The sequence below is a fragment of the Ranitomeya imitator genome, chromosome 1 (genome assembly GCF_032444005.1).
Source record: "Ranitomeya imitator isolate aRanImi1 chromosome 1, aRanImi1.pri, whole genome shotgun sequence".
In the NCBI taxonomy this organism is placed as follows: Eukaryota; Metazoa; Chordata; class Amphibia; order Anura; family Dendrobatidae; genus Ranitomeya; species Ranitomeya imitator.
In genome coordinates, this window is record NC_091282.1 from 1,123,264,241 (window position 1) to 1,123,336,329 (window position 72,089).

Here is a 72,089-nt window from a genome sequence, read left to right on the forward strand (position 1 = left end):
GATTTCCAGGACAGACAGACAGACAAACAGACAGACAGACGGAAAAACCCTTAGGCAATTATATATATACTAGATTGTGGCCCGATTCTAACGCATCGGGTATTCTAGAATATACATGTCCCCGTAGTATATGGCCAATGATGATTTGTGCATATTTGTGTATGGTTGTCTGTTGTGCGACCTTTATGACATCATCGTCGCCATTGCAACCATTATGACATCATCGTCGTTGTGCCCGTTGCTGATTGTCTACGTCCTTTATGACATCATCGTCGCTGTGCTCGTCGCTGATTGGTCGAGGCCTGGCGGCCTGGACCAATCAGAGACGCGGGATTTCTACGTCGATGCTGTGCCGCTCTCTGATTGGTCGAGGCCTGGCGGCCTCGACCAATCAGAGAGCCGGGATTTCCAGGACAGACAGACAGACAGACAGACAGACAGACGGAAAAACCCTTAGGCAATTATATATATAGACTAGATTGTGGCCCGATTCTAACGCATCGGGTATTCTAGAATATGCATGTCCCCGTAGTATATGGACAATGATGATTCCAAAATTCGCGGCACACTGTGCCCGTCGCTGATTGGTCGAGGCAACCTTTATGACATCATCGTCGCCATGGCAACCATTATGACATCTACGTCGATACTGTGCCCGTCGCTGAATCAGAAACGTGAGATGTCTACGTCCTTTATGACATCATCGTCGCTGTGCCCGTTGCTGATTGGTCGAGGCCTGGCGGCCTCGACCAATCAGACGCGGGATTTCTACATCCTTTATGACATCATCGTCGCTGTGCTCATTGCTGATTGGTCGAGGCCTTGCGGCCTCGACCAATCAGAGAGCAGGGATTTCCAGGACAGACAGACAGACAGACAGACAGACAGACAGACAGACGGAAAAACCCTTAGGCAATTATATATATAGACTAGATTGTGGCCCGATTCTAACGCATCGGGTATTCTAGAATATGCATGTCCCCGTAGTATATGGACAATGATGATTCCAGAATTCGCGGCACACTGTGCCCGTCGCTGATTGGTCGAGGCAACCTTTATGACATCATCGTCGCCATGGCAACCATTATAACATCTACGTCGACGAGTGGAACAGCAGGAGGCGCTGAATACCCTGAACGAGGAGACTGCTCACCTCCTTATCAGAACATGGTAAGTCTGCTGATTTTTTATAATCTGTAGTCTTTACCTGTGTTCTTCGGGGTATCCTGTGCAGATTGCCTGACCGTGTCCGGTTTTCGCGGTATCTGTAAGACGGCAGAAGGGTCTCTCCGCTGCTGGTCATTTAATTGCAAGAACCATCACATGTTTTAGTTGCCTACAGCCTGTTACATGTTGTGAAGAGGGGAGATGACTGGTAGTTAAGAGAGCAAGTGGATTTTTCAGCGTTTAAAAAAAAAAAAAAACATTATTGTCTGTGGTACAGTACACGGTTGTCGCCTGTGATATGATTTTCAGTTCTGTATAGGAGAAACTGGGACCTGGAGTGAATTGACTCAGCCTACTAGGGGCCCGTTAACTTGGAGTGAATTGACTCAATTTGGCGCCTAATAAATTGTGTAGCGGCCCATTAACTTGGAGTGACATGACTCAGTTCGAGCCTTAGGCTGGGATCACACATACGCGAGAGTGTGCAGCTCCATGTATTGCTGTGCGGCTGCACACTCCGCTCCGGAGTGCTGGCGCCAGAGCTGGGTTTTCACCTGTGAGACCCGGCCGTACCTCGCGTATGTGTGATCCTGGCCTAATAAATTTAGGTTTGCCTTGTGACTTGGAGTGAATTGACTCAGCACGGGGCCTGGTAATTTAGAAGTAATTTGATTAAGTAGGGCATAATTGGTTCGTAAAGTACAGAACACGGAAGTCAGACAGGGACCACGTGACAAGAAGGAATAGGAAGCGTGTGCTGCAGACTCAGTTCTCTTTAAAATCTCAGGTTTGAGTCATCTCCTCCGTCTTATTGTTTGTTTGGTGTTTATTATCTTGATATATCTATATATATAATTGCCTAAGGGTTTTTCCGTCTGTCTGTCTGTCTGTCTGTCTGTCTGTCTGTCCTGGAAATCCCGGCTCTCTGATTGGTCGAGGCCGCCAGGCCTCGACCAATCAGAGAGCGGCACAGCATCGACGTAGAAATCCCGCGTCTCTGATTGGTCGAGGCCGCCAGGCCTCGACCAATCAGCAACGAGCACAGCGACGATGATGTCATAAAGGACGTAGATATCCCGCGTCTGATTGGTCGAGGCCGCCAGGCCTCGACCAATCAGCAACGGGCACAACGACGATGATGTCATAATGGTTGCAATGGTGACGATGATGTCATAAAGGTCACACAACAGACAACCATACACAAATATGCACAAATCATCATTGTCCATATACTACGGGGACATGCATATTCTAGAATACCCGATGCGTTAGAATCGGGCCACAATCTAGTACCTCTATATTGATCAGTCCTCCTGTCTGTCTGTCTGTCCTGGAAATCCCGGCTCTCTGATTGGTCGAGGCCGCCAGTCTGATTGACACTTCTATATTGATCAGTCCTCCTGACACTTCTGTATTGATCAGTCCTCCTGACACTTCAATATTGATCAGTCCTCCTGACACTTTTATATTGATCAGTCCTCCTGACACTTCTATATTGATTAGTCCTCCTGACACTTCAATATTGATCAGTCCTCCTGACACTTCAATATTGATCAGTCCTCCTGACACTTCTATATTGATCAGTCCTCCTGATACCTCTATATTGATCAGTCCTCCTGACACTTCTATATTGATCAGTCCTCCTGATACCTCTATATTGATCAGTCCTCCTGACACTTCTATATTGATCAGTCCTCCTGACACTTCTATATTGATCAGTCCTCCTGACACTTCTATATTGATCAGTCCTCCTGACACTTCAATATTGATCAGTCCTCCTGACACTTCAATATTGATCAGTCCTCCTGACACTTCTATATTGATCAGTCCTCCTGACACTTCTATATTGATCAGTCCTCCTGACACTTCTATATTGATCAGTCCTCCTGACACTTCTATATTGATCAGTCCTCCTGATCTATATATATAATTGTCTAAGGGTTTTTCCGTCTGTCTGTCTGTCTGTCTGTCTGTCTGTCTGTCTGTCCTGGAAATCCCTGCTCTCTGATTGGTCGAGGCCGCAAGGCCTCGACCAATCAGCAATGGGCACAGCGACGATGATGTCATAAAGGACGTAGAAATCCCGCGTCTGATTGGTCGAGGCCGCCAGGCCTCGACCAATCAGCAACGGGCACAGCGACGATGATGTCATAAAGGACGTAGAAATCCCGCGTCTGATTGGTCGAGGCCGCCAGGCCTCGACCAATCAGCAACGGGCACAGCGACGATGATGTCATAAAGGACGTAGACATCTCACGTTTCTGATTCAGCGACGGGCACAGTATCGACGTAGATGTCATAATGGTTGCCATGGCGACGATGATGTCATAAAGGTTGCCTCGACCAATCAGCGACGGGCACAGTGTGCCGCGAATTCTGGAATCATCATTGTCCATATACTACGGGGACATGCATATTCTAGAATACCCGATGCGTTAGAATCGGGCCACAATCTAGTACCTCTATATTGATCAGTTCTCCTGTCTGTCTGTCTGTCCTGGAAATCCCGGCTCTCTGATTGGTCGAGGCCGCCAGTCTGATTGACACTTCTATATTGATCAGTCCTCCGGACACTTCTGTATTGATCAGTCCTCCTGACACTTCAATATTGATCAGTCCTCCTGACACTTCTATATTGATCAGTCCTCCTGACACTTCTATATTGATCAGTCCTCCTGACACTTCTATATTGATCAGTCCTCCTGATACCTCTATATTGATCAGTCCTCCTGATACCTCTATATTGATCAGTCCTCCTGATACCTCTATATTGATCAGTCCTCCTGACACTTCTATATTGATCAGTCCTCCTGACACTTCTATATTGATCAGTCCTCCTGACATTCTATATTGATCAGTCCTCCTGACACTTCTATATTGATCAGTCCTCCTGATACCTCTATATTGATCAGTCCTCCTGATACCTCTATATTGATCAGTCCTCCTGACACTTCTATATTGATCAGTCCTCCTGACACTTCTATATTGATCAGTCCTCCTGACACTTCTATATTGATCAGTCCTCCTGATACCTCTATATTGATCAGTCCTCCTGATACCTCTATATTGATCAGTCCTCCTGACACTTCTATATTGATCAGTCCTCCTGACACTTCTATATTGATCAGTCCTCCTGACATTCTATATTGATCAGTCCTCCTGACACTTCTATATTGATCAGTCCTCCTTATACCTCTATATTGATCAGTCCTCCTGACACTTCTATATTGATCAGTCCTCCTGACACTTCTATATTGATCAGTCCTCCTGACACTTCTATATTGATTAGTCCTCCTGACACTTCAATATTGATCAGTCTTCCTGACACTTCAATATTGATCAGTCCTCCTGACACTTCTATATTGATCAGTCCTCCTGACACTTCTATATTGATCAGTCCTCCTGACACTTCAATATTGATCAGTCCTCCTGACATTTCAATATTGATCAGTCCTCCTGATACCTCTATGGCGGCCTCGACCAATCAGAGACCGGCACAGCATCGACGAAGAAATCCCGCGTCTCTGATTAGTCGAGGCCGCCAGTCTGATTGACACTTCTATATTGATCAGTCCTCCTGACACTTCTATATTGATCAGTCCTCCTGACACTTCTATATTGATCAGTCCTCCTGACACTTCTATATTGATCAGTCCTCCTGACATTCTATATTGATCAGTCCTCCTGACACTTGTATATTGATCAGTCCTCCTGATACCTCTATATTGATCAGTCCTCCTGACACTTCTATATTGATCAGTCCTCCTGACACTTTTATATTGATCAGTCCTCCTGACACTTCTATATTGATCAGTCCTCCTGACACTTCTATATTGATCAGTCCTCCTGATACCTCTATATTGATCAGTCCTCCTGACACTTCTATATTGATCAGTCCTCCTGACACTTCAATATTGATCAGTCCTCCTGACACTTCTATATTGATCAGTCCTCCTGACACTTCAATATTGATCAGTCCTCCTGACACTTCAATATTGATCAGTCCTCCTGACACTTCAATATTGATCAGTCCTCCTGACACTTCTATATTGATCAGTCCTCCTGACACTTCTATATTGATCAGTCCTCCTGACACTTCTATATTGATCAGTCCTCCTGACACTTCTATATTGATCAGTCCTCCTGACACTTCTATATTGATCAGTCCTCCTGACACTTCAATATTGATCAGTCCTCCTGACACTTCAATATTGATCAGTCCTCCTGACACTTCTATATTGATCAGTCCTCCTGACACTTCTATATTGATCAGTCCTCCTGACACTTCAATATTGATCAGTCCTCCTGATACCTCTATATTGATCAGTCCTCCTGACATTCTACATTGATCAGTCCTCCTGACACTTCTATATTGATCAGTCCTCCTGACACCTCTATATTGATCAGTCCTCCTGACACTTCTATATTGATCAGTCCTCCTGACACTTCTATATTGATCAGTCCTCCTGACACTTCTATATTGATCAGTCCTCCTGACACTTCTATATTGATCAGTCCTCCTGACACCTCTATATTGATCAGTCCTCCTGACACTTCTGTATTGATCAGTCCTCCTGACACTTCTATATTGATCAGTCCTCCTGACACTTCTATATTGATCAGTCCTCCTGACACTTCTGTATTGATCAGTCCTCCTGACACTTCTATATTGATCAGTCCTCCTGACACTTCTATATTGATCAGTCCTCCTGACACTTCTGTATTGATCAGTCCTCCTGATACCTCTATATTGATCAGTCCTCCTGACACTTCTATATTGATCAGTCCTCCTGACACTTCAATATTGATCAGTCCTCCTGACACTTCTATATTGATCAGTCCTCCTGACACTTCTATATTGATCAGTCCTCCTGACACTTCTATATTGATCAGTCCTCCTGACACTTCTGTATTGATCAGTCCTCCTGACACTTCTATATTGATCAGTCCTCCTGACACTTCTATATTGATCAGTCCTCCTGACACTTCTGTATTGATCAGTCCTCCTGATACCTCTATATTGATCAGTCCTCCTGACACTTCTATATTGATCAGTCCTCCTGACACTTCAATATTGATCAGTCCTCCTGACACTTCTATATTGATCAGTCCTCCTGACACTTCTATATTGATCAGTCCTCCTGACACTTCTATATTGATCAGTCCTCCTGACACTTCTATATTGATCAGTCCTCCTGACACTTCTGTATTGATAAATCCTCCTGATACCTCTATATTGATCAGTCCTCCTGACACTTCTATATTGATCATTCCTCCTGACACTTCTATATTGATAAATCCTCCTGACACTTCTGTATTGATCAGTCCTCCTGATACCTCTATATTGATAAATCCTCCTGACACTTCTATATTGATCAGTCCTCCTGACACTTCTATATTGATCAGTCCTCCTGACACTTCTATATCGATCAGTCCTCCTGACACTTCTATATTGATCAGTCCTCCTGACACTTCTATATTGATCAGTCCTCCTGACACTTCTATATTGATCAGTCCTCCTGACACTTCTATATTGATCAGTCCTCCTGACACTTCTATATTGATCAGTCCTCCTGACACTTCTATATTGATCAGTCCTCCTGACACTTCTATATTGATCAGTCCTCCTGACATTCTATATTGATCAGTCCTCCTGACACTTCTATATTGATCAGTCCTCCTGACACTTCTATATTGATCAGTCCTCCTGACACTTCTATATTGATCAGTCCTCCTGACATTCTATATTGATCAGTCCTCCTGACACTTCAATATTGATCTGTCCTCCTGACACTTCTATAATGATCAGTCCTCCTGACACTTCTATATTGATCAGTCCTCCTGACACTTCTATATTGATCAGTCCTCCTGACATTCTATATTGATCAGTCCTCCTGACACTTCTATATTGATCAGTCCTCCTGACACTTCTATATTGATCAGTCCTCCTGACACTTCTATATTGATCAGTCCTCCTGACCCTTCTATATTGATCAGTCCTCCTGACACTTCTATATTGATCAGTCCTCCTGACACCTCTATATTGATCAGTCCTCCTGACATTCTATATTGATCAGTCCTCCTGACACTTCTATATTGATCAGTCTTCCTGACATTCTATATTGATCAGTCCTCCTGACATTCTATATTGATCAGTCCTCCTGACACTTCTATATTGATCAGTCCTCCTGACACTTCAATATTGATCAGTCCTCCTGACACTTCTATATTGATCAGTCCTCCTGACACTTCTATATTGATCAGTCCTCCTGACACTTCTATATTGATCAGTCCTCCTGACACTTCTATATTGATCTGTCCTCCTGACACTTCTATATTGATCAGTCCTCCTGACACTTCTATATTGATCAGTCCTCCTGACACTTCTATATTGATCAGTCCTCCTGACACTTCTATATTGATCAGTCCTCCTGACACTTCTATATTGATCAGTCCTCCTGACACTTGACGATGATGTCATAAAGGACGTAGATATCCCGCGTCTCTGATTCAGCGACGGGCACAGTATCGACGTAGATGTCATAATGGTTGCCATGGCGACGATGATGTCATAAAGGTTGCCTCGACCAATCAGCGACGGGCACAGTCTGCCGCGAATTCTGGAATCATCATTGTCCATATACTACGGGGACATGCATATTCTAGAATACCCGATGCGTTAGAATCGGGCCACAATCTAGTATATATATATAGATGGAGAAAGTAATGCAGTTCTGCTATATTGGCACTAAGCCAAATTCAGATGGCAAGTTAGACCCGTGTACATTTGTGGCGACTCGTGAAGGGAAGAGTCGTGTTAAACAATGTAAAAAGCTTATGAAGTTGTGTGGAATGCCAGAAGGGAGGAGGTTACAGCCCCTGGAGTGAAAGATTGTCTTGAAAGAAAGAAAAGGTATCTTAGAAGATAATGTATTGTTGTCTACTGCTAGGGCATGGGAAAGAGTCTCTGAAAGTCTGTGTAGAGAAAATTGGGTAGAAGAGGAAAGGAATAAAAAGGGTAGAGTTTTGAGTTATGTGTATTACAAAAATATATCATGTGAGCGGCCACCACCGTATAATGGTGGCCCAGAGCCATGTGCTAACTCTGGCAGCAGCCATTTTGTGGATGGGCCATGTGCTAATTCTGATGGCAGCCATTTTGTGGATGGCAAAAGTGTTAATTCTAACGGCGGCCATTTTGTGGATGGCAAATGTAATTCTAACGTCAGCCATTTTGTGGATGGGCCATGTGCTAATTCTAATAGCAGCCATTTTGTGGATGGAAAAAGTGTTAATTTTAACAGCGGCCATTTTGTGGATGGCAAATGTAATTCTGGCAGTAGCCATTTTGTGGATGGCAAATGTAATTCATAGCAGCCATTTTGTGGATGGCAAATGTGGTCATTCTAATGATAGCTATTTTGTGGATGGCAAATGTAATTCTTGCAGCAGCCATTTTGTGGATGGGCCATGTGCTTATTCTGATGGCAGCAGCCATTTTGTGGATGTCAAATGTAATTCTGGCAGCAGCCATTTTGTAGATGGGACATCTCCTTATTCTGATGTCAGCAGCCATTTTGTGGATGGCAAATGTGCTAATTCTTGCAGCAGCCATTTAGTGGATGGTAAATATGTTAATTCTGGCAGCAGCCATTTTGTGGATGGCAAATGTGTTAATGCTGGCAGTAGCCATTTTGTGGATGGACCATGTGCTTATTCTGATGGCAGCTATTTTGTGGATGACAAATGTGTTAATGCTGGCAGCAGCCATTTAGTGGATGGTAAATATGTTAATTCTGGCAGCAGCCATTTTGTGGATGGCAAATGTGTTAATGCTGGCAGTAGCCATTTTGTGGATGGCAAATGTAATTCTGGCAGTAGCCATTTTGTGGATGGCAAATGTAATGCTGGCAGCAGCCATTTGGTGGATGGCAAATGTGTTAATGCTGGCGGCAGCCATTTTGTGGATGGAAAATGTCCTAATTCTAATGGTAGCCATTTTGTGGATGGCAAATGTGTTAATCCTGGCAGCAGCCATTTTGTGGATGGCAAATTTGTTAATGCTGGCAGCAGCCATTTAGTGGATGGCAAATGTGTTAATTCTGGCAGCAGCCATTTTGTGGATGGCAAATGTGCTGCTCCTGGTGGTGAACATCTTGGACTAAAGCTACACACCACATCACCAAATCTTTGTTACCCAGTAATGACCACTAATGGCCAATACGATATTCCTTCGGGAAGTGAACAGGCTTTACCCATGTTCCCTGTCTCAGTGGTGTCCAGTGGGGCATCGACCCTTTCCCCTATCACTCCTGTCGTGAATCCAGCAATCCTCCCACCTGGATCATTCACAGCACCGACCCTTTCTACTGTCACTTCCACTGCCAATTTAGCCGCACACCCACAACAGTCTACCTAACCCTACACCCGCTACCTCACAGGCTCTAGCAGCCAAGCGCACACCTGTATGGGACGGTGGCAGCTGTATCAAGGGGGGCTCAATCTGGGAAGGGGATACCAATAGCACAGGAAGCACAAAGGGGTGGGAATGTTGGCAACCTATTTTTGAAAAAGAACTTCCTGAGGGACCCTTGTTAGTGGTGGGAAAGAGTGACATAACAACAATGGAAAAGGACGCTATTGTTAATGCTACCAATTCTCGGTTAGAGCACAATGGAGGTGTAGCTAGAGCTATAGTGGAAGCAGGAGGGGTGACTATTCAAGCTGACAGTCAAATTATTGTTGAGTCATGTGGTAAGATAGCTGTTGGGGACATAGCGGTGACTAAATCTGGCAATCTTCCGCGTAGAATGATCATACACGCTGTGACTTGTTGTGACTTCTGTGGCCAAGCTCCCTCCTGTGGTCGTGAGTGGTACTTCGGCTGGTTCTGTCTATGAGCTTCCTTTGGTAGATGAGAGTGGTACTGCGGCTTCTGAGTTTCCTTCCTCAGGTGATGAGGTTAAGTCGTTAGGTGCTGCTCTATTTAACTCCACCTGGTGCTTTGATCCTGGCCTCCAGTCAATGTTCTAGTATTGGTCTTGCTTCCTCCTGGATCGTTCCTGTGGCCTGTCAATCCTGCATAAGCTAAGTTCTGCTTGTGTTACTTTTGTTTGCTATATTTTCTGTCCAGCTTGCTATTTTGGTTTTTCTTGCTTGCTGGAAGCTCTGAGACGCAGAGGGGAGCACCTCCGTACCGTTAGTCGGTGCGGAGGGTCTTTTTGCCCCTCTGCGTGGTTGTTTGTAGGTTTTTGTGTTGACCGCAAAGCTATCTTTCCTATCCTCGGTCTATTCAGTAAGTCGGGCCTCACTTTGCTAAATCTATTTCATCTCTGTGTTTGTATTTTCATCTTTACTCACAGTCATTATATGTGGGGGGCTGCCTTTTCCTTTGGGGAATTTCTCTGAGGCAAGGTAGGCTTATTTTTCTATCTTCAGGGCTAGTTAGTTTCTCAGGCTGTGCCGAGTTGCATAGGGAGCGTTAGGCGTAATCCACGGCTACCTCTAGTGTGGTGTGATAGGATTAGGGATTGCGGTCAGCAGAGTTCCCACGTCTCAGAGCTCGTTCTATGTTTTTGGTAATTGTCAGGTCACTTTGTGTGCTCTGAACTTCAAGGTCCATTGTGGTTCTGAATTACCTGTTCATAACAGTACTGGAGGCCCAAAGTACTAATGCTTCTCAATAGAGGGAAAAGAGAAGTTCTGAGACCATTTTTTTTTCTTTGCACTGTGTTCTGTCTTTCTTTTCCCCTTTACATCAGGGTGGTTCAGAACACAGGTGTGGACATGGACATTCAGGGTCTGTCCTCTTTGATGGATAATCTCACTGTAGGTGTACAGAACATTCAAGATTTGGTGGTTCAGAATCCTATGTTTGAACCTAAAATACCTATTCCTGAGTTATTTTCTGGAGATAGAGCTAAGTCTTTGAATTTTAAAAATAATTGTAAACTATTGCTGGCTTTGAAACCCCGCTCCTCTGGTGACCCAGTTCAACAAGTTAAGATCATTATTTCTTTACTAGATTGTGGCCCGATTCTAACGCATCGGGTATTCTAGAATATGCATGTCCCCGTAGTATATGGACAATGATGATTCCAGAATTCGCGGCACACTGTGCCCGTCGCTGATTGGTCGAGGCAACCTTTATGACATCATCGTCGCCATGGCAACCATTATGACATCTACGTCGATACTGTGCCCGTCGCTGAATCAGAAACGTGAGATGTCTACGTCCTTTATGACATCATCGTCGCTGTGCCCGTTGCTGATTGGTCGAGGCCTGGCGGCCTCGACCAATCAGACGCGGGATTTCTACGTCCTTTATGACATCATCGTCGCTGTGCCCATTGCTGATTGGTCGAGGCCTTGCGGCCTCGACCAATCAGAGAGCAGGGATTTCCAGGACAGACAGACAGACAGACAGACAGACAGACGGAAAAACCCTTAGACAATTATATATATAGATTACGTGGCGACCCTCAAGACTGGGCATTTTCCCTTGCGCCAGGAGATCCTGCATTATGTAATATTGATGCGTTTTTTCTGGCGCTCGGATTGCTGTACGACGAACCTAATTCAGTGGATCAGGCAGAGAAAAATTTGCTGGCTCTGTGTCAGGGTCAGGATGAGATAGAGATTTATTGTCAGAAGTTTAGAAAGTGGTCCGTGCTCACTCAATGGAATGAATGTGCGCTGGCAGCTATTTTCAGAAAGGGTCTCTCTGAAGCCCTTAAGGATGTCATGGTGGGATTTCCTATGCCTGCTGGTCTGAATGAGTCTATGTCTTTGGCCATTCGGATCGGTCGACGCTTGCGTGAGTGTAAATCTGTGCACCATTTGGCGGTATTATCTGAGCATAAACCTGAGCCTATGCAGTGCGATAGGACTTTGAGCAGAGCTAAAAGGCAAGAGCACAGACGTCAGAATGGGCTGTGTTTCTACTGTGGTGATTCCACTCATGCTATCTCCGATTGTCCTAAGCGCACTAAGCGGTTCGCTAGGTCCGCCACCATTGGTACGGTACAGTCGAAATTTCTTTTGTCCGTTACTTTGATCTGCTCTTTGTCTTCCAATTCTGTCATGGCATTTGTGGATTCAGGCGCTGCCCTGAATTTGATGGACTTGGAGTTTGCTAGGCGCTGTGGGTTTGTCTTGGAGCCCTTGCAGCGTCCTATTCCATTGAGAGGAATTGATGCTACGCCTTTGGCCAAGAATAAGCCTCAGTATTGGACCCAGCTGACCATGTGCATGGCTCCTGCTCACCAGGAGGATATTCGCTTTCTGGTGTTGCATAATCTGCATGATGTGGTCGTGTTGGGGTTGCCATGGCTACAAGTCCATAACCCAGTATTAGATTGGAAATCAATGTCTGTGTCCAGCTGGGGTTGTCAGGGGGTACATGGTGATGTTCCATTTCTGTCTATCTCATCATCCACCCCTTCAGAGGTCCCAGAGTTCTTGTCTGATTACCGGGATGTATTCGATGAGCCCAAGTCCAATGCCCTACCTCCGCATAGGGATTGTGATTGTGCTATCGATTTGATTCCTGGTAGTAAGTTTCCTAAGGGTCGACTGTTTAATTTATCTGTACCTGAGCACGCCGCTATGCGGAGTTACGTGAAGGAGTCTTTGGAGAAGGGTCATATTCGCCCGTCATCGTCGCCATTGGGAGCGGGGTTCTTTTTTGTGGCCAAAAAGGATGGTTCGAGGACCTTGTATTGATTACCGCCTTCTAAATAAAATTACGGTCAAGTTTCTGTACCCCTTGCCGCTGCTGTCTGATTTGTTTGCTCGGATTAAGGGGGCTAGTTGGTTCACCAAGATAGATCTTCGTGGTGCGTATAATCTTGTGCGTATTAAACGGGGCGATGAATGGAAAACAGCATTTAATACGCCCGAAGGCCATTTTGAGTACCTGGTTATGCCATTCGGGCTTTCTAATGCTCCATCAGTGTTTCAGTCCTTTATGCATGACATCTTCCGAGAGTACCTGGATAAATTCCTGATTGTATACTTGGATGATATTTTGGTCTTCTCGGATGATTGGGAGTCTTATGTGAAGCAGGTCAGAATGGTATTCCATGTCCTGCGTGCTAATTCTTTGTTTGTGAAGGGGTCAAAGTGTCTCTTTGGTGTTCAGAAGGTTTCATTTTTGGGGTTCATTTTTTCTCCTTCTACTATTGAGATGGACCCTGTTAAAGTTCAGGCCATTTATGATTGGACTCAGCCAACATCTCTGAAGAGTCTGCAGAAGTTCCTGGGCTTTGCTTGGAACCCAGAATTGCAGAAAAACGGCGAAACCAAAGTAGCCGAGCTGGCCCGATTATTAAGGGCGAACTCAGCCAAAGGCAAAAAGGACACCCAATCATCCTGATCAGCAGAAACAAAACATCTCAGATATGTTTCCAAGGTCTGATTGGTTCGTTCAGTCTGGCCATTTGTCTGAGGATGGAAAGCTGAGGAAAAAGACAAATCAATGCCCATCCTAGCACAAAAGGCTCACCAAAACCTCGAAACAAACTGGGAACCTCTGTCAGAAACGATGTTCTCTGGAATGCCATGTAAACGAACCACATGCTGGAAAAACAATGGCACCAAATCAGAGGAGGAAGGCAATTTAGACAAGGGCACCAAATGGACCATCTTAGAGAAGCGATCACAAACCACCCAAATGACCGACATTCTTTGAGAGACGGGGAGATCCGAAATAAAATCCATAGAGATATGTGTCCAAGGCCTCTTCGGGACCGGCAAGGGCAAAAGCAACCCACTGGCACGAGAACAGCAGGGCTTAGCCCGAGCACAAATCCCACAGGACTGCACAAAAGAACGCACATCCCGCGACAGAGACGGCCACCAAAAGGATCTAGCCACCAAATTTCTGGTACCAAAGATTCCAGGATGACCAGCCAACACCGAACAATGAACCTCAGAGATAACTTTATTCGTCCACCTATCAGGGACAAACAGTTTCTTCGCTGGGCAACGGTCAGGTCTATTAGCCTGAAATTTTTGCAGCACCCGCCGCAAATCAGGGGAGATGGCAGACAAAATTACCCCCTCTTTGAGAATACCCGCCGGCTCAGGCAAACCCGGAGAATCGGGCACAAAACTCCTAGACAGGGCATCCGCCTTCACATTTTTAGAGCCCGGAAGGTACGAAACCACAAAGTCAAAACGGGAGAAAAACAGCGACCAACGAGCCTGTCTAGGATTCAACCCTTTGGCAGACTCGAGATAAGTCAAGTTTTTGTGATCAGTCAAGACCACCACGCGATGCTTAGCTCCTTCAAGCCAATGACGCCACTCCTCGAATGCCCACTTCATGGCTAGCAACTCTCGATTGCCAACATCATAATTTCACTCAGCAGGCGAAAATTTCCTGGAAAAGAAGGCGCATGGTTTCATCACCGAGCAATCAGAACTTCTCTGCGACAAAACAGCCCCTGCTCCAATTTCAGAAGCATCAACCTCGACCTGGAACGGAAGCGAAACATCTGGTTGGCACAACACAGGGGCAGAAGAAAAACGACGCTTCAACTCCTGAAAAGCTTCCACAGCAGCAGAAGACCAATTTACCACATCAGCACCCTTCTTGGTTAAATCAGTCAATGGTTTAGCAATACTAGAAAAGTTATTGATGAAGCGACGATATAAATTAGCAAAGCCCAGGAACTTCTGCAGACTCTTCAGAGATGTTGGCTGAGTCCAATCATAAATGGCCTGAACTTTAACAGGGTCCATCTCAATAGGAGAAGGCTCAACGTTTCGCTAACCGCAGGCGCTGTGTGGGCCCCCGACTTCGTGTTGGGGATTTGGTTTGGTTGTCATCTCGTTATATTCCTATGAAGGTTTCCTCTCCTAAATTTAAGCCTCGTTTCATTGGTCCATATAGGATTTCTGAGGTTCTTAATCCTGTGTCTTTTCGTTTGACTCTTCCAGCTTCTTTTTCCATCCATAACGTGTTCCATAGGTCATTGTTGCGGAGATACATGGCACCTGTGGTTCCATCTATTGATCCTCCTGCTCCGGTTTTGGTTGAAGGGGAATTGGAGTATATAGTGGAGAAGATTTTGGATTCTCGTGTTTCGAGACGGAAACTCCAGTATCTGGTTAAGTGGAAAGGTTATGGTCAGGAAGATAATTCCTGGGTCTTTGCCTCTGATGTCCATGCTGCCGATCTGGTTCGTGCCTTTCATGTGGCTCATCCTGGTCGGCCTGGGGGCTCTGGTGAGGGTTCGGTGACCCCTCCTCAAGGGGGGGTACTGTTGTGAATTCTGTGGCCAAGCTCCCTCCTGTGGTCGTGAGTGGTACTTCGGCTGGTTCTGTCTATGAGCTTCCTTTGGTGGATGAGAGTGGTACTGCGGCTTCTGAGTTTCCTTCCTCAGGTGATGAGGTTAAGTCGTTAGGTGCTGCTCTATTTAACTCCACCTGGTGCTTTGATCCTGGCCTCCAGTCAATGTTCTAGTATTGGTCTTGCTTCCTCCTGGATCGTTCCTGTGGCCTGTCAATCCTGCATAAGCTAAGTTCTGCTTGTGTTACTTTTGTTTGCTATATTTTCTGTCCAGCTTGCTATTTTGGTTTTTCTTGCTTGCTGGAAGCTCTGAGACGCAGAGGGAGCACCTCCGTACCGTTAGTCGGTGCGGAGGGTCTTTTTGCCCCTCTGCGTGGTTGTTTGTAGGTTTTTGTTTTGACCACAAAGCTATCTTTCCTATCCTCGGTCTATTCAGTAAGTCGGGCCTCACTTTGCTAAATCTATTTCATCTCTGTGTTTGTATTTTCATCTTTACTCACAGTCATTATATGTGGGGGGCTGCCTTTTCCTTTGGGGAATTTCTCTGAGGCAAGGTAGGCTTATTTTTCTATCTTCAGGGCTAGTTAGTTTCTCAGGCTGTGCCGAGTTGCATAGGGAGCGTTAGGCGCAATCCACGGCTACCTCTAGTGTGGTGTGATAGGATTAGGGATTGCGGTCAGCAGAGTTCCCACGTCTCAGAGCTCGTTCTATGTTTTTGGTAATTGTCAGGTCACTTTGTGTGCTCTGAACTTCAAGGTCCATTGTGGTTCTGAATTACCTGTTCATAACAGTGACCCCTACTTTTGACCCTATACATCCAGACGTTAGTGCTCAACAACCTCATGCAGCAATAACTAGCATTTTAGAGTATGCAAATATTAATGAGCAGATTGAGACCTTGACAATTCCCGCCATTGGTGTTGGCATTTTTGGTTTCCCTGTTCATGCATGTACAAGAGAAATCGTTAGAATTATAATAAACACGTTTAGCCCCCCAAGCATTTGCTGCCTCTCTGAAATCAGGTTAATTAGTAATGAGGACAGGACTGTTAAAGCTTTTTAGACTACCTGCATCACCTGGACCCCACAACATGATATTGGAGCTGTCCAAATAGAGCCCCTCATTCCAGGACTGTTACCTCCTCCTGCTCCTCTTACACAAGTGATTACATCTGTACTCCCGATGCCATCTCTACTCCCGCCTCAGGTGCCACCAACAGTGCCAATGCTCATGTCTGAAGAGCCCACCCTCTATGTCAAGTTTACACCCCCACAAGCTGCTACTCTGTTGAACCAACTTCCAGATCCAGAAAAACAGCCAATGCCTTTCTACAGAAGCATGCTTCAAAATTCAAAGGAATTACTTAGCCACGAGGCAAGATCTCATTTCCCTGGCAAATCTTAAAGCTGGCGATGCATATTGGCCTGTTATGGAAATCGCATTCAATGATGCCTCACTTGCCAGTGACACCACATGGGACTCTGGTATTTTGTTCTGCCAACGACTTAAGACATGGGCCTCGGATAAGTTGGCTGATCAGTCAACATCTTTCAAGGATGTCACGCAGGAACCAGGGGAATCGGTGGAGAGATATCATGCTCGTCTAGCTCAAATGTTTAATGACCTTGGTTTCAGTAACCAAATAAAAGTTCAACGGACACTGCTCTTCTCCTCTTTTGTTGAAGGCCTTGGGGAAGCCCTGAGAAAGCAATTTCAAGCAATCAGACCTGAATATGCTATATTGGATCCTAAGGATGTTTTAACGATAGCTAAGGGATTAGAAAAAGCACTCTCTTGGAATCCCAAATTCTAAGATCATCTGAGGACATCCAGTTCTCTTAATGGCTCCACACGAAATAATTGCTATTCTTGTAACCTAAACATCTGTTGGTGCAGCGTCATACGAGACTCCAATGTTTGCTCTTGGTTCTGGATAATGTCACTCTTGTCTGCTGCACCATCCGCAACCCGTCCATACTGCTTCCTCTTTCCAGGGGGGATGTGGATGATGATGCTGATGCTCTCAGTGAAGATGCTTCTACACACTCAGAGGAGGATCATGACTGTCTTGAACAAATGCAGGAAGAAGTAGCCACCAAGAAAAACGTGTCTGAAGACCCATTCGCACATGCTGACCTGACGTTCTTCACTGATGGTTCCAGATTTGCAGATGAAGCAGGAAGGTTCCATACGGGATATGACGTGGTTACACATGACCAGGTCATCTCAGCCGGATCCCTACCACCGCACATGTCTGTACAAGAAGCAGAACTTAAGGCTTTGACATTGGCTTGTCAGGAAGGTGGTCAACATCTACACGGATTCAAGATATGCTTTCGGAGTGACTCATGACTTCGGCAGTATCTGGGCAGCCAAAGGATACCTAACGTCCGCTCTAGATCTTCCTTTGGAAGTTGCAGTGATCAAGATCAAAGCTCACGGGAGATTGGATTCTCCAGAAGTAAGGGGGAACTTCTTTGCTGACAAAACAGCAAAAACTTATGCTGCGGATCCATTTGGGAAAGAGAAAGCAGCGATGTACGTGTCACAAAACACTGAAGAAGGGGCTCAAAGATTACTTATGAGGTTTATCGATCTACATCAAGACAAGACACCAGATGATGAAAAGAAGTCATGGCAAGAAAGAGGAGCTAAAAAGGATGAAGATGGAGTCTAGAGTATAAACAAAGAGGTCTGTCTACCCCGTAATCTGTACCCCTCGATGACAGCATGGGCACACGGTATTACCCACAGAGGCAAGAATCAGGTGAATGACCTGATTTGGAAATCTTATATGGCACCTGGGATCTCTACTGTCACCCAAAAATATTGCAATTCCTGCCTTCTGTGCAACATGCAATCCAGCACCGCCTCAGAAAGTTACACAGAAACATTTGGCTAAACCACTCTATCCCTTTCAGAGGATTTAGATTGATCACATTCAAATGCCAAAAGTAGGGAAGTACGAGAATGTACTGGTAGTGACTGACATGTTCTCAGGATGGCCTAAAGCCTATCCAGTAACAAACAGACTGCCAGAGTGCCTGTTAAGAGACTGATGACTGAGGAAGTATGCAGACATGGGGTCCCTGAGGTAATTGAGAGTGACCAAGGACCTGCGTTCATTGCAGGACTGACTAAGGAACTATGGACATTGGTGGGAGCTGATTTTGGTTTACATACTCCATATCACCCTCAGAGCAGTGGAAAAGTAGGAAGACTGAATGGCACCTTGAAAAATAAAATACTGAAAGCCAGTCAGGAGGTCAGACTTGGACAGACATTTTGCCCATTGCCTTATAGTCAGTCACAAACAATCCAAGGGGTCCCACTAAACTCACACCATTTGAGATTCTTTTTGGGAGGCCTCCAAGGTTGGGCCAATATTTTCCACAACAGCTAGCCTTAGGAAGTGATACTCTTGTAAATTATGTAATTGTCCTTACTAAAGAACTGTCAGTAACACATAAACAAGTTTTATCATCCATTCCAGGTCCAGATTCCAGTGAAGGTACCCATGCTTTCCAACCTGATGACTATTTGATTGGTAAAGAAGTTCATCAGAAAGACATCTCTGGAGTCGAGATTTGAGGGTCCCTACCAAGTGCTCCTGCCTACTCCTACTTCGTTCAGGGTTGCTGAACGCTTCCTGGATCCATCTCTCACATTGTAAACTTGTTAGACAGTTTAGGGACAGAGTAGGATCTGACCTGTCTGTCAAAGTCCAGCTACAAAGGGAGGTTTTCCACAAGGGAAAACTTGTCTTAAACTGGTGAAAACTCCAATTCCCCCCTCCCGGGCGAGACGATCAGATCTAGGATGTGATACATCAGGGTTAGTCACATGTGTATTTTATGTAACCATGGTGATGGGAGATTGGAGAGTAATAGATCCAGCAGGTAGGAAAGTCCCGAGGACATGGGTAACACGCTCCGATATACCTCCCGATATGCCCATAATTGGTCACACATTCTCTGGTGTCTATAGCATCCGTATTATCATGAAGCCTCTGATGTCATAGTGACACTTAACACTGGTGGGTTAGGGAGCCACGGTGGGATCAAGATAAAGGAAAAAAAGGGTTAATAAAGTATTTAGGGGGGACTGTTGAGGAGAGCCATAAGATCAAATGCTTAATTAACCTCAAGACATAAGAGATTGAGAGAAGTGACCCATAACGTGTATTGTTTAACCTTACTTAAACTTTCTCAGATCAAAGTGAGACACTAAAGATGGCTGCCATTTCTTGTTTCATCACACCATGTGCTGATATCCAAGATGTGGTACAGTATGCCTTCAATTTTGAATAATTCCCCAACAGTGTCACCAACAAAGCACCATCACACCTCCTCCTCCATGCTTCACGGTGGGAACCAGGCATGTAGAGCCCATCCGTTCACCTTTTCTGCGTCGCACAAAGACACGGTGGTTGGAACCAAAGACCTCAAATTTGGACTCATCAGACCAAAGCACAAATTTCCACTGGTTTAATGTCTATTCCTTGTGTTCTTTAGCCCAAACAAGTCTCTTCTGCTTGTTGCCTGTCCTTAGCAGTGGTTTCCTAGCAGCTATTTTACCATGAAGGCGTGCTGTACAAAGTCTCCTCTTAACAGTTGTTGTAGAGATGTCTCTGCTGCTAGAACTCTGTGTGGCATTGACCTGGTCTCTAATCTGAGCTGCTGTTAACCTGAGATTTCTGAGACTGGTGACTCGGATAAACTTATCCTCAGAAGCAGAGGTGACTCTTGGTCTTCCTTGTTATGACCTGGTGGTCAGGACAATAATGGACCAGATGGTTAAGAGCACACGGAATGACCTGATAGTTACTGATAATAAGGACAAGCTCTGGGACGTGGGAACTCTGCTGACCGCAATCCCTAAACCTATCAAACACACTAGAAATAGCCGTGGATTGCGCCTAACGCTCCCTATGCAACTCGGCACAGCCTAAGAAACTAGCTAGCCCTGAAGATAGAAAAATAAAGCCTACCTTGCCTCAGAGAAATTCCCCAAAGGAAAAGGCAGCCCCCCACATATAATGACTGTGAGTAAAGATGAAAATACAAACACAGAGATGAAGTAGATTTAGCAAAGTGAGGCCCGACTTACTGAACAGACCGAGGATAGGAAAGGTTACTTTGCGGTCAGCACAAAAACCTACAAAAAGACCACGCAGAGGGCGCAAAAAGACCCTTTGCACCGACTCACGGTGCGGAGGCGCTCCCTCTGCGTCCCAGAGCTTCCAGCAAGCAAGACAACAAATTAAATAGCAAGCTGGACAGAAAAATAGCAAACCAAAGAAATACAAGCTGGAACTTAGCTTCTGATGGGAAGACAGGTCACAAGAACGATCCAGGAGTGAACAGACCAATACTGGAACATTGACAGGTGGCATGGAGCAAAGATCTAAGTGGAGTTAAATAGAGCAGCAGCTAACGAATTAACCTCGTCACCTGTGAAACTCAGAAACACCCACCAGAGGAAGTCCATGGACAGAACCAGCCGAAGTACCGTTCATGACCACAGGAGGGAGCCCGACAACAGAATTCACAACTCTTCCTTTCCTGGGGTGATCCTCATGTGAGCCAGTTTCTTTGTAGCGCTTGATGGTTTTTGCAACTGCACTTGGGGACACTTTCAAAGTTTTCCCAATTTTTCGGACTGACTGACCTTCATTTCTTCAAGTAATGATGGATACTCGTTTTTCTTTACTTAGCTGCTTTTTTCTTGCCATAATACAAATTCTAACAGTCTATTCAGAAGGACTATCAGCTGTGTATCCACCTGACTTCTGCTCAACACAATGATGATGGTCCCAAACCCGTTTATAAGGCAAGAAATCCCACTTATTAAACCTGACAGAGCACACCTGTGAAGTGAAAACCATTTCCGGTGACTACCTCTTGAAGCTCATCAAGAGAAAGCCAAGAGTGTGCAAAGCAGTCATGAAAGCAAAAGGTGGCTACTTTGAAGGACCTAGAATATAAGACGTAATTTCAGTTGTTTCACACTTTTTTGTTAAGTATATAATTCCATATGTGTTAATTCATAGTTTTGATGCCTTCAGTGTGAATGTACTATTTTCATAGTTATGAAAATACAGAAAAATCTTTAAATAAGAAGGTGTGTCCAAACTTTTGGTCTGTACTGTATATACCGTATATACTTGAGTATAAGCCGAGATTTTCAGTCCATTTTTTTAGGCTGAAAGTGCCCCTCTCGGCTTATACTCGAGTCATTGCCCCAGGGGGTCGACAAGGGAGGGGAAGAGGGGGAGCAGCAGCTGTCAAATCATACTCACCTGCTCCCGGCGCATCTCTGCATGTCCCTGCTTCTCTGGCACCCACAGCTCTTCCTGTGTTCAGTGGTCACATGGTACCGCTCATTAAAGTAATGAATATGGAAGCGACTCCACTCCCATAGGGGTGGAGCGCATATTCATTACTTTAATGAGCAGTACGATGTGACCGCTGAACATTGGAAGAACCTAGCACCTGGAGACCATCTGTCAGTGAGAAGCTGCCAGGGTCTGCGCCGGGTGCAGGTGAGTATAACGGGGGAGGGTGAGCATTCCGATATTCACCTGTCCCCGTTCCACCGCTGCGCGCCGCTCCAACTTCCGCATCCTCTGCAGTGACTGTTCAGGTCAGAGAGCGCGATGACTTGTTTAGTGTGCACCCTCTGCCTGAACAGTCACTGCAGAGGACACAGAAGACAGAGCGGCGCGCAGAGGTGGAACGGGGACAGGTGAATATCGCAAGTGCCGGGGTCCCCGTCTGCTCAGGACAAGAGGTGAGTATGTCTTTTTTTTATCGAAGCAGCAGCATATGGGGCAAATGTTTCTATGAACCATCTTAAGGGGCCATAATCAACCTTTGTGCAGAATTATATAGGGCAAATGCTTCAATGGAACATCTTATGGGGTCATAATCAACCTTTGTGCAGCATTATATTAATTTGTAAAGCGCTGCGGAATATGTTGGCGCTATATAAATAAAATTATTATTATTATTATTATTATATGGGGCAAATGTTTCAATGGAGCATCTTATGGGGCCATAATCAACCTTTGTGCAGCATTATATGGGGCAAATGTTTCTATGGAGCATCTTATGGGGCCATAATCAACCTTTGTGTAGCATTATATGGGGCAAATGTTTCTATGGGGCATCTTATGGGGCAATAATTAACCTTTGTTCAGCATTATATGGGGCACATGTTTCTATGGAGCATCTTATGGGGCCATAATCAACCTTTATGCAGGATTGTATGGGGCAAATGTTTCTATGGAGCATCTTATGGGGCCATAATCAACCTTTGTGCAGCATTATATAGGGCATATTTTCGTATGAAGCATCTTATGGGGCCCATCATAAACTTTATGGAGCATTATATGGGGCATATTTTATTATGGAGCATCTTATGGGGCCCATCATGAACTTTATGGAGCATTATATGTACCGTATTTTCCGCTTTGTAAGACGCACTTTATTTCCCCCAAATTTGGGGGGGAAATGTGGGTGCGTCTAACAAAGCGGATATACCGCTTACCATTACAGGCTGGGAGGAGGGGGTGTCCGCCGCCGCTACCGCCTGCCGCCGCTGTCGTCCGCCGCCACTGCCGGGGTTGTCCGCTGCTGCCCCGGGTGATGCTGAAGGCTCCGGTGCTGCGGGGGGCTCTGGCGACATATTGTGAAAGACCAGAGCCCCCCGGCAGTTCTTCCATGCGTTCCAGTATGACTAATTCCGGGAAAATGGCCGCCGGAATCTCGGGAGATGAGATTTCAGCGCTGAGATCTCATCTCTCGAGATTCCGGCGGCCATTTTCCCGGAGTTAGTTCCAGTATGACTGACTCCGGGAAAATGGCCGCCGGAATCTCGGGAGATGAGATTTCAGCGCTGAGATCTCATCTCTCGAGATTCCGGCGGCCATTTTCCCGGAATTAGTCATACTGGAACGCATGGAAGAACTGCCGGGGGGCTCTGGTCTTTCACAAAATGTCGCCAGAGCCCCCCGCAGCACCGGAGACAGCCCTACAGCACAGGAGCCCCCTGCAGACCCCTCATCCCAGCCTGCAGCAAAGGAGCCCCCTGCAGACCCCTCATCCCAGCCTGCAGCAAAGGAGCCCCCTGCAGACCCCTCATCCCAGGCTGCAGCACAGGAGCCCCCCTGCAGCACAGGAGCCCCCTGCAGACCCCCTCATCCAGCCTGCAGCAATGCTCCACTCCTGCCTCCGGCAACGAGCCTGGGACCCTGATCCACCACAACCACAACCCCTGGTAAGTAATAAGACGCATGGATTATAAGACGCCCCACCAATTTATTAAAAAATAGTTTTTTCCTATTTTTCTCCTCAAAATTTGGGGTGCGTCTTATAATCCGGAGCGTCTTACAAAGCGAAAAATACGGTATATGTATTTTGTATGGAGCATCTTATGGGGCCCATTATGAACTTTATGGAGCATTACTGTATATGGAGCTCCTGATTCAATATGGATATTCAAAAACACTTATCCTACTGATATCTCAATTAATTTTACTTTTATTGCTATCTATTTTTTAATTTTGAAATGTACCTGTAGCTGCTGCATTTCCCACCCTAGGCTTATATTTGAGTCATTAAGTTTTCCCAGTTTTTGTGGCAAAATTAGGGGTCTCGGCTTATACTCGAGTATATACGGTATATAAAATATTCATTATGTAAACTAGGGGGCAGGTCAGTGAGGGATCAGTGACCTGTCAGCTGTCTGCATTATGAATACCTTATCAGAGCACCACATGAAGACCCCCACAGGCCGCCCCGTGGCACGAGCATGTCATTAACACAAAACTGAAAATAAAGATCAGACAACAACCAGAAGACAGATTTCATCACCAGGTATTATTGTAATCAGTATAACGGCGCCGACCTGACACTGTGTGTAGGTTACTGTGCACAATCCTGCTGACAGGAGCACTTTAATTATGCCGTTTATGTCAAAAGGGATACGCCGGGGCCGACAACTATCCACTACGCTGCTTCCAGCGGGGCCGACCACTATTCACCACGCGGGATACGCCGGGGCCGATGACTATCCGCCATACAGGGTACTCTGGGACTGACATACAGTATATATACACATTACAAATTTGATATTTGAAAGTAAAATTATGGGCTGTCCACACGCCCGTACACATGCACGCTCACACACATGCACGGTCAAAGATAGGAAAAACACACGCACACATACACGCTCACACGCTTGAGAAAACACACAGACACACATCAGAAAACCACACATACACACACCCAGGAAAATACGCACACCCAGGAAAACACACACACAGTGGCATAACTACAAAATTATGGGTCCCGATGCGAACTTTCAAATGGGTCCCCCCCCACCATGCCAAAATATTTTCCACCCAAATTCACATTTTCTGTATTCATTTCGCACACTATAGCTTTATTGCAAAGTTGTATAGTGTGACTTCAGTGGCGTAACTATGCTGTGCCCCATCCTGGTATATATTTGTCCCCTGTACTGCCGTTATGTAATGTATAAAAGGAAATAAACCATTATACTCATCAGGGACTTACATGGAAGTTGTGGGGATCCATATAAGAAGTATACTGCACCCCCATAGTCCTCCTTATAATATAATGCACCCCCATAGTCCTCTATATAATATACTGCACAGTTCATAGTCATCCATATAGTATAATACCCTTCCCTTAGTCCTCCATATAGAATTATACACTCCTCAGTCCTCCATATACAGTAGTTTAATACACTCATCATAGTCCTCCATATATTAAAATGCACTCCTCATATTGCTCCATATAGCATAATACATTCTTCATAGTGCTCCATATAGTATAATACACTCCTCAGTCCTCCATATAGTATAATACACTCCTCATAGTCCTCCATATATTAACATACACTGCTCAGTCCTCCTTATAGTATAATACACTCCTCATAGTCCTCCATATAGTATAATGCACCGCCATAGTCATTCATTTCGTACAATTCACTTCCCATAGTATAATGCACCCCATAGTTCTTCATGTAGTATAATGTATTCCCCATAGTCCTCGATACAGTATAATGCAGCCCACATATAGTATAATGCAGCCACTGTACAGAGTATAATGCAGCCACTCCATAGAGTATAATGCAGCCCCGCCATACAATATAATGAAACCCCCATAGAATATAATGCAGCCCTGCTCATAGTATAATGCAGCCCCTCCATACAGAGGCAGTGAGAAAGACACAGGCAAACAGTGACTAGGGGGCAGAGGAAAAGGACACAAGGGGGCTAGGGGAGACAGGCACAAGGCTGACAGGGGCTAGGGAGCAAGGAAGACCGGCACAAGGGGGCACACGAGGACTAGGAGGCAGGGGAGAAGGGGACTAGTGGGCAAGGGAGATTGACACAAGGGGACACACAGGGACTAGTGGGCAAGGGAGACTGACACAAGGGGACACACAGGGACTAGTGGGCAAGGGAGACTGACACAAGGGGACACACGGGGACAAGGGACACAAGCACAAGGGGACAAGGGAGACAGGCACAAGGGGACACATAGGGACAAGGGACACAAGCACAAGGGGACAATGGCGACAGGTACAAGGGGACTCATGGGGACTAGGAGGAAGGGGAGAAGGGCACAAGGGGACACAAAGGGAGTAGGGAGCAAGGGAGACAGGCACAAGAGGACACAAGTGGACTCCAAGGGCAGAGTAGATAGGGACGCATAGGGAGATTGGGCTGCAAGGGGACAGAGGAAGACAGGGGGAGACTTAGGATCAGGGAAGAAGGGGGAACAGGGATTACGAGGACAGGGTAGATGGGGAACACATGGTGAGAAAGGGGACAGGGGAGACTTGAGAGCAGGGCAGATGGGTCACACTGGGACAAGGGGCAGGGAATGCATGGGGGTGCAGGACTACTCAGGGCATGGAAGATGGGGAGCATTGGGGGACCAGGGGAGAAGGGACAAGGCGCGTACTGGGGCCCAGAGGAGCACAATGACCTGAACCTGGGGACCTACAAGGACATGGGGGGTAGGAGGAGGGAAGAAACGTGGCTGGTGTCACAGGGGGCCTGGGACGCTGGTGGCCGAGGACGGCGACACACGGGCAGCAGACAAACCTCATTACCGCTCCCGTACACCTCCATGTTCATCCCCGGATCCTCCACATGGCTGAGCTGCTGCGACATCCCCCCCTGGGCGGCTCGGTCCATGCGCCCCCCACCAGCCCCGGAGTTTCCTGTTCCCGGTCCCAGCAGCTGCCATAAGCTCTGCCAATATGGCGACAGCCATCACATGTGCAGATGCTGCACTGCCTGGGCCCTACACACAGCGGGTTCGCAATGAAGTGATGTCATCGCGTACCCGCAGTGTCAGAGGGGAATGATGTCAGCGTCAGCTGACACTCCCTCTTCCATCATTGCTTTGAACTGTACCGGCGTCATAGACGCCGGTATAGTTCAATGCGGCGGGGGGAGTTGGGTGCTTCTGATATGCTGGGCCCCTGACCTGCCAGGCCCTGTCTCAGCGGCGACTGCTCCAACCGTGGTAGTTACGCTCCTGCACACACACCCACCCAAGAAAACACACACACACCCAGGAAAACAGAAACAAACACACAGGAATATCACACATAGGAAACCGCACATACCCAGAAAAAAACACATACTCTGACATGCCATATTTAATTTGTCAAATGCCCCCCTCCCCCCTGCTACTTAGCCCAGCAAACCTTGAGATGGGCATCTGGAGAGGTTAGCTGGAATGTGCTGGACAGTGGGCACACAGGGCAGCCTACCTCTCATCTTCTCCTGCCATCCTGTGCTGCTGCTCTGCACCGTCGCTCCTTCCCCTTCAGATCCTGGCTGATCAGACATCGGAAACAGATCTGCACACAGAAGAGGAGGATGCTGTGTGCGATCACTATGTAAGTAATGCAGTCTCCTCTTCTTCTGTGTGCCAGGAGCTGCCCCCTCTCACCACTGTGTGCACATTACTGAAGCCGGCCATGGCTCCAGCCACAAGTGCATGCTGCGTGTCCCACCTCCCTGTTCCTGCTCATCACATACTGCACTGCCGTTCCTCCAGCAGCCCTCAGCAGCTGCTTAGGCACCGGCCTGGGGGGCATATGCATTCCTGCCACCCGGCCCAGCCCGCCCCTGCTATGTGGTGGTACTATGGTGTCTAGTCATGGTGCAGTGGTATTTGTCTCTTCTATGTCATATTATTGGTCATTTTAAAAATTGAAAAATAAATAAAAATATACCTAAATTGTATTGGATATTATAACAAATTATTAATAGGTTAGAGTAGAGCTGGGCCAAAAGAGTCTACCTTGTTGTGGTGGAGGCTTAAAAAATCTATTGGCCAAAAAAAAAATCTGCTGGCTATGTGTGTGATCTGGTGATGAGAACTGTTAGGCTGGAGTCACACTTGCTAACTGAGTGCAAGAAACTTGCATCAAGTCCCGACACTGCCGCCAGCACTCTGAACCGGAGTTTGCGATTGAACTGAGACCCCAGCCTTAATGTGTGATTGGTGAGAAGTGGAGTTTTTCCAAGAGAGAGCGGTAGGACTGTGGACAGTTCGAGGGGTGGAGCCTCCGCAGAGTCTCAAAGGGGCCCTGAAAATTTTGCCAGTATGGGGCCCCAAAATTCTTAGTGGCAGCCCTGGATGTGTATACAGGAGTGTCTCCTATGTGATGTGTACAGCAGTGTCAGTGTGTCCTATGTGATGTATATGCACCAGTCTTGGTGTATCCTATGTCATGTATATACAGCAGTCTCAGTGTATCCTATGCTATGTGTAAACAGTAATCTTGGTGTATCCTATAGGCTTAGTATTTTGTATGTGATTATATACAGCAGTCTCAGCTTATCCTATGTAATGTATATACAGCAGTGTCAGTGTTTCCAATTTGATGTGTATACAGCAGTGTGTCTCCTATATGGTGTATATACAGCAGTGTCTCCTATGTGATGTATATACAGCAGTCTCGGTGTTTCCTATGTCATGTATAGAAGGCAGTCTCAGCGTCTCCTATGTAACGTGTAGACTGCAGTCTCAGTCTCTCCTATGAGATACAATTCACTGAAAAGTCTGTATATATGTGATTCTATCCTCACCTACTTAGATTGTGAGCCTTCGCGGGCAGGGTCCTCACTCCTCCTGTACCAGTTATGACTTGTATTCTTTAAGATTATTGTACTTGTTTTTATTATGTTTACCCCTCCTCACATGTAAAGCGCCATGGAATAAATGGCACCATAACAATAAATAATAATAATAATAGTATACACAGCAGTCTCAGCGTCTCTTATGTGATGTTTATGCAGCAGTCTCAGTGTATCATGTGATGTATATACGTCAGTGTTTCCTATGTGATGTGTATACAGCAGCATCTCCTAGGTGAGGTGTATACAGGAGCGTCTCCTATGTGAGGTGTATACAGCAGCGTCTCCTAGGTGAGGTGTATACAGCAGTGTCTCCTATGTGAGGTGTATACAGCAGCGTCTCCTATGAGGTGTATACAGCAGTGTCTCCTATGTGAGGTGTATACAGCAGCGTCTTCTATGTGAGGTGTATACAGCAGCGTCTCCTATGTGAGGTGTATACAGCAGCATCTCCTAGGTGAGGTGTATACAGCAGCGTCTCCTAGGTGAGGTATATACAGCAGCGTCTCCTAGGTGAGGTGTATACAGCAGTGTCTCCTATGTGAGGTGTATACAGCAGGGTCTTCTATGTGAGGTGTATACAGCAGCGTCTCCTATGTGAGGCGTATATAGCAGCATCTCCTATGAGGTGTATACAGCAGCATCTCCTATGAGGTGTCTACAGCAGTGTCTCCAATGTGAGGTGTCTACAGCAGCGTCTTCTATGTGAGGTGTATACAACAGCGTCTCCTATGTGAGGTGTATGCAGCAGCGTCTCCTATGAGGTGTATACAGCAGCGTCTCCTATGAGGTGTATACAGCAGCGTCTCCTATGAGGTGTATACAGCAGTGTCTCCTATGTGAGGTGTATACAGCAGTGTCTCCTATGTGAGGTGTATACAGCAGTGGTCTCCTATGTGAGGTGTATACAGCAGTGGTCTCCTATGTGAGGTGTATACAGCAGCGTCTCCTATGTGAGGTGTATACAGCAGTGTCTCCTATGTGAGGTGTATACAGCAGTGTCTCCTATGTGAGGTGTATACAGCAGTGGTCTCCTATGTGAGGTGTATACAGCAGCGTCTCCTAGGTGAGGTGTATACAGCAGTGTCTCCTATGTGAGGTGTATACAGCAGGGTCTTCTATGTGAGGTGTATACAGCAGCGTCTCCTATGTGAGGCGTATATAGCAGCATCTCCTATGAGGTGTATACAGCAGCATCTCCTATGAGGTGTATACAGCAGTGTCTCCAATGTGAGGTGTCTACAGCAGCGTCTTCTATGTGAGGTGTATACAACAGCGTCTCCTATGTGAGGTGCATGCAGCAGCGTCTCCTATGAGGTGTATACAGCAGTGTCTCCTATGAGGTGTATACAGCAGCGTCTCCTATGAGGTGTATACAGCAGTGTCTCCTATGTGAGGTGTATACAGCAGTGTTTCCTATGTGAGGTGTATACAGCAGTGTCTCCTATGAGGTGTATACAGCAGCGTCTCCTATGAGGTGTATACAGCAGTGTCTCCTATGTGAGGTGTATACAGCAGTGTTTCCTATGTGAGGTGTATACAGCAGTGTCTCCTATGTGAGGTGTATACAGCAGTGTCCCTATGTGGTGTATAGATGGCAGCTCAGTGTCTCCTATGTGAGGTGTATACAGCAGTGTCTCCTATGTGAGGTGTATACAGCAGTGTCTCCTATGTGAGGTGTATACAGCAGCGTCTTCTATGTGAGGTGTATACAGCAATGTCTCCTATGTGAGGTGTATACAGCAGTCTTCTATGTGAGGTGTATACAGCAATGTCTCCTATGTGAGGTGTATACAGCAATGTCTCCTATGTGAGGTGTATACAGCAGCGTCTTCTATGTGAGGTGTATACAGCAATGTCTCCTATGTGAGGTGTATACAGCAGTCTTCTATGTGAGGTGTATACAGCGATGTCTCCTACTGTATGTGAGGTGTATACAGCAGTGTCTCCTATGTGAGGTGTATACAGCAGCGTCTTCTATGTGAGGTGTATACAGCAGCGTCTCCTAGGTAACATATCCACCAGCCCCCACTGTCCGTGTCGCCTCTGAGACCCCCAGAGCCCGGTCGCCCGTTACATAAACTGCAGTCTCCGTGTTTACACAACACGGAGCCCTCAGCCCTGGTGACTCCCGGCGGGGCGGGGCTATGATTACACAGCGCGGTTACGAGCCGCCCCGGTCTCCCTACGTCTTGTTATGAAACTGGGCAGCGGCCGCGAGGTGTTTTGTAACCTTCTTCCGCGCCCCAGCCAATCACAAGTGTCCCCGGCGGTCAGCTGAGCGGCTGGCCGCGCGGCACGTTATGTAATGCGGGGATGCGCCGAGCAGTGTGTGCGGCTGACAGCGCTCGTCATGTCGTCTCCGGCCGCTCCGCGCTGCGCCCTCATAGACTCTCTCAGCACGTCCCGCCCGGTGCAGCTGGAGCCGCTGCTGGAGTGTCTGCTGCGGCGGTACCGGGGCTCGGTCGCTGTCCGGGAGGAGGCGGCCTTTGTGCTGCGGTGTCCGGGCTGTGGTTGCTTCCTACGGGACCCGGTGACCGTGCAGTGCGGACACACGTACTGCTGGCCCTGTCTGCGGGGAGAGCCCAGGAGGCGCTGCCGGCTGTGCCAGGGGGACACGGGGCATCCTCCCCGCCGGACCGGCGTCCTGCTCAGGCGGCTGGCGGACAAGTGTCTTCCCGGGAGGAGCTGGCAGCACCGGGACATCGCCGAGCTGCTGGAGGCCGGGGAGCACCGGGAGGCCCTGCACCGGATCCGCTCCGTCCTGCAGACAGGTAATGCCCGGGACAGGCAGTGCCCCCCTCCCCCAAATGACGGTCAGTGCGTGCCCCTCCAGATGTGGTCGGTGCCACCCTACAGATGTGGTGTGCCCCCCCCCCCATCCCGATGACTGTCAGAGCACACCCCTACAGATGTGGTGTGTGCCCCCCCCCCGATGATGGGCGGTGTGTGCCCCCCAGATGATGGGCGGTGTGTGCCCCCCCCCCGATGACTGTCAGTGCACACCCCCACAGATGTGGTGTGTGCCCCCCCCCCCCCCCCCGATGATGGGCGGTGTGTGCCCCCCAGATGATGGGCGGTGTGTGCCCCCCCCCCCCCCCGATGACTGTCAGTGCACACCCCTACAGATGTGGTGTGTGCCCCCTTCCCCCCCCCCCCCCCCCCCCGATGATGGGCGGTGTGTGCCCCCCAGATGATGGGCGGTGTGTGCCCCCCCCCCCCCGATGACTGTCAGTGCACACCCCTACAGATGTGGTGTGCCCACCCAGATGGCGAACAGCACACCCCCCTGATGGTGGGCAGTGTGCCCCCCAGATGTGGTCAGTGCCACCCTGAGACAGAGGCTGTGACACACAATGGTCCCATATAGGTGTCAGCACTGTATGTCGGTGGATGAGTGAGCTGTCGGCACTACATGTGCTGGGCTGATCACTGTTACAGTCGTGCTCACGCAGTGTGACCAGGGCCTGTGTCTGGGGTTCTGTCAGACAGTGGCACCCCGACATGGCCGTAGTGTGGTGACCGTCTACTCTGTGTGTTTTTCTTTTTGAAGTGTTGTGTTCTCAGACGGGCACAAGAATGTATCAGCCGACAAAGAGCAATAGTATAAATGTCAGGACCGTGCGCAGAACAACGGAGGAATAAACGTCACATAAATCCTCTTATCGGAGCATTAAATATAGGTAAAATGGACGTAACCGAGTGAGGGGAGCAACGAGAATCCATGCAGGAAAGAAAAATAAAGCACAAGGCCGACTCATATAGGGGCTTACATAACCCAGCCCCCCAGGGTGGAGGGGACCACTGTATACAGTGTACTAGAGGCTGGGAATCCATCCCATAGTCACCAGGTGACCTCAGCCCAAAGTGCCTGGAGGGAGAGGGGTAATACAAGGTCAGTGCAGCAATAGGTGCACGTTAACCCCCTGCCCCCCAGCGCCTGTTTCCTCTTTCCCAGGTACAGTAGAATACATTGGTCTCGTCTGGAAAGGCTCGGAGGATACAAGCGCACACTGCTCGACATGGTGAAGATGTGAGGTGCTGTCCGTGACATTTATGGACCCGTACACTTGTAGGGGGAATTTTGATCTATAATTGAGATAAAAAAAAAAAGAGTTTTTGGGGAAAATAAAAAAATAAATAAATCTTTCTTCCCTGACATGAGGTCCTCTTAAAAACCAATGTGACCAGCCCCATAGATTGTGGTGGGGACTGATGCTCTCTGTGAAAAAACCCAGAACTCTTCTCTGTTAGTGAACATCTGAACGAGGCCTAAGGCGACTTCACGTTTCAGTGCACCGATGCACAAGATGGGAAACTCCGAGAAATCTGTCCATAGACCTTTCTCAGCAGGCGGAGGCAGTGTTCGGGACACGCGGTGATGTCATACATGGTGTGATCAGTGATGTCATACCAATGTTCTGAAGTTGGGTTGAGTTGGTATATGTTCTGGCTCCAGTATTAAATACATTATCCATTACTGATGTTGGGTAACTAAATGTTAGTAATATAAATATTTTTATTAGTTGTAGTGGGGAAAATGTGATCAGGATTGGGGATCCTTTGCTTTCTGACTCCCAAATAATGTGTCGTAAGACAGGAATATGGCACCAAGTGATGTCACAACATATAAATACACAGTGATGTCCTGTTACAGGGAGACGGCGGCCGTGGATGTCTGAGTGCACGGACAAGTAGCCGTCCTCACCTGGCAGTCACAAGATGCATTAAACTCCAGCAGATGCAGGGAGGTATATGGCACATCTTGTGTGAACTTACACATTATGGGCTAAACCTGTGTCTATGAATGAATATATGGATGTATTAATATCTCACTGATCAGTATTTATAAGCCACAGCCAGGAGTGGGGGAGAAATCCAGAAGTGGTGACGTGTTTCCATTCTACTTTTCCTCTGATTCTTCCATTCCTGGTTTTGGCTTACAAGTACTGATATAAAATACTCAACATGGGAATGTGGTCTTCTCCTGTATCCTGTGAATGGAAGCCTTATTTAGACTTTTCTTTTTTTCTTTCTTTTTTTCCCTTCCCCCACTAAAGTACTTGATTAGGGTTTGTGGTCTGTGTCTCTTCCTCATCAGTGTTTCATATATATTTCTTGTATGCAATAAGAATAACTTACTAGAGAAACAGAAAATAGAACACAAAGGGGCAAATTTGTTAAGGCTGGCATATCGTACAACATTCTTTATAGAAGGCACGATGCACCTACTTTATTAAGGTTTCCTAGAAATTTGACACATCTCTTGGTACCCTGCCCTGGGTAGCATTGACTCTTACTGCGACCCTACAGCACTGGTCACTACTGTGCAGCACAGATTCATCTCGGCTAAAAGCCCAGATCCTTAGATCAGGAACAGAACAGACATTTATAGGACATTTCATAACTTTCCCAAATTCTTATGAAAACACTTACAGCACATCCTGCATTGTACTGCTGTACCCAATGTATTCTATATTTTAGGAGTCAGTCCATCTTCTACTGACTCTGACTTCACAGCCCTGCTCGCACTGCAATTTTATTCCAATCTATTCCATAAGTTGTAATACAGTTGTCAGGCTTCTGGAGACCCCAGCTATCATGCACAGCTCCAACCATCTTTTTGTTGTTGTTTGGAGAAGAGAAAAAAACAAGTGTTATAAGTTGCCTTTCCTGTCCTGACAAAAGCACTTGTGTAAACCCCTTCATAATGGGTCTAGGGAGGTTAGGGGCAGCACTGCAGACAATCTGTAGACAAGTTAACGTTTCATCCCGAGTCAGAAGAACCGTTTCTACCACTCGGACAAGGTGTGACTGCTGATCCCAGCGGAGCGGTAGGGCATGCAGCATTGCTAGTCCATCTATGAATCTGTTAATAAGGAATTATCCAGTAGTGTAGAACTCTTTAGAAGTTACGGTATACGGTACTTGTCCTAAAGTACTTTATGAACCTGTATTTTATTATACATTAATTAAAGGGACTCTGTCAGCAGGGATTCGCACCCCAAACTATTTACCGGTATATACACATGGATTTTTTTTTTTTCACAAATAAATCCAGCAATACCTTTACATGACCAATCTGTTTCTCCATTACTGAGAAATCAGCGTTTGATATCTATACAAGCAGGACTGTGGAGTCGGTGTCATGGAAATTGAGGAGTCTGAGTCGGAGGTTTGGATTCCACAGCCCTACATACAAGGCTGAAGAGCTATTTGTAGATCTGAAGCCTCTGTCACTCCAGCTCTGTTCCCTGCCTCCTCCAGTTTGACCGATGGCCTCTATGCTCTGTGACGTCAGGCAAAGGAGTTGTCGGTGAAGCAGGGGGAGATGGCGCTGGGTGGGGATAAGAGATCTTCAGCCTCTTTTTTTTCCATATTAATTCATACACGGATATCTTAGTAATGGAGGCACTGACCGGCCATGTAAAGGTATTGCTGGATTTGTGTGAAAGACGTACATGCACGTATAGTTTGGGGGTGAAATAATACTGACATTCCCTCTAAATGGAAAATCCACAATACTTCAATTTTCTTCAGGTAGTGTATTCACACAAGATGTGATTGTGCTGCATATTTTTGTAGGGCTTTTCTAAAATCATAGCAAATGCTTTATTGGTGTTATTGAAAATCAAAAAGCATCAAGTGAACGTTCTTGCCATATACCGCTCTTGCTGTCTTATTGCGCCCTCCATTCTCAATGCTAAGTGGTCCATATACAAAAGCAAGAAGCTTGTCCGTCACCCTGAAATGTATTAGTGGTTAGTGCTGTTCATAGCATTCCAGAAGAGAAGACTTGTTATGCCTGGTTGGATATGTTGGATTATTAAATGAATTGTGGCACAACCCTGCACCTTGGTAATGGGGTAATTCCTACACCCTGCCATAGCATGAGCACACAGTGTCTGCACCATCTTCAGTGGTTGTTAGCAGTACCATGCTGCTGCAGCCGATGGGATCAGATCCAGCTTTAAACACTTTTATCTATGAGCACCATGTGATTCGGGAGAGTAAGGCAGCAGTCTGATGGCCATATAAATCTGACTGAGATCAGGCCCAGAGAGGGAGAGCCACCAGTCAGTCTGAGGATTGCGGTCCGATTTATATGGCCACCTTACTGTGCCTCATTTGTAGAGAATGAACTGTGTGTACTTGTAGATCACATGCTAAATGTCAATCAGCGGCTTCTAAGGCCAACGGATATGGTCATGTGTTATGAGATATGAACTCGTGGGACATGGACGAGATACTACTACTCCTTTTAAAAAATTAAAAAATAAATAATGCTGGTGAGACCTCACCTGGAATATGCAATTCAGTTTTGGGTACCAGGTTATTGAAAGAATAGACTGGAGCTGGAAAAGGTAGAAAGAAGAGGCACAAGACTGATAAGGGGCATAGAGGGTCTTAGTTAAGAGGAAAAATTCACAGGCTATTAGTCTTGAGAAGAGATGAATAAGAGGAGACATTATTAACTTGTACAAGTACATAAGTGGCCCATGCTGGAAATATGAGCTAAATCTGTTTCATGTAAACCCCCTCTAAAGATCAGGGGACACTCCCTCCATCTGGAGCTAAACAGTCTCACTCCCCATAGACAGGTCTGTACTGTAAGAGCTGCAGTCTGGAATTGTTTCTGGACACATGGCACACTTTTTCATTATGTATGTCTGATAATTTTTGTGTCTGATTAATAAAATACTAATATTTTTCTTGCCTATAACTTGATGTGCAGCCTTGTTTCTATGTATGGGACTTTCTCGTTTGATGCTTGGTTGGCTGGCACTCCACAATGAGTGGTGCCCACGCGTCTTAGGACCCCACACACGCAGCACTTTCCTCAGTGTTATATAGTTGGAAGATAACGTTGCTTCGGGGAAGGAGTTTTGACGTCCACGCTCAGGCCATGAGGGATGTGATAAGCATCTGGTGTGAGCAGCCATAACCTCCTGCCCGGTGATGAAGCCGGCTGTCGGGCTCACGTGATTGCTGGTTATGAAATAATCCTCTTGTGATGTCATCTGTTATACAACTAGCACCCAGGAGAGCAGAGGAGGGGCGAGGGTAGGTATCGCCTGTGTGGACGCCCCTGGATAGCTCTGTAATGCATGGTGTGCTCTCATTACGTCTGAATTGGTGTCTTCCTGCCAACAATGCTTCAGCATCTCCTAGCAAACAGTGATAAGAAAACATACAATATGTGAACTGAGCCACAGACTATACATGAAATAAGGGGCTAGCACCACATACGTCACCCTGATGTTTGTATGGGGCCTGGATTGGTAATTGTGAGCCATTGTGCCCCTTCTAAATCCCCATTCCCAATGTTTGTGCTGATCCGTGTTCCCCTCTTGCAGATCCCGGTGACTTGACACTTCGTGTTTACAGAGCAGAGTCCTATGCCGCACTGTTTGAGTATGGGAAAGCACATGAGGATCTGGACTTCGTCCTTTCAAAGCAACCTGACTGGCCAGAGGTGAGGAGAACATATGAGGAAATGTCCTATATGCATTGTCTTCAGAGGTGTTTAACTTGGAGTCCTTCTGGTGTTGTAACCTTACAACACACTTTTTTTTTTTTTTTTTGACTATTCCTTAAAGGTATGGTTCACTATTCAGACCATCCCTTCTCAACCGGTTTCGTCCTTGTAAAATAACATTACCTATACTCTCCTTCAGTACCATTCCAGCGGTGTCAGCACTGGCTTTCCCAGGGACTGTGTGACGTTGTCATGCGATCCCTGCAGCCGCTCAGCGCTGGCTTCAGTCTGAGAGCAGCAGCGCTCACTCCTCCAGATGTGGTGTGTCCGAAGGCAGGGAGATTAGTCGGTGATCATGTGACACAATGACACGTAACCCCTGGGAAAGCCAGTTCTGACACCGCTGGAACGGTGCTGAAGGTGAGTATAGGTAATGTGGTTTTACAAGGGGACACGTAGGGATTGAGAGGGGGCTGTCAAAGTACTATGTGCAGCAGCGCCACCTTCCCACCTAACGTTTGCCTTTAGCTTGCTCTGTTGGATGACCTCCCAATCACTTTGTTTGCTTCCATAGGTGTACTACCGGAAAGCCAAAGTACTGCAGGAGACTGGCAATCTGTACGAATCATTAACCTTTTATCTCCAGTGCCTGGCTTTAGATAAGGAGTTTACATCTGCCAGGAGTGAGATAGAAAAGGTAACTGCGCTTTTATTTTCTGTTTGTCTGATCGCCTCTATAAAATGTATACATTTTCTGCGTTTCATCACCCCATATGCCCAGTAGTAAATTGGCTTTCCCTTTACAATGCGCCTCATGAAGTGTAGCATTGCTGGAAAGCTGGCGTGTAAAGTAGCTTTTCCTATGAGCTAATAAGTTCGGCCAGTATTAGGCCGAGAACTAAGACATGATAAAGTCGTACGTTGAGGTTGTGAATGGATTTCTCTAAGCCCATCACGTGCTCACACCATGTAATGCGCAGAGCTAGCTGCGTACATCAAGGAAACAAGACGCCCATTGATTTCTACATTCATTAAATCCCCAGGTAATGGCTGATCATGCGGAGGACTTACAGGAAGGGTTTCAGAGCCAGGCAACAATTATAAGACCTCCACCACTATTAACCTTATTTTATGTTTAGTGTACTATTCTCTTACAGGGATATTGCCTATCCCTAAGATAAGTGATTGACCGCATTGCTGTTCATTCAGTTCTAGAGTGGGTCAGTGCTCCGAGCCCCTAATATTCCGTGCCTATAGGCCCCTGCAGCGCTACCTTTTCGGATGACGCTTCCCATTTGTTGGATAACATGTCTCCGTTTTGTGTTGTGTATCCAGTTTATTCCAATGTAATAATTCAGTCTCCCTCTTTATTGCCTGATCTGATTTAGCTGCTTGGTGCTCCTGGTTTCTCAGTCATTATCTCAATGGCTCTGGCTTTGCTTTGTTTGCCTTAATGATGTGTCCGATACCTAGTGCCATGAAAAATCTGAGTGTTGGTTCAGCCCTGTAGACGGCCATCTCCACTACCTTTGCTTTAAGTAAGATTTCCGTTGTTTCATTCATTGTTTTTAGTAAAAATTCCTAGTTTTGGCACATAGTGAACCAGATTAAACCATTTTCTTTTATATCTCAAAATATTCGCAAGTAAAATTTAAAAGGGTTGTCCTGTACATTTATATTTCTAACTTGCCCATCGATCTAATATTGATGATCTATTCTATGGATATATGGCACCTCTCCGATTATCTACAGTTGTGCTCAAGTTTACATACCCCAACAGAATTTTTGCTTTCATGGCCTTTTTTTCAGACAATATGAATGATGGCACCAAAACTTTTTCTCCACTCATGGTGAGTAGTTGGGTGAAGCCATTTATTGTCGAACTACTGGTTTCACTTTTTAAGTCATAATGACAACCCAAAACATCCAAATAACCTTGATCAAAAGTTCAGATACCCTGGTGATTTTTGGCATGATTACATGCACAGAAGTTGACAAAATGGGTTTGAATGGCTACTAAATGTAACGTCCTCACCTGTGACTTGTTTGCATGTAATCCTGTGTGCATAAAAGCTGAGTGAGTTTCTGGGATCCAGACAGACTCTTGCATCTTTCATCCAGCCACTGACGTTTCTGGATTGTGAGTCATGGGGAAAGCAAAAGAATGGTCAACGGATCTACGGGAAAAGGTAGTTGAACTGTATAAATCAGGAAAGGGATACAAAAAGATATCCAAGGAATTGATAATGCCAGACAGCAGCGTTAAAACTTTGATTAACAAATGGAAAATCAGGGCCTCTGTAAAAACAAAACCAGTCAGTTTGTCCAACAAAAATTTCGTCCACAACTGCCAGAAAAATTGTTTGGGATGCAAAGAAAAACCCACAAATAACATAAGCTGAAATACAGGACTCTCTGAAAACTAGCGGAGTGGCTGTTTCAAGATGCAAAATAAGGAGGCACTTGAAGAAAAATGGTCTGCATGGTCGAGTCCCAGAAGAAAGCCATTACTGCTCAAATGCCACAATGTATCACACCTACAATATGCAAAACAGGAGAGACAAGCCTCAAAAGTTCTGGAACAAGGTAATTTGGAGCGATGAGGCCAAAACTGAACTTTTTGGTTATGACCATAAGTGTTACATTTGGAGAGAGGTCAACAAGGCCTATGATGAAAGGAACACCATTCCTGCTGTAAAGCACAGAGGTAGATTGCTGATGTTTTGGGATGTGTGAGCTACAAAGGCACAGAAAACCCTAACCCCTGGTTAAAGTTGAAGGAAAGATGATTGCAGCACATTATCGGCAAATACTGGTGCCTGGAAGCTGCGCATGGGACATACTTGGACGTTCCAACATGACAATGATTTTAAACACAAGGTCAAGTTGACCTGTCATTGGCTACAGAAAAAAGTGAATGTTCTCCAGTGGTCATCTGTCTCCTGACCTCCATATCATTTGAGCCGTTCTTGGGAGATGAACGTGCGCAGTTCATGCTAGACAGCCCAGGAATTTACAGGAACTGGAGGCTTTTTGCCAAGAAGTGTGGGCAGCTTTACCATCTGAGAAAATAAAGAACCTCATCCACAACTACCACAAAAGACGTCAAGTTGTCATTGATGTTAGAGGGGGCAATACATGGTATTAAGAAATGGGGTATGTGAACTTTTGATCTGGGTCATTTGGATGTTTTGGGTTGTCATTATGATTTAAAAAGAGAAAACACAGTAGTTTGACAATATCCCATAGAATGTAAGTCCGCAAGGACAGGGTCCTCTCCCCCCTGTACCAGTCTGTCACTGTAATTCTGTTTAAACGATATCTATAACCCCATATGTAACCCTTTCTCATGTACAGCACCATGGAAATAATGGTGCTATATAAATAAATAATAATAAGTATAATAAATGGCTTCAGACAACCACTAACCATGAGTGGAGAAAAGGTTTTGGTGTTATCATTCATATTCTCTGAAAAATGGCCAAGAAAGGTAAAATTTTGCTGGGGAATGTGAACTTTTGAGCACAGCTGGATGTAAGCTGTGTAACCGCAGTGCCCCGTACAATGTTTGGTGTCCACAGCTGGGCACTGAAGACAAGATCTTATTGTGAATAATAGGCACTGAGCTTTAGTACCTGGCAGCAGTGTAAACGGGGTGTGGAGCTGTGCTGTTAACTCTGTTCATTGCTAACATCCGACTGCCACTGAGGGGGTACCGGGTGTTGGACCCTCACTGATCTGGTACTGCTGACCTATCCAGTCTATAGGCAGTCGATATAAAAGTACAAGACAACCCCTGTAATCTTCAGTCTACTGGTGTGAGTTCTGGATGGCTCAGGAGGTGAAGAGCGCAGCATTGGAAGGTCAGATTGTCTCCCGAAGTAATTCCTGTATCAGATTGAATCTTAAACCTCTATTTTGGGATTATAGGCATTATATGGTTAGCACTGGGTTTTGCCTGCTTCTTGACAATTAAAATCCAAGATTATATTAATACATGATCTGAACCTGCTGCTTGATACCTGATGTAAGACTAGTCAGTCTACAGAAGATGTTATACAGTGTTAACCTTATCAGTCCTGATACATACCCAGAGGACCAGTTTGTGATGCCAGGGTAGCTGCTGCATTGCACTCTTCATGGGTTACTTCAGTCGCTATATATTAGCACAATGTTCCTGTGGTTGTTCTGCACTAAACATGCTGAAGTGTCTATTCATTTCTCCACGCAGATTCTCCGGGACTTCCTCTGTCCTGTTCCAGAAACCATAGAAGATGTCCTGCGAGACCTTGAAATAAAGCCTTTGCCAAATCTGCCATTGAAACCTTTTGTATTAGAAGCCGATAGAAAAGAAACTGCATATCATTTGCACACAAGTCAGGAACAGGTAACTTTCAGAAATTCGCCTTCATTACAGATTGACTCTTGTTATTGCTTGAGCTGTTATTTATACATATACTTTATAGTCAGTTATCAAAACGGGCTGAAAAAATGTGGTTGCTGTGGGCAAAGGTGATCTGAGCTCAGCTTTAATTTACTAAACTGAACTGGAAAAATGAGGGCTGCACAGGGAATGGTGGCAAGCTGCTGCATGGTTTTCATGAATTGGGCCTGCTGCTTGCATAGATGGATCTGGCTCTTCAGATCTTGTTTCCTGCGTTTGCATATATTGATTGTAGGCAAGTTTTGTCTTGTATCAGTTACTCATTTGTGTTCAATTACAGCAGGAGGGCACGCCAAAACTAATGAAGAGCCCGAGCAGTAGTGGCCAGCAGCGTGCACGGTCTGTGCATGTTCTACATTGTGAGAAGACCAACTCTGAGGAAGGCTTGAAGAGGGTTGCGTCAGAGCCCCTCTTGTCAAGCCAAGAAAATGGCACATTGCTCAAAAGAAAGTTTTCCCTCTCTGAGCAAGATGCAAATATATGTGAAGACGGTCGTAAGAAGCATTTGCGTCATGGAGGTAAAAACTCTACAGTATAGTGAAGAAAAAAAAAAACAAACGCATACTTTGAGATGTGATATGATGAGATGTGACACATCTACCAGTGTTCTCTATGGGGATCCAAAGATGGATTTTGTATACAGTAATTGGCCATGTGTGGAGACAAAATGCTGTACAGTAAGAATTCTTTAAAACAAAAGTGTGTTTTTCATAGTTTGCATTTTGTGAATTGATAAAGTGAAAAAATGAAGAGAAATCAAATCAATCTTTAGTGACCACATTTTCCTTTGTGAGCAAAATACATTCTCTTCTATGCTTTTAGAACTCCAAATTCATAACCTTTGCTTTGGAGATCAATACAGCAGCCTTGTATGGTGTACTCAAGACTTCTGCTTTATTAGCACATGTAGGCACTTAAATAGAAACCATTATATATAACTTATTTATTTTTGCACAAATCCTCCATGTAATCCCAGACAGCCTCTATGTTGAGATCAGACCTCTGTGGGGGCCATGTCATCACTTGTCCTTGTACTCCTTGTTCTCCTCTATGCTGAATAATGATATTGGCTATTCTGATTCAGAATAAATTTAGAGCCAATCAGACGTCTCCCTGATGGTATTGCATGATGAATAAATCTCTCTATTTCTCAGGATTGAGGACATCATTACTCCTGACCAAATCCCCAACTCCATTTGCTGAAATGTAGGCCCAACTTGCAAGGACCCTCCACCATGCTTCACTGATGCCTGCAGACATTCATTATTGGACCACTGACTAGCCTTCAGCGAATAACCTGCCTTCTGTTACAGCCAAATATTTCACATTTTGACTCGTCAGTCCAGAGCACCTACTGCTAATATTTCTCCACCCCGATTCCTGTGTTTTTGTGCATAGTTGACTTGCTTATCCTTGTTTCCATTTCAAAGCTATAGTTTTTGTCCACAATTCTTCTATGAAGACTACTTCTGTACTTCTGGCCGAATTCTTAAAGAATAAAATCTTTGCTTCGGTGAACCTTTGCTGATGCAGTATAACTACATTGTGTTTTGCGGCAGGGCTCAGTCTTGCCATGATGAATGAATGACTTGTGACATGAAACCTCTTCCACATGATCACCTTTTGTAGCAGTTTGGCTGTTCCTCGCTCAGTTTTAAGCCTCCTACACAACTGTTCTGTTTCAGTTAATGGCTGTTGCAACCCATAAGTAAAATGATGATCATTATCGCTTGTTAAAATCGATTACTTGTACACTTGACTATTATCCTGCAAAATCTCTGCCTTTGCTTGCACAAGTGTATCCTGAAGAATTGATGCTGTTTTGACGGCAAATGGTGGTCACTGCAAATATTGATTATTGATTTGACTTTAGTTCAATCATTTTGCATTTTCTTAATTGATAAAAGATAAACTATCCTTTATATTTTTATATTTACATTCCTACTTTGTAGCATTTTGTTCCACTCCAGCCTAAAACTTTTGCACAATACTGTGTGTATATGCTATTTAATTTTCAAGCCATAGAAGTTGAAGGCGTTGTCAGAGTGAACAATTGATGAACTAGATAACCACGGTGAAATCAGCGGGGGTCCAACACCAAATTCCCCACCCCCGCCATGATTATCGGCCAATCGGACACCGCTTTAGTTGTTCATTTGTGGAAAAGCTCTTAAGATTTCTTGCCTTTTTAGCTAAAAATTGAGTTAAGATCTAGCCTCCATGGCCTGGTAGCTATAACATTCAGCAGACTGCCATTATTTCTGTTCTAGAAACCTCGTATGGTGACTTCTCCAGCTTAATGGCAGACCCATCCACCCTACATAAGCTGATAGATGGAAACGACTTTGAGTGCTCCCTTTGTATGAGGTTAGTAGCAGTGTTGGAATACTTTGCTATTAGAAAATATTATCTTGGGCTCCATCAGGTATAGGATTCAACGATAAGGCCTGAGCTGCAGTTCCAGACGTGGTCCATGGACAAGAGTGGCGCTGTCCCTGTGGAGGAGTAGACTCCAAATGTGGCACAACATCCTGTATGCGCATTAATTTACGATTAGAGATGAGCGAATATTTCAATATTCAGTTCAGATTGTGATCGCTATATTTGCAATATTCCCCAAACGCCGGGGGAGTACAAATGAGCGAATTTGTTCAGAAACTATCGTCAAACCTAAATTCTGTACGAATATGGAAAATTCAGATTTGGTGATTGTTTTCTGGACTTATTTTCTCGTCTGTTTATGATAAACTTTGTGGTTGGAGTGATGTGCGTTTTGGTTGCTCTTCAGATTTGGACGTGGTTTTTTTTTTTTTTTTTTTTTTTGTGTTGCAGAAAATTCAGTAACTCAAATCATTGTTCTATTTGCAGGTTATTTTATGAGCCTGTGACCACACCTTGTGGACATACCTTCTGTAAGAAGTGCTTGGAACGCTGCTTGGATCACACACCTCAGTGCCCCTTGTGTAAGCAGAGTTTAGCAGAGGTGAGTGCTCGGTAGTAGATCAGACGTGTCCGTGCAGAGCGGCGGATCCACACCTGAGGAATGTCTGTAGTCCACACTGCACAAGATCCCTGTCCAGGCTTATATGAGGCAGTGAAAATCTGTTCATTCGGCATCTAGTAATCCACAAAGTGTGAGATTCTAGCACAGTACATGGAATTTCACAAGGACGCCATTACATATAGTTATAACAGTCCGTATGCTTCCTCTGGGTACGTTCCCATGATCAGTATTTGATGCATTATTAGGTTACTTTTCATTTTTTTTACATGCGTTTTTTATCATGCTTTTGACACTGCAGTTTTTCTCTTTGGTATGTGCTGGTATTTGGCTGTGATCACTTTATTGATGTGTTGATTACTTGTTTGTTTTTCTTTTCTTCTTTTGATTTGTGCATTTCTGCAGTGAAAATGATTCCTTTTACCTGCAGACTTTCCATGTATAATGGTACCGTTACACTAAACAATTTACCAACGATCACGACCAGCGATACGACCTGGCCGTGATCATTGGTAAGTTGTTGTGTGGTCGCTGGAGAGCTGTCACACAGACAGCTCTCCATCGACCAACGATGCTGAAGTCCCCGGGTAACCAGGGTAAACATCGGGTTACTAAGCACGGCCCTGCGCTTAGTAACCCGATATTTACCCTGGTTACCAGTGAACACATCGCTGGATTGGCATCACACACGCCGATTCAGCGATGACAGCGGGTGATCAGCGACCAAAAAAAAGGTCCTGATCATTCCCAGCGACCAACGATCTCCCAGCAGGGGCCTGATCGTTGGTCGCTGTCACACATAACAATTTCGTTAAAGATATCATTGCTACGTCACAAAAAGCAACGATATCGTTAAAGAAATCGTTATGTGTGATGGTACCTTAATACACTTCTAAGGGTAGGTCAGTTTGCACAGCATAAAATGTGGTTTAAAAAAAAAATGGGCATGAGATTTCTAAGTCCCCTTTGCTGTAACTCGAAGGTGCTGAATTCTTTTTTTCTCTATGAAAATGTGCAACTTTAAAATCTCATAGTGGGAACTTGACATCAGGAGTTTTTGTTTTGCTCTTTTTATTTTTTATTATGCAGACATTCATTTTTTTTTTTTTTTTGTTTCCTGCCTTTTTTATAGAAAATCATAAATGCATTAAAAAATAAATCGCGTAGAGGAGAATGATGAAATGGTATCGGGGTCTGTAAATCCCTTCCGGGTATCATTGGTAGCATAAGTAAAAGTCTCGAAGGTTTGATAAAAAAATATATTTAGAATTGAGAGTCCTCAGTGGTTGATACCTTTTTAATGGGTAACTGAAAAGATGGTAGCAAATTGCAAGCTTTTGAGGCTACACAGGCCTCTTCATCAGGCATGGCCTAAAAGAAATTCTCAAGAATCACATATTTATATACAACACCGCACAGAGCTGTCATTATGGGAGAGTGATAAACAGTTGTGTCCATAAATATTGGCAAATTCCTAGTTTAGGAGTGAATGTTTTGTTGTCCTCTGATTGGGGTCTGGTTCTGTTAATGAAGCCCCATAAGGTCTGAGTGCAAATTCCTTAATTGATGTAAAAAGACATAAATCCATGCGACACATTCATTCCTGCACTAAGTGTGTCAAATGTTGTCATAAATTTATACTCCCAGATTCTCCTGTCTCTCTGAGATTTGAAGTTACTTTTCAATACAAGTAATTTCAGGTCCATGGTCCTATGATCAGACATACAGAAATGTTTGGCCACAGGTAGATCCATTCTTTTTTCTCTTATTGTATGGCGATGAGAGTTCATCCTTGTTCTCAGTTTCTGCCCTTTCTCCCCTACATACAGACCCCCAGTTGGACATTTAGTACAAATAATTAGGTACACCACATTAGAAGTGACGCAGCTGAAAGTACCTGGTATCTTGTAGTGCTGATGTGAATTGGGGATCTTTATCTCTTCCGTGGTCTTTATAAATGGACAGGTTTTACATTTCTTCTGGTTACAAGGAAAGGTTCCTGCCGCCGTTGGAGAGGACAAGGAGCTTCTGGCAATGATACTTCTTAGATTTGGGGGCTGCCTAAAACACAGTGGGGGGTCTGGAAAAATGGATTGTAATCGGGCATCTTTTTGTAGTAAATGTTGTAATTTCCATGCAGCTCCCCTTAGCACCTACAGATTTGGATTTTGCCGCCCTCTTGTGGCCACGTTTAGGATCTTATGCCGATTCTGAAACATTGATACTAGTGATGAGCGAATATACTCGTTACTCAAGATTTCCCGAGCACGCTCGGGGGTCCTCCGAGTATTTTTTAGTGCTTGGAGATTGTTTTTTCTTGCCGCAGCTGAATGATTTACATCTGTTAGCCAGCATAAGTACATGTGGGGGTTGCCTGGTTGCCAGGGAATCCCACATGTAATCAAGTTGGCTAAGAGATGTAAATCATTCAGCTGAGGTGAGGAAAAATAAATCTCCGAGCACTAAAAAATACTCGGAGGACACCCGAGCGTGCTCGGGAAATCTCGAGTAACGAGTATATTCGCTCATCACTAATTGATACATGTGGCCCATTGCTGATCTTGTGGACTTTTTGTGAATTCCCGCTTTTAACATTATTTCTTTGTCCTTAGTATCTAGCACGCAGAACCTTCAATGTGACCTTGTTGTTGGAAGAATTAATTAAGCAATATCTTCCTGAAGAGCTATGCGAGAGGAAAAGACTTCATGAAGAAGAAACCGTAGAACTATCAGAGTAATTATATTTGACTTTATTTTATTTGTAACATTGCTTTGTATTTATTCTCGGAGTGGGATTAAGGGTGGTGGTGATGCAAAGAAATCTGATGTGAGACACCCTTTCCACCACCCTCATATTTTAAATGTAAACTCTGCTCAACATTGAAATTGCAGCACCAAGAAGGAAGTCCTGGAATTTTAGAACTCTCAGGATGGATCATGATGTTGATGATTGAAACTTTTGTATTCATTTTTAATATCTTGATTTATTCAGCATCGACAATTGGCGCCATGTGCAGAAATTTGGCTGCTGTGGATGAGGTTTAGTGGTTGTCAGTAGGGTTGAGCGACCTTGACTTTTTTAGGGTCGAGCCGGGTTTCGCGAAACCCGACTATCTCAAAAGTCGAGTCGAGTGAAATCGGCCGATTATGGCGAAAAGTCAAGGATCGACCGAAACACGAAACCCAATGCAAAGCCAATGGGATTTTTTTTTTTTTTTTTTTCTTCTCTCTCTCCCTCTCCCTCTCACTCTCCCTCTCCCTCTCCCTCCCCTCCGTCCGTCCCTGAACTGAAAAGCTGGTGTTACACATTGCAAATCGCTACAGCGCACAAGCGACAACATGGCGATAGGTCTTAGGGGCGTGGACGCCTATGTCATCACTCTGCCCACGCCCCTTCATTGGCTGAAAAAAATGGCGCCAAGCGCGTCATACGAAACGCGACTTTGGCGCGAAAGTCGCGTACCGCATGGTCGACCCCACACAGGGATCGGGTCGGGTTTCATGAAACCCGACTTTGCCAAAAGTCGGCGACTTTTGAAAATGAACGATCCGTTTCGCTCAACCCTAGTTGTCAGGAATGCTGTGCTGCACTGAATGCACTAGGGCAAAATCATCAAGATCCATTGCTGGCAGCTGCTTTTGTAATTGTCAAACAATGAAACTTAATGGGTCCAGAGATGCTGCAGGCTGCTCACAGTAGTGTTTATTTCTGCACGTGGCATTCAAACTAGATATTGGGTAAATTAAAAATGTTCTAAAATGTTTCAATTTTTTTATCATTTGAATATCATTGACCTGTCTATTCATCCTCTGATTTCCATAATTTCTTGACTTTCTTAGTATTGCAATTTCAATGTTTTTTTTTGACAGAAGCTGTGAAGCAAAGCTGTGAGGGGTCTAGGTGGGTGTATCAGCAGGTATAGCAGAAGTTACCCAGGCAGAAACACTACCACAATATAGCGTCCAGTCTGGGATCTATAGTTGAAGTACCAGGTTATATATGTATATTGATGCCTCTGTGGCAGGAGTCAGGAAAGAATGGTTTGCATGCCAGCTCTTATCACCCTGGGGTCTGTGATCTGTCTATGGGCTGTGTTTTATAAGAAAGAGGGTTGTCATAACAGTGTAGCCTTGACCAGAGCTACTCTCCAGAGGACGTAGCGGCTGCCCTGCATAGTGTCATTAATGCTGGGGTAGAGCACTTTACTTCTCTAAAAGATCATGCAGAGGGATCTTCACCCACAACGGGTCGCCGACTTGGCTTAAGTTCCCACAATGAGTTTTTCCCACTGCGTAACAAGTGCAACATCTCACAGTACCAGAAAAGTGGATGGGATTTATAAAGATGTCATACTCGCTGTGGGTTTTTGCTTCTTTGTTTACGCTATGTAAACCAACTGGCGTTGCAGGTTTGAAATCCCCAATATGTCAATTTCTCTTGTGAGAATGCAAAGTTTTGTGTTGATCTTCTCTATTACATTGTATTACTTGCGGAAAAGCATGTAATATGCATGTGGCCGTATCAAGAAAGGTTTTGTCAAAGGCAAATACCAGGAAATGCCAAAAATAGTGCAGTTTTATTTAAAACGTGACATACTGAAGAGACAAATCGCAGCGTTAACGCGATAAGACGCAAGTCTCTTAAATGTACCGAATAGGTGCAGAAAATTTTCAACATCAAATACTCATTGTGCAAAGATGGCCCACTTAAAAGCAAGATTTTGATTCTTGCTAAAAAGTGTTTGTTTTTTTTATAGTTGAACAGCAGATAAACTGTCTTAATAGACAGTCATATGTAGACGTCTACCATCTTGCCAGCCTTCCAGGAATGCCAGTGCTTTCGTAGCTTTTGCCTCTGGCGCTGCCAATTCTTTCCCTTGGCGGCTTTGCTGCCCTCTGATGGCGACATCACTGCAGCAGCCCAGAGCTAGGCAGGAGATCCTCGCTCTGCTGCACAGGTATGGATGTTGTGGCAGTCCTGGGGCACAAGCTCTGGGTCACCTCCCAATTAATGCTATATGTATAAGACGCCTCATCCGATACTAAATATTAATCAACTTTTTTCCTTTAATGTAGCTTAACAAAAAACGTGCCTATGTTTGTATGCACCATGGCCTACCCTACCGTGCCTTGTCCTCTTCACGTGTTTGAACCACGCTACCGACTTATGATTCGGAGATGTATGGAGACCGGTACGAAGCAATTCGGAATGTGCATCAGTGACCCTGAAAAGAGGTAATTCTGCGTGTAATAAAGTAGTCTGCGCATACACACACAAACTGAAGCAAATTATGAAAAATACATATGGTTTTTACATTAATGCAGTTCTGGCCATTAGCTCAGATTGACATTTCAGGGTTTTCGCAGTCAGAGTATTGATTGTGATGGACAGACCAACCGCTGGTCTCCTGACCCAAACTTAACGGCAACATGGGCATAGATGAGGTTGGCGAGCTATGATCATTGGTCGCTAGTCCAATCTGTGAATCACGGTCCAAACTTAGATGTGTGAATCTGGCTTTAAAGTCCATGTTCAGAGATGTCTACCAGCCGCCTATAGCACGCAGCCTATAGACATTTATACCTGACAAGCCTAAATATATCGTGGTGTAATGCAGACATCTGGCCATGTATGGACCACCTTGTCATCAGCCCAGATGGTGACGCACCATATCCTCCTTTAGTTTTGCAGATTATGGTTGCATGCTACAGATTCGGAATGTACATTTCCTCCCCGATGGTCGCTCTGTGGTTGATACAATTGGAGGAAAAAGGTTTCAGGTTTTAAATCGAGGCATGAGGGATGGTTACTGCACCGCTGACATTGACTACTTGACTGACACTCGGGTAAGTCATCTTTTGTTCCTCTCACACTTAATCCTTAATTTTTACTTGACATATCTGGAAAAATTGAAAATCTGATCTTAATGGTAATCCTAATTTTACGGATAGGTTGATGAAGAAGAGCTGCAGCAGCTTGGAGAACTTCATGATGCCGTCTACGCTCAGGCTTGTCACTGGTTCCAGAATCTCAGACACAGATTTCGAAGTCAAATTCTTCATCATTTTGGCTCCATGCCGGAGAGAGAGGACAATATACAGGTACATGTAGGCCGTGTCTGGATAAAATCTGATCACTACGCATGCACTTCAGATAAGAGGTCACATTAACCCCTTTCTGACACTGGACGGGATAGTACATCTGACGTGAGAAGCCCCGCTTTGAGGTGGGCTCCAGCAGTCAGCCCACCTCAAAGCCATGACATTCCAGCTGTTTTCAACAGCTGACATGTGCCCGCAATAGGCACGGCTGGAATCATTTTGGTGCAGATATGTTCTTTTGATCGCCCGTTATTGCATTTTAATAATTTTTAATTTAATAGTTTTTAATTTTTTTCTCGCTACGCCGTTTAGCGATCATGTTAATTCTTTTATTGCTGGATCGGGCGATTCTGAACGTGGCAATACCAAATATGCATAGGTTTGTTTTTTGTTTTTTTTTTTGAAGGTGTGTGTGTATATGTGTGTGTATATAGATAGATAGATATACATATATATATATAGATAGATAGATATAGATATACACATACATACATATTATATATAAACACACACACACACACACACACACACACACACACACACACACACACACACACACACACACACACACACACACACACACACACACACACTATAAAAATATATATATATATTATTATTCGCTTTGCTCCAATAGGCTAGAAGCTGGCGTAGCCTGATTGGCTCTGCTACATAGGCGCGATGCTCAGATTGCTCCTATGTAGCTGAATTACTGCATTGCTATGAGCGCCGACCACAGGGTGGCACTCACAGCAATCTGGCATCAACAACCATAGAGGTCTTCAGGAAACCTCTGGTTGTTATGCCGACACATAACTGACATGTCCCGGCTTTGAGGTGGGCTCACTGCCGTAGCCCACATCAAAGGGGGAGATGCCACATGCTTTACTAATACTGCGCTTGTCGCAAAGGGGTTAAATGTCATCTCCCAGCTGTAAAGTTGTAGGACGGGCTGCGTAAAGAGGTCTGCACAAGACAGACGCTGGGTGAGGGCAATGTCCTGTCAGGTTTCCTGAACACTCATTCCTCTGTCCACCAAACCTAACAGGACAAGTGGAGGAGCGAGTTGGACTACAGCTGGAGAGAAGCTTTCTAGCTGACTGAGATCCTACACTTCTCATCAGCCTGACGGTTTATTGGGGGCAAGAGGATGCCATGGGGCTGCTGGAATAAGCTATACAAGCTGTCTTCAGCCTATCCTGAGTAATGTTACTGTATATGCTGTTAAGTGTGTGTATATTACATTTTCTAGATGAGTTTTTAACACTAGAAGTCCCAGAGAGGGGTCATTTTAACATTTCTACCTTTTTGGAGCTTGAAATTTCTGGGACTTCTAGTGTTAATGGATATTGGTAACAATTTGGAGTACATAATATTTTTGATCTTTCAGTATAAGGCTGGGATCACATTCTTGTGTTTTAATGGGTTTGTGTAAATCGCACACAAAAATGCAATTCAGATGAGACCCCCGACGGCACCACTCAGTATGAGGCAGATGGAGACACTTTGCGCTGCATTTGCCATCTATTCCGGCAGTATCCTTTTTTTTATTAACAAAATTAATAAAGGGGATGGGAGAACTACAATACCCAGATAGATTAGCGAAATTAGGATTATTTAGTCTAGAAAAAAGACGACTGAGGGGCGATCTAATAACCATGTATAAGTATATAAGGGGACAATACAAATATCTCGCTGAGGATCTGTTTATACCAAGGAAGGTGACGGGCACAAGGGGGCATTCTTTGCGTCTGGAGGAGAGAAGGTTTTTCCACCAACATAGAAGAGGATTCTTTACTGTTAGGGCAGTGAGAATCTGGAATTGCTTGCCTGAGGAGGTGGTGATGGCGAACTCAGTCGAGGGGTTCAAGAGAGGCCTGGATGTCTTCCTGGAGCAGAACAATATTGTATCATACAATTATTAGGTTCTGTAGAAGGACGTAGATCTGGGGATTTATTATGATGGAATATAGGCTGAACTGGATGGACAAATGTCTTTTTTCGGCCTTACTAACTATGTTACTATGTTACTATGTAAGGGTGCACAGATCTGTGGTCGAACATACTTGTGTGCTAACGATTCCGAAAACGATGGGGCAGCACCAGAACAGAGACTCCATTTTCCTTGTAATGAGTGTTTCCATCATGGTTTTGCCTGAAATGCGTTTTTTTGGGATTTACACAAAAACACTGACATATATGTGCAGGGGAGAGCGCAGGATAAGTATGAACCAAACTTTATTCTGATTTTTTTCGGAGGTTGAATGAACAAATTGACAGTAGTACAAGTATAGTTCTTTTGATATTTATGCCATTTTTCTTGCAGTATAAGTGATTAACATGGAGAGTTTTGTTTTTAGTGTTGCTACCTTTACACGCTAAAAGCAGAGCTTTCATCAAAGAGGGGATCTGATATATATTTTTCCTACCACATAAAATTCCAGGTTGACCTTTTTGTGTTTTTTACTTGGTGTCATAGGTTAAAAATAAAAAAGTTAATGTATCCTTGGGTCCACAAGTCTTGGCCCAACCGTGGGGAGTAAACTGTCTAATACAGGAGTGCAAGTGTTCAGATGCACCATGACAGTCTACAGAGTAATGTGACTGATCCTGGCTCGCTGGTTGTGCTCTGTCCATGATTTAGAAACCAAAAATAGTGCTTCCCATAGCAGCCATTAAGAGTTTAATGATTATTTTGCTGCTGGAAGATTAATGACTCCCGTTTTGCTTTCAGGGCTCCCCCAGTGGACCAGCGTGGTGCTGGTGGCTCCTCGCTGTGTTGCCTGTGGATCCCCGGTATCAGCTCTCTGTTCTTTCAATGAGATCGTTAAAGGACCGTCTCCTGAAAATCCAGCATATTCTGACATATTTTTCTAGAGAACAGACCAAATGACTAACCGCCTGGAGCTTCCTTAAAAGACGCCCAGTCCTGACCCTGATCACGGCTGGAGTCTTTGCTGTCTTTGCACATGTGTCGTTGATGTGACTATGGTGGATGACTGCCAGATGAGAATCTCTTCTGGCTGTAAATCGGGGGGAATGAATCTGCTTTTTTTTTTTTTTTTTGTTACAAGAAACCTATTGCACTATGTATAAAGATATCATTTGTTTGTATTTTAAAGACTGTAAATTAATTTGGTATCAATTGAATTGTTATTTGTATACTGCTGCTCTAATCACATGTGACTGAATTGTAAGACGGATCCAATGGGGAATCTGCTGCCTGGTCGTCTTTGTGAGGATTATTATTTTATAAAACTATGCAGTATTTGTGTTCTAGCGTCCAGAGTCTTTTTCCAGATAAATCACCAGAAGATGCATTGTCCCATCATTAGCCTCTGTAGGTTTTCTGAATTTCACTCCTGTAGATGTTTGGGTCATCCCTGGCACTTGGAGTATTTAGGTGCACAGTTGCTGCTCCACATGTGAACAGTATTGTTCTTGTAAATCCTGTTGGCACCTGCTATAACATGGTGGATTCTCATTGTTTTTATTGCCTTTTTGTTTTAACTAGTGGTAAAAGTTTACCAGCATGGTATTCGTAAAGAAGCGAACTAATCGCAACTTTGTAACGTGCCATTAGTAACTTAAAGCGACCCCTCACTTTGGCAAATAAAAGTGACTATATATTGTGTATTGTCACCCTACCTGGTGACCTTCACTTGGCTTATACTGTCGCTCCAATCTGACATATAAGGCTACGTTCACATTTCTGTCGGTAGTCGCCCGTCACAAAGCGTCGGCGCGACGTATCGACGGAAGTGTCCTTTCCCATTTCCGTCTGCAGTCTCGGGGAGGAAAATTAGAGGGAGATTTTTCCATCATACATGAAGGCACCACGATAGAGGGGATCCGCCCTGCAGGGACAGGAAACCTTCAAGATAAAAGGGGCGGCTCCTCTCTCCACATCAGTTGGTTTCCTGTCCTTGATGGGGAACCATAAAATAGAAGACTTCTGAAGAACAAAAGAGGATGCCTTGGTCAGGTGGATTTGGTCAGACATTGGTTTGCTGCACCTGTCACCAGGTACTGGTAGTTGCCTCGGGGGCCATGTATTCCATGTCCCCCCCTGAACAAAGCATGGCCACAGCCCGTGACGACGCCCGGGTGAAGATAGGGCCTTGGAGGTCACGGTCAGTGTATCATCCCTGTGCCCGCAAGAAAATCTACCTACTGTATAGGTCCTTGGAGGCCACAGTGGTGTGCCCCTTCTTGTTGACGTACGGTAGCCATGCAGCATGTGAAGGACATCGGTGCCCAGGCAATTAGGGCTCCTCGGTGTATGGGTATACTCCCTATTGAGCACAAAGCAACCCCCCACTCCCCGAAGACAGATGGTGCCTGCAAGGAGCAGCATGATGTTTTCTCCAGGTGGAGCGAGGTATGGGGGCAGCATTGCGGGACGTCATGGAGCTGCAGGGGTGAGTGGTAATGCTGTGCACGTGTCCTCCCTGGCGCTCTACATCGCATGACCGGAAGTGAGGGGGCATGTCTATGTGGCGCTTAGCTGATGCTAGAAGCAGGGAAGCGCATCGCCGGCTCTGGACCCGGGATCGAGCGGGGACCAGAGGAAGGGCCGAGAGATCAGTGCGCACCCCGGAGGTGGTTGCCGGGGGAGCGAATGAGCCCGGTACACAATACGCACGCGCCGGGGCCCTAAGCGGCTGGCAGCTGAAGGGTCAGCCAGGTCAGAGGCACGCTCTGACAGTCACACTGCGCAAGTGTCGCGCTGGGCGGCCGGCAGAGAGCATACATCGGAAGTGGTTGCCGCTCAGGTATGATTTCACTGCGCAAGCGTCGTGCTGGGCGGCCGGCAGAGGCAAGATCAACCAGGTGATTGATTGCATCTATGGGCACCGGAAGTGGTGCAGGCACGATCAGCCAGGTAATCAGTCAATAAGATTAATATGACCGGTGCGCACATACACCTGACTACTGAGCGACCAGTAAAGGCAGGATCAACCAGGTGATTCATATTAAAAAAAAAACAGGAGGATGTGAGTCTATTTAACCCCTTAGTGACAGAGCCAATTTGGTACTTAATTAAGTAAATAAGGCAGCACACTGCAGCGCTAGAACATGCAAACTTGAAATACGAAATTTGAACTGCATTACTGCACTAGAAATATGAAAAATGAGAGCGTTTAGCGCATAAAAATGACCAATTTTATGTGTACCTGGTAGCCCCTTTACGGCATCTCTCTTATACCAGGTCCTACACTTGCCTTACCTCGCTGAGAATAAACGTCTCCATCTGAATGGGTACATGTGAAATCTCTTCCTAGACTAAAATTCTCTCTCTCTGTGGAGGGGTATTGGAGGTAAGGCAAGTGTAGGACCTGGTATAAGAGAGATGCCGTAAAGGGGCTACCAGGTACACATAAAATTGGTCATTTTTATGCGCTAAACGCTCTCATTTTTCTAGTGCAGTAATGCAGTTCAAATTTTGTATTTCAAGTTTGCATGTTCTAGCGCTGCAGTGTGCTGCCTTATTTACTTAACTATATACGAGTTGGCGACTCTAGGTTCAGCACCTGTTCACACTTAGTCTATGTTTGGATGTGCCGGTCAGGTTTTTGAAATTTGGTACTTAATGACCGAGCCAATTTTTGCAATTCTGACCACTGTCACTTTATGAGGTTATAACTCTGGAACGCTTCAACGGATCCCGCTGATTCTGAGATTGTTTTTTCGTGACATATGGTACTTCATGTTAGTGGTAACATTTCTTTGATATTACTTGCGATTATTTATGAAAAAAACGGAAATATGGCGAAAATTTTTAAAATTTAGCAATTTTCAAACTTTGTATTTTTATGCCCTTAAATCAGAAAGATATGTCACAAAAAATAGTTAATAAATAACATTTCCCATATGTCTACTTTACATCAGCACAATTTTGGAAGCAAAATTTTTTTTTGTTAGGGAGTTATAAGGGTTAAAAGTTGACCAGCAATTTCTCATTTTTACAACACCTTTTTTTTTTTTTAGGGACCACATCACATTTGAAGTCATTTTGAGGGGTCTATATGATAGAAAATACCAAAGTGTGACACGATTCCAAAAACTGCACCCCTCAAGGTGCTCAAAACCACATTCAAGAAGTTTATTAACCCTTTACGTGCTTCACAGGAACTGAAACAATGTGGAAGGAAAAAATGAACATTTAACTTTTTTTGCAAACATCTTAATTCAGAACCATTTTTTTTATTTTCACAAGTGTAAAAACAGAAATGTAACCATAAATTTTGTTATGCAATTTCTCCTGAATACGCCAATACCCAATATGTGGGGGTAAACCACTGTTTGGGCACACCGCAGAACTTGGAAGTGAAGGAGCGCCGTTTGACTTTTTCAATGCAGAATTGGCTCGAATTGAGATCGGACGCCATGTCACGTTTAGAGAGCCCCTGATGTGCCTAAACATTGGAAACCCCCCACAAGTGACACCATTTTGTAAACTAGACCCCTTAAGGAACTTATCTAGATGTGTGGTGAGCACTTTGAACCCCCAAGAGCTTCACAGAAGTTTATAACGTAGAGCCATGAAAATAAAAAATCGCATTTGTTTACACATAAATGATCTTTTCGCCCACAAATTCTTATTTTCACAAGGGTAACAGGAGAAATTAGACCACAAAAGATGTTGTGCAGTTTCTCCTGAATACGTCGATACCCCATATGTGAGGCTTAACCACTGTTTGGGCGCACCGCAGAGCTTGGATGTGAAGGAGCGCCGTTTTACTTTTTCAATGTAGAATTGTCTGGAATTGAGATTGGACGCCATGTCGCGTTTGGAGAGCCCCTGATGTGCCTAAACAGTGGAAACCCCCCACAAGTGACCCCATTTTGGAAACTAGACCCCCCATGGAACTTATCTAGATGTGTGGTGAGAACTTTGAATGCCCAAGTGCTTCATAGAAGTTTAGAATGCAGAGTCGTGAAAATAAAAAAATATTTTTTTTTTCCACAAAAAAGATTTTGTAGCCCCCAAGTTTTTATTTTCACAAGGGTAACAGGAGAAATTGGACCCCAAAAGTTGTTGTCCAATTTATCCCGAGTATGCTGATGCCCCATATGTGGGGGTAACACACTGTTTGGGCGCACGGCAGAGCTCAGAAGGGAGGGAGCACCATTTGACTTTTTGAGCGCAAAATTGGATGTCATGTTTGGAGACCCCCTGATGTAACTAAACAGTGGAAACCCCCCAATTCTAGCTCCAACCCTAACCCCAACACACCCCTAACCCTAATCCCAACCTGATCCATAATCCTAATCACTAACCCTAACGATAATCGCAACCCTTACCCCAAAACAACCCTAACCATGAGGCCGCCGTCACACATGCGAGTTTTACGGACGTAAGAGCGCAGAATCTACGTCCGTAAAACTCGCAAAAAATACGGCACAATTATTCTCTATGCCCCTGCTCCTATTTGCCGTATTTTACTGATCAGTATTATACGGCTTTCTACGGCCGTACAAAATCGCAGCATGCTGCGTTTGTCACCGTACTGCGCAAGAAATACGCCAATGAAAGTCTATGGAAGCGTGAAAAATACGGATTACACACGGACAAGCAGTGTGACTTGCGAGAAATACGCAGCGCTGTTAGAGAGAAAAGCCGGTAATTCAGTGCGGTGTACAGTAAAATCACACTGACAGCTTCCAGTCCAATAGATATAATAAATGTGTACACATAGAATAGGTATATATATATATATATATATATATGTCAGTGAGACACATATATGTATATATATTAATATTTATTCCAGCGCTATACAGCTTGAAAGCCGGTAATTCAATTACCGGCTTTTTCTTTCTCCTTCATAAAACCCGACATGATTTGAGACATGGTTTACATACAGTAAACCATGTCTTCTCTCCATTTTTTTTGCAGATTCCACACTACTAATGTCAGTAGTGTGTATCTGCAAAATTTGGCCGTTCTAGCTCTTAAAATAAAGGGTTAACTGGCGGAAAAAATTGGCGTGGGCTCCCGCGCAATTTTCTCCGCCAGAGTAGTAAAGCCAGTGACTGAGGGCAGATATTAATAGCCTGGAGAGGGTCCACGGTTATTGGCCCCCCCCTGGCTAAAAATATCTGCCCCCAGCCACCCCAGAACAGGCACATCTGGAAGATGCGCCTATTCTGGCACTTGGCCACTCTCTTCCCATTCCCGTGTAGCGGTGGGATATGGGGTAATGAAGGGTTAATGCCACCTTGCTATTGTAAGGTGACATTAAGCCTAATTAATAATGGAGAGGCGTCAATTATGACACCTATCCATTATTAATCCAATTGTAGTGAAGGGTTAAATAAAACACAAACACATTCTTTAAAATTATTTTAATGAAATAAAAACAATGGTTGTTGTAGTATTTTATTCAACGCCCAATCCAGTCACTGAAGACCCTCGTTCTGTGAGTAAAGAAACATAATAAACCAACAATATACTTACCCTCCGCAGATCTGTAACGTCCAACGATGTAAATCCTTCTGAAGGGGTTAAAACATTTTGCAGCAAGGAGCTGTGCTAATGCAGGCTGCTCCTCGCTGCAAAACCCCAGGGAATGAGGCTAAAAATAGATCAATGATCTATATTTAGCATCATTTGCGGTGAGGCGCCCTCTGCTGGCTGTTCATAGATCGTGGGAAATTACCTAGAAAGCCAGGGAGCCAGGGAGCTTTCTAGGTAATTTCCCACGATCTATGAACAGCCAGCAGAGGGCGCCTCACCGCAAATGATGCTAAATATAGATCATTGATCTATTTTTAGCCTCATTCCCTGGGGTTTTGCAGCGAGGAGCAGCCTGCATTAGCACAGCTCCTTGCTGCAAAATGTTTTAACCCCTTCAGAAGGATTTACATCGTTGGACGTTACAGATCTGCGGAGGGTAAGTATATTGTTGGTTTATTATGTTTCTTTACTCACAGAACGAGGGTCTTCAATGACTGGATTGGGCGTTGAATAAAATACTACAACAACCATTGTTTTTATTTCATTAAAATAATTTTAAAGAATGTGTTTGTGTTTTATTTAACCCTTCACTACAATTGGATTAATAATGGATAGGTGTCATAATTGACGCCTCTCCATTATTAATTAGGCTTAATGTCACCTTACAATAGCAAGGTGGCATTAACCCTTCATTACCCCATATCCCACCGCTACACGGGAATGGGAAGAGAGTGGCCAAGTGCCAGAATAGGCGCATCTTCCAGATGTGCCTGTTCTGGGGTGGCTGGGGGCAGATATTTTTAGCCAGGGGGGGGCCAATAACCGTGGACCCTCTCCAGGCTATTAATATCTGCCCTCAGTCACTGGCTTTACTACTCTGGCGGAGAAAATTGCGCGGGAGCCCACGCCAATTTTTTCCGCCAGTTAACCCTTTATTTTAAGAGCTAGAACGGCCAAATTTTGCAGATACACACTACTGACATTACTAGTGTGGAATCTGCAAAAAAAATGGAGAGAAGACATGGTTTACTGTATGTAAACCATGTCTCAAATCATGTCGGGTTTTATGAAGGAGAAAGAAAAAGCCGGTAATTGAATTACCGGCTTTCAAGCTGTATAGCGCTGGAATAAGTATTAATATATATACATATATGTGTCTACTGACATATATATATATATATATATATATATATATATATATATATATATATATATATATATATATATATATATATATATATATATATATATATATATATATATAATATATATTCTTTTCTTTTTGGGACACATGGATCACTTCTATAGCGGTATGTTGGTTTTGCAAGCCTGCGAGAAAACCACGCAGTACGGATGCCATACGGATTACATACGGAGGATGCCATGCGCAAAAAACGCTGACACAGCCTGCCTACGGAGGAGCAACGGACCATTTTTTTGGGGACTTTTCAGCGTATTACGGCCGTAATATACGGACCGTATTGTTTTACGCTGTGTGTGACGCCGGCCTGACCCTAATCAAAACCCTAAATCCAACACACCCCTAATCCTAATCTCAACCCTAACCTCAAACCTAACCCTAATCCCAATGCACCCCTAATCACAACCTTAACCCTAATCCCAAACCTAACCCTAATCCCAAGCGTAACCCTAATGCCAACCCTAACCCTGATACCAACTCTAATCCAAACCCTAACCCCAAATCTAACCCTAACTTTAGCCCCAACCCTAACCCTAGCCCTAAGGCTACTTTCACACTTGCGTCGTTTGGCATCCGTCGCAATCCGTCGTTTTGGACAAAAAACGGATCCTCCAAATGTGCCCGCAGGATGCATTTTTTTGCCCATCGACTTGTATTGCCGACGGATCGTGACGGATTGGCACATGTCGCGTCCATCGTGCACAGGATCAGTTGTGTTTTGGCGGACCGTCGGCACAAAAAACGTTCAATGTAACGGTTTTTTTGTACGTCGCGTCCGCCATTTCTGACCGCGCATGCGTGGCCGTAACTCCGCCCCCTCCTCCCCAGGACATAGATTGGGCAGCGGATGCGTTGAAAAACTACATCCGCTGCCCACGTTGTGCACAATTTTCACAACGTGCGTCGGTATGTCGGGCCGACGCATTGCGACGGCTCCGTACCGACGTAAGTGTGAAAGAACCCTAACCCTAAATTTAGCCCCAGCCCTAACCCTAACCCTAATTTTAGCCCCAACTGCTCTTCTCCTGCCGGCCGTCAGATGGCGACAGATGGCGGGCGCACTGCGCATGCGCCCGCCATTTTTTTTTGCCAAGAAGACCAGGAGGAGCAGCAGGAGGATCCAGGGACACCGGTAAGTATAATAGGGTCCCCGAATCCCCCTATTTCTCTGTCCTCTGATGTGCGATCACATCAGAGGACAGAAAATTACACTTTGATTTTTTTTTTTTTTTTTTTTTTGCGGTCGCCGGTAAACAGTTAATTACCGGCGATCGCAAAACAGGGGTCGGTAAAACCGACCCCGATCATGTTCTTTGGGGTCTCAGGTACCCCCGGCAGCCGAGACCCCAGAGATTCTCCCGGTGCTGCGTATGCGCCCGAAGATGGCGGCGCCCACTGGGAACCACGAGGAGCACCGGAGGAGATAGGTGAGTATCGGGGGGCTATCTGGGACCCCTTTTCTCTGTCCTCTGATGTGCGATCACATCGGAGGACAGAGAAATTAAAAAAATCGCATTTTTTTTTTTGCGATCGCCGGTAAACGGTTAATTACCGGCGATCGCAAATGCGGGGTCGGTAAAAAAAAAACCCCGAATCATGTTCTCTGGGGTCCCCAGAGAAAATCCGACTCTGGGGGGCGCTATTTACTTTTTCCACAGCGCCGTTAATTAACGGCGCTGTGGTTTAAGTACCCTTAGCGGCCACCGTTAAAAGGCGTATCAGCGGTCGCTAAGGGGTTAAAGGACTCGGAAGTGCTGCCCTGTGTCACTAACCAGGTCAGGTTCATGGTGACTGCTCTTGTTACGTGGTAGTTGGTAAGATGGAGTTTTTTGCTCGAGCGTTTAACCCCTTCATGACCCAGCCTATTTTGACCTTAATGACCTGGCCATTTTTTACAATTCTGACCAGTGTCCCTTTATGGCCGGCGTCACACTGGCGTTTTAAACGGCCGAGGGCAACGCGATAAAAAATCGCATTGCACTCGGACCAATGTTTAGCTATGGGGCAGCTCCCAGCAGCCAACTTTTTGTCGGCCGTTTTCCTCGGTCCGAGACAATCGCAGCGTACTGCGATTGTCTCGGACCGAGGAAAACTCTCGGCTCACTCGCACACATAAGCCTATGGGTGCGAGAGAGACGGCGCACACCACTCGGATATCATCCGAGTGATGTGCATTATAATCAGACCCCAGCAATGGAGGAGATGGAGAAATTCATTTCTCCGCCTCCTACGCAGCTGTGCTCCGATCCTCCATGTGCGAGAGAATCGGAGCACAGACGCATGACACTCAGCTCCTGCTCTGCTGCGAGCAGGAGCCGAGTGTCATTAGCATATTGCATACGATGATCTCGCGTCGGATGCAATACACCGGCCTATGAGGTAATAACTCAGGAACGCTTCAACGGATCCTAGCGGTTCTGAGATTTTTTTTTTGTGTGACATATTGGGCTTCACGTTAGTGGTAAATTTAGGTCGATAATTTTTGCGTTTGTGAAAAAAATGGAAATTTGGCTAAAATGTTGCAAATTTCGCAATTTTCAAATTTTGAATTTTTATTCTGTTAAACGAAAGTTATGTTACACAAAATAGTTAATAAATAACATTTCCCACATGTCTACTTTACATCAGCACAATTTTGGAAACAAATTTCTTTTTTTGCTAGGAAGTTATAAGGGTTAAAATTTGACCAGCGATTTCTCATTTTTAAAACGAAATTTACAAAACCATTTTTTTAAGGAGCACCTCACATTTGAAGTCAGTTCGAGGGGTCTATATGGCTGAAAATACCCAAAAGTGACACCATTCTAAAAACTGCACCCCTCAAGGTGCTAAAAACCACATTCAAGAAGTTTATTAACCCTTCAGGTGCATCACAGCAGCAGAAGCAACATGGAAGGAAAATACGAACATTTAACTTTTTAGTCACAAAAATATTTTAGCAATTTTTTTTTCCCAAGGGTAAAACGAGAAACTGGACCCCAAAAGTTATTGTACAGTTTGTCCTGAGTACACCGATACCCCATATGTGGGGGGGAACCACTGTTTGGGCGCACGACAGGGCTCGGAAAGGAAGGAGCGCCATTTGACTTTTTCAATGAAAAATTGGCTCCAATCTTTAGCGGACATCATGTCGCGTTTGGAAAGCCCCTGTGTGCCGAAACATTGGAGCTCCCCCACAAGTGACCCCATTTTGGAAACTAGACCCGCAAGGAACTTATCTAGATGCATAGTGAGCACTTTGAACCCCCAGGTGCTTCACAAATTGATCCGTAAAAATGAAAAGTACTTTTTTTTCACAAAAAATTTCTTTTAGCCTCAATTTGTTCATTTCCACATGGGCAACAGGATAAAATGGATCCTAAAATTTATTGGCCAATTTATCCCGAGTACACTGATACCTCACATGTGGGGGTAAACCACTGTTTTGGCACACGGCAAGGCTCGGAAGGGAAAAAAAAAAGCCATTTGACTTTTTGAATGAAAAATTAGCTCCAATCGTTAGCGGACACCATGTCGCGTTTGGAGAGCCCCTGTGTGCCTAAACATTGGAGCTCCCCCACATGTGAACCCATTTTGGAAACTAGACCTCCCATGGAACTAATCTAGATGTGCGGTGACCACCTTAAACCCCCAAGTGCTTCACAGAAGTTTACAACGCAGAGCCGTGAAAATAAAAAAATCATTTGTCTTTCCTCAAAAATGATGTTTTAGCAAGCAATTTTTTATTTTCACAAGGGTAACAGGAGAAATTGGACCCCAAAAGTTGTTGCACAGTTTGTCCCGAGTATGCTGGTACCCCATATGTGGGGGTAAACCACTGTTTTGGCACACGCCGGTGCTCGGAACCCTAACCCCAACACACTCCTAACCACAAGCCTAATCTTAACCCCATTTCCAACCGTAGCCCTAATTCCAACCCTAACTCTTAATTCCAACCCTAACCCTAAGGCTATGTGCCCACGTTACGGATTTGTGTGAGATTTTTCCGCATAATTTTTTAAAAATCCGCTGGAATCCGCACAAAGAATTGACATGCTGCGGAAAATACAACGCAGCGTTTCTGTGCTGTATTTTCCGCATCATGGGCACAGCGGATTTGGTTTTCCATAGGTTTACATGGAACTGTAAACCTGATGGAAAACTGCTACGAATCCGCAGCGGCCAATCCGCAGCCAAATCCGCACTGTGTGCACATAGCCTAATTCTACGGGTATGTGCACACGCTGTTGAAAACGCTGCTGATCCGCAGCGTTTCCACAGCTGCGGGTCCGCAGCAATTTCCCATGAGTTTACAGTTCAATGTAAACCTATGGGAAACAAAAAAATGCTGTGCACATGCCGCGGAAAAAGCTGTGCGGAAACGCAGTGGTTTACATTCTGCAGCATGTCACTTCTTTCTGCGGATTCCGCAGCGGTTTTACAACTGCTCCAATAGAAAACCGCAGTGAAATCCGCAAAAAAACGCTGTAAATCCGCAGCGATTTTGCACTGCGGATTTATCAAATCCGCTGCGGAAAAATCCGCAGAGGACCAGAATACGTGTGCACATAGCCTTACCCTAACCCTAGTTCTAACCCTAAGGCCGGCGTCACACTCAGCGTCTAAAAATACGGTCCGTAATTTACGGCCGTAATACGCTGAAAAGTCCCCAAAATAGTGGTCCGTATCTCCTCCGTAGGCAGGGTGTGTCAGCGTATTTTGCGCATGGCATCCTCCGTATGTAATCCGTATGGCATCCGTACTGCGAGATTTTCTCGCAGGCTTGCAAAACTGACATACGGATATACAAGGGATCCATGTGCTCAAAAAATAATAAAAACATATATACTGTATATATATATATATATATATATATATATATATGTTAGTGAGACACACGCATATACATATATATATATATATATTTATATTTCATCCAGCGCGAGATAGCTTAAAAGCCAGTAATTCAATTGCCGGCTTTTGCTATCTCCTTCAAAAACCCGACATGATTTGAGACATGGTTTACATACAGTAAACCATGTCATATCCCCCTTTTTTTTTTTTTTTTGCATATTCCACACTACTAATGTTAGTAGTTTCCATTCATTCGCTGGGGTTTTACAGCCAGGAGCATAGCTGCATTATAGCAGAGCTCCTGGCTGTAAAAAAAAAATTTAACCCCTTCAGATTTACAACGTGGGACGTTACAGATCCTCAGAAGGTATGTATATTGTTGGTTATTATTTTTTCTTTGTCACAGAGCGAGGGTCTTCAGCCAGTGGATTGAGCGTACAATAAAATATTACAACAAACGGTGTATTTATTTCTTTAAAAGACTTTTTCATAATGTGTTTGTGTTTTTTTAACTTTCATACAATTGGATTAATAATGGATAGGTGTCATAATTGACGCCTCTCCATTATTAATCTGGCTTAATGTCACCTTACAATAGCAAGGTGGCATTAACCCTTTATTACCCCATATCCCACCGCTACACTGGAATGGGAAGAGAGTGGCCAAGTGCCAGAATCGGCGCATCTTCCAGATGTGCCTTTTCTGGGGTGGCTGGGGGCAGATGTTTTTAGCCAATAACCATGGACCCTCTCCAGGCTATTAATATCTGCCCTCAGTCACTGGCTTTACTACTCTGGCGGAGAAAATTGCGCGGGAACCCACGCCAATTTTTTTCCGCCATTTAACCCTTTAATAGCTAGAACGGCCAAATTTTGCACATACACACTACTAACATTATTAGTGTGGAATATGCAAAAAAAATGGGAATATGACATGGTTTACTGTATGAAAACCATGTCACATATCATGTCGGGTTTAGGAAGGAGATAGCAAAAGCCGGCAATTGAATTACCGGCTTTTAAGCTATCTAGCGCTGGATGAAATATTAATATATATACATATAGGTGTCTCCATTACATATATATATATATATATATATATATATTGTGAGGCAGTGACCGGTGTCATATGCGAGGGTCGCTATGTGTCCCCCAGGATGTGCTTAGAAGCATATTAGATCCGCTGGAGTGCCCTGTGCTCACAACAGGTTTGCCTGTGAGACACAGGGAAGAATAAAAGTAAGTGTGAACTGGGTCAAGTTATTTGTCCCAGAATTTATTCAGGAGAACCTGGTATGGGCTTTTATTTTGAAACGGACTGCAGGATGGTAGTGGGGCCGGTCCGTTTCCTCCAGCCCAGATCTTATAGTGGCCCATGGCCATAGAATCTGGAGGATAGAAAAAAAAAACCCAGCAAGAGAGTTTGGGTGTGTCAGTCTGGTCTGGGAGTCAGACCTAGGAGGAGGCTTGTGCAGAGCTCCTTCCGTGTGGAGAAACACGGGCCAGGCACAGCCTGAAAAGCCAGACACCCCAGCGTACACGGGGGGTGTAATACGCTCATGGCAGCGGACTATGGATTGTTGTTATTTTTTTCCCGGCTGCATACCGAAGGACTTGTTTGCTTTCTTTTCCGGTTTGTGAGTATGCTGTGTAATAAACAAGACTTTGTTTGAACTTTATATGGGTCACTGCCTATTCACTGCACAGCAAGGACATCGCTACATCACATTTGGTGGAGAATGCGGGCAGTGTGAATTAAGGCATACCCCAACACCATTTGCATGTCTGTTATTAAGCCTGCTACATTGCAACTCAGGCCTACAGACAAAATGGAGGAGATCCTGAGGCAGCTAGTCCTCACACAGCAACAACAGCAACAAACTAATAATCTGTTGCTGCAGCAAATTACAGCCCTGCGAGAGGCACCTCCAGCACCGACCCCGGAACGTCGCGATGCCCGTGACAAGGTCCGCTCTGCTTTGAGGAAATTGAGTCCGGAAGATGACGTGGAAGCTTTCCTCACCGTCTATGAGCGCACGGCAGAACGGGAGAATCTGCCAGCAGCACAGTGGGCTGAAGTTGTGGCTCCGTTCTTGAGGGGTGATGCGCTAAAGGCCTACTTTGACCTCAGTCGGGAGGATGCCCAGGACTATTCCAAGTTAAAAGGTGAGATCCTTGCCCGACTGGGGGTTAATACTTATGTGAGAGCTCAACGGGTGTTTTCTTGGACTTTTGTGGAAGCCCAGCCTGCCCGTTCTCAGATTTTTGACTTATTGCAGCTTGTGAAACGGTGGCTCCAACCTGAGACTTTATCCACAAGTCAGATAGTGGAGAGGGTGGTGGTCGACCGACTGGTGAGGGCTCTGCCAGCGGCCATTCAGCGTTGGGTGGGTCAAGGGGACCCGGGTACCCTAGACCAGGTTATAGGCCTGATAGAGCGATACAAGGCCACCCAGGACTTCATACGGGACACTGCTCCGCTTCAGCTGTCACGTAAGGCTCCGCCAGCTCAGGAGTCTGAGAAAAGTCCACGACCCTCCATTGGGACAAGACCGGACCGAGTCCGTGCTGAGGGGTTGTCTCGGAAAGAGAGTGACCACAGACCTGTGTCCCCTAAACTGGCTCCAAGGTTACCTCGTGCCACAGTCGTTACGTGTTGGCGGTGCCATGAACCTGGACATGTGGTTGCTAATTGTCCCCTAACAACAGAACCCATGGACTGCGGGTATACCCGCCGCGTGTCTATGTATGCCCAGCCAGTCTGCATTGCCACTACAGACCCTGCCGGTACCGAACCTCAGCTGTGCAGAGTGCTCGTTAATGGGTACCAGACGGATGCTCTCTTGGACTCGGGGAACTTGGTGACCCTGGTACACGGGTCCTTGGTTGCTGGGGACAGTCCTATTGGACGGAAAGTGGGGGTAGTGTGCATACATGGGGACCTCCGAGAGTACCCGACTGCGGAGGTCACGTTCTCCACCCCATGTGGAGAGATAAAACGTGGTGGGAGTGGTAAAAACTCTTCCGTATGGGACTGTGATGGGTAGAGACTTACCATTGTTCTGGTCCCTCTGGGAGACCAGAGTTAACCCTCTCAGGGTAAAAAGCATTCCGGGTGCAGAACCCGAAGATCCCGAGTCAGGGATACCTGCCGTAGGGGTCGCCACGATAGGGACAGTGTGTAATCCCGATAGGTTTCCCCTAGAGGTATTGGCAGGGGAAGTGGAAGAGAATCCACCAATTCATGAGCTGGAGGTGTCACCTGGTAAGTTTGGGACTGCCCAGCTCCAGGATCCCACTCTGACCCGGGCAAGGGAAAGAGTAATCGAGGTAAATGGGGTGGCACAACAACCTGGTGCAGAAAAGGAGTTTCCCCGGATGGCGATCATCCAGGAGTTACTGTACAGGGTTGATAAAATCCGGGATGAGGTGGTAGAACAACTGGTAGTGCCCCAACCCTATCGTCGGGCGGTGCTCGACATGGCTCACACTCACATGTTGGGGGGGCACTTGGGGGCCAAAAAGACGTTAGAGCGCATATTACAGAGGTTCTTTTGGCCTGGTGTCTACGCTGAGGTTACAAAGTACTGTGACACATGTCCTGAGTGTCAACTAACCTCACCCACCACGAACTACCGGAGTCCGTTAGTACCTCTGCCCATCATAGAAGTACCCTTTGAGCGGATAGCGATGGATCTGGTGGGACCAATAGTAAAATCCGCCCGGGGCCATCAGCACATATTAGTAGTCGTAGACTACGCCACCCGGTATCCAGAGGCGATACCGCTTCGGCACACTTCGGCTAAACTAATAGCCCGTGAACTGTTTGCCATGTTTTGTCGTCTTGGGCTTCCCAAGGAGATCCTTACAGATCAGGGAACCCCTTTTATGTCTAAAGTGACTAGGGAGCTATGTAAATTGCTCCAAATTAAACAGTTGCGTACGTCAGTGTACCATCCACAAACCGATGGTTTGGTCGAGAGGTTTAATAAGACCCTCAAGGCCATGCTCAAAAAGGTGGTCGCCAAGGATGGGATGGATTGGTATATGTTATTGCCATATTTAATGTTCGCCATACGTGAGGTACCGCAGGCGTCCACGGGGTTCTCCCCATTTGAGCTATTGTATGGCAGGCACCCGAGGGGGCTGCTGGATGTAGCCAAAGAGACGTAGGAACAGGAGCCCACTCCACATAAGAGTGTTATCGAGTATGTGGCAAGTATGCAGGATCGGATTGCAGTCGTGCAACCCATCGTAAAGGAGCATCTGTTGGATGCCCAGGCCGCTCAGAGCCGTACCTATAATCAAAGGGCCACGGTCAGGTCCTTTAAAGAAGGAGACCGGGTGTTGGTACTAGTGCCCACCCCAGAGAGTAAACTCATGGCCAAGTGGCAAGGGCCGTATGAGATACGGGGAAAGGTGGGGGAAGTGAATTACAAAGTGTACCAACCCGGGAAAAGAAAACCCGAGCAGTTGTACCATGTAAACCTGCTAAAGGCCTGGAAGGACCGAGAATGTTTGGTCACGGATGCAACTACGGTCATACAATCGGAGGTCCCTCTGGCCAAGGACACAGCCAGGTGTGAGGTAAAAGTCAATGATGCCCTCACAAAACAGCAGCGGCGGGAGGCTCGAGCTTTGGTACAGCAGAATATGGATGTATTCTCAGAGCTGCCGGGGCGAACCTCAGTGATTCAGCATGACATTGTCACTGAGCCCCGGGTAAAGGTGCGGATGAAACCGTACCGAGTGCCAGAAGCCCGAAGGCAAGCCATCGCGGCCGAGGTAAAGCAAATGCTTCAGTTGGGAGTCATTGAGGAGTCCCGAAGTGAGTGGGCTAGCCCCATTGTACTAATACCGAAACCTGATGGGTCATTACGCTTCTGTAATGACTTTAGGAAGTTAAATGAAGTATCAAAATTTGACCTGTATCCCATGCCACGGGTGGACGAGCTAATTGAGAGACTGGGGAAGGCCCAGTACTTCACCACACTGGATCTCACGAAAGGTTACTGGCAGGTTCCCTTAACAGAGTCAGCGAAGGAAAAGACCGCTTTTATAACCCCAGAGGGTCTCTTTCAATACGTTGTCTTACCTTTTGGGTTACATGGAGCTCCGGCCACATTTCAGAGGCTGATGGACATTGTGTTAGCGCCACATAGAGACTATGCGTCAGCCTATTTGGACGACATAGTCATCTTTAGTACCGACTGGGATACCCATCTGTCCCAGGTACAAGCAGTGCTAGAGTCTCTTAGAGCTGCAGGGTTAACAGCAAACCCAAAGAAATGTGCGATAGGTCTCACGGAAGCCCGGTACTTGGGATACGTGATCGGCCGGGGGGTTATCAAACCTCAAGTGAACAAAATTGAGGCCATTCAAAACTGGCCCAAGCCCTTAAGTTCCAAACAAGTGAGGGCATTCCTTGGCATCATTGGGTATTACCGTCGGTTTATACCCAATTTTGCTGGTAAATCGGCTTCCCTAACGGACCTGTTAAAAGGGAAGAAAACGGTGATGGTCAAGTGGAATCCTCAAGCAGAGGAAGCGTTCCAGTCTCTGAAGTCGGCGTTGTGTGGACAGCCGGTCCTCATCAGCCCCGACTTCAAGAAAACCTTTATTGTGCAAACCGATGCCTCAGAGGTAGGTTTAGGAGCGGTGCTGTCGCAAGAGGTGAACGGGGATGAGCATCCAGTCACCTATTTAAGCAGGAAACTGACCCCGGCAGAGAAAAATTATAGCGTAGTGGAGAAGGAGTGCTTGGCGATCAAATGGGCCTTGGAGTCCCTACGCTACTATTTGCTCGGGCGTCAGTTTCGGTTGGTAACACGCTCATGGCAATGAACTATGGATTGTTGTTATTTTTTTCCCGGCTGCATACCGAAGGACTTGTTTGCTTTCTTTTCCGGTTTGTGAGTATGCTGTGTAATAAACAAGACTTTGTTTGAACTTTATATGGGTCACTGCCTATTCACTGCACAGCAAGGACATCGCTACATCACAATATATATATATACCTATTCTATGTGTACACATTTATTCCACCTATTCTATTGTAAGCTGTCAGTGTGATTTTACTGTACACCGCACTGAATCGCCGGCTTTTCTCGCTAACACCGCTGCGTATTTCTCGCAAGTCACACAGCTGGTCCGTGTGTAATCCGTATTTTTCGGGCCCCCATAGACTTGCATTGGCGATTTTTTTTTGCGCAATACGGTGACAAACGCAGCATGCTGCAATTTTCTACGGCCTGAAGACACAAAAGAGAATGGTAAAACCAAAAACACTCAGTTTGAAAAAATGTTTGCAGTAATCCGCAAGTGCTAGTAAAAGATGTAAATAACAGGGTATTTGGTTGATACGTTTTTTGCAAAAAATGTATACTAAGCTGCTCTACCAATCTTCACGGTATACCCATATCAGAGCAGTCCTAACTAATGTATGCAATCCCTATCTGATGTATTTAAAAACCTGATCATCTATATATTACCTGTGTGAACAGGGTTCAGAGAGGAAAAATCCATGTGTGCATACAGGGTAGAACAGCTTTTGTGCAGCTAGCCCAAGAGGAGTGGTGGAACTCCCCAGTCTTGTAGACACAAGAGAACAATTATGGAAACAGGAACACATGGGCTACTTGCACAGTGAACAAGTCTGTAAGAACATGTTCACACACCACCAAGAAACCTGAAGACACAAAAGAGAATGGTAAAACCAAAAACACTCAGTTTGAAAAAATGTTTGCAGTAATCCGCAAGTGCTAGTAAAAGATGTAAATAACAGGGTATTTGGTTGATACGTTTTTTGCAAAAAATGTATACTAAGCTGCTCTACCAATCTTCACGGTATACCCATATCAGAGCAGTCCTAACTAATGTATGCAATCCCTATCTGATGTATTTAAAA

At 45.3% G+C, this 72,089-nt stretch overlaps 1 protein-coding gene across 1 annotated transcript; it reads left to right on the plus strand.

Annotated features, from left to right (window-relative positions):
- The first annotated feature begins 30,853 nt into the window (after window positions 1-30,853).
- LONRF1 (LON peptidase N-terminal domain and ring finger 1) lies at window positions 30,854-53,958 on the plus strand. The gene is made up of 12 exons (XM_069744436.1): window positions 30,854-31,433; window positions 37,017-37,135; window positions 37,713-37,835; window positions 41,370-41,525; window positions 41,863-42,100; window positions 43,853-43,949; window positions 44,451-44,565; window positions 47,196-47,317; window positions 49,660-49,818; window positions 50,268-50,430; window positions 50,536-50,685; window positions 53,420-53,958. Exons 1-12 carry the CDS (start codon window positions 30,968-30,970, stop codon window positions 53,576-53,578), a joined length of 2,067 nt encoding a protein of 688 aa, XP_069600537.1. The 5' UTR covers window positions 30,854-30,967; the 3' UTR covers window positions 53,579-53,958.
- Window positions 53,959-72,089: the final 18,131 nt, after the last annotated feature.

Bases quoted from the DNA above. Each gene is read 5' to 3' on its own strand.
- LONRF1 (XM_069744436.1), top strand. From the start codon at position 30,968: ATGCGGGGATGCGCCGAGCAGTGTGTGCGGCTGACAGCGCTCGTCATG. The intron at 50,431-50,535 runs GTAAGTCATCTT...TTTTACGGATAG, and splicing joins ACTACTTGACTGACACTCGG to GTTGATGAAGAAGAGCTGCA. The intron at 50,686-53,419 runs GTACATGTAGGC...TTTTGCTTTCAG, and splicing joins AGAGAGAGGACAATATACAG to GGCTCCCCCAGTGGACCAGC.